The 72,089-nt window shown below is 39.3% G+C and overlaps 3 protein-coding genes across 9 annotated transcripts in view; all 3 read right to left on the reverse strand.

Moving 5' to 3' along the window:
• Positions 1–1,453: 1,453 nt before the first annotated feature.
• Positions 1,454–28,761, reverse strand: ntn2 (netrin 2). 3 transcript variants are annotated; one of them, XM_079602032.1, is made up of 10 exons: positions 28,584–28,743; positions 28,005–28,078; positions 27,094–27,122; positions 22,075–22,244; positions 19,740–20,971; positions 9,479–9,667; positions 4,899–5,048; positions 4,515–4,568; positions 3,194–3,268; positions 1,454–2,989 (listed from the first exon to the last, which is right to left on the reverse strand). In XM_079602032.1, exons 5-10 carry the CDS (start codon positions 20,755–20,757, stop codon positions 2,655–2,657), a joined length of 1,821 nt encoding a protein of 606 aa, XP_079458158.1. In that variant the 5' UTR covers positions 20,758–20,971; positions 22,075–22,244; positions 27,094–27,122; positions 28,005–28,078; positions 28,584–28,743; the 3' UTR covers positions 1,454–2,654. The 3 variants fall into 3 exon arrangements, with proteins under 3 accessions (XP_079458158.1, XP_079458157.1, XP_079458159.1); XM_079602031.1 differs by lacking the exon at positions 28,005–28,078 and having other exon boundaries at positions 28,584–28,761; XM_079602033.1 differs by lacking the exons at positions 27,094–27,122; positions 28,005–28,078.
• Positions 28,762–37,905: 9,144 nt separating this feature from the next.
• Positions 37,906–39,903, reverse strand: nog2 (noggin 2). Its single transcript, XM_079602047.1, has one exon. It carries the CDS (start codon positions 39,205–39,207, stop codon positions 38,572–38,574), a length of 636 nt encoding a protein of 211 aa, XP_079458173.1. The 5' UTR covers positions 39,208–39,903; the 3' UTR covers positions 37,906–38,571.
• Positions 39,904–53,770: 13,867 nt separating this feature from the next.
• Positions 53,771–72,089, reverse strand: part of ankfn1b (ankyrin repeat and fibronectin type III domain containing 1b) — a 73,037-nt gene continuing 54,718 nt past the window's right edge. For all 5 annotated transcript variants that reach the window (XM_079602019.1, XM_079602021.1, XM_079602018.1 and 2 more), the window contains 18 exons: positions 71,733–71,940; positions 71,216–71,423; positions 69,900–70,097; positions 69,715–69,828; positions 67,816–67,913; positions 66,519–66,609; positions 65,510–65,617; positions 64,676–64,775; positions 64,445–64,574; positions 63,898–64,017; positions 62,835–63,053; positions 61,500–61,666; positions 61,270–61,420; positions 60,305–60,473; positions 60,053–60,219; positions 58,853–59,057; positions 56,947–57,536; positions 53,771–55,673 (listed from right to left, as the gene is read on the reverse strand). In XM_079602019.1, the coding sequence (XP_079458145.1) occupies positions 55,335–55,673; positions 56,947–57,536; positions 58,853–59,057; positions 60,053–60,219; positions 60,305–60,473; positions 61,270–61,420; positions 61,500–61,666; positions 62,835–63,053; positions 63,898–64,017; positions 64,445–64,574; positions 64,676–64,775; positions 65,510–65,617; positions 66,519–66,609; positions 67,816–67,913; positions 69,715–69,828; positions 69,900–70,097; positions 71,216–71,423; positions 71,733–71,940 (3,382 nt within the window). In that variant the 3' untranslated portion in view covers positions 53,771–55,334. The remainder of the gene's footprint in view (positions 55,674–56,946; positions 57,537–58,852; positions 59,058–60,052; positions 60,220–60,304; positions 60,474–61,269; positions 61,421–61,499; positions 61,667–62,834; positions 63,054–63,897; positions 64,018–64,444; positions 64,575–64,675; positions 64,776–65,509; positions 65,618–66,518; positions 66,610–67,815; positions 67,914–69,714; positions 69,829–69,899; positions 70,098–71,215; positions 71,424–71,732; positions 71,941–72,089) is intronic.

Here is a 72,089-nt window from a genome sequence, read left to right on the forward strand (position 1 = left end):
TAAAGTGTTTTTCTTTCTTTCTTTTTTTAAAAAGATGAACTTATTATAGTGGACCTCAAAAACAACATTTAGGAACCTTTAAAATAGCATAATATGGACACTTTAATGTAAATTTTCAATGCAAATTGTTAATGCTGATAATGCATTGGTCTCAGACTTTAAGACCGCACTGCATATATGTGTGTGTGTGTGAGTGTCTGTTTGACACACTTTCTCACAGTAAGAGATGCAAACAAGAACAACACACGTCATTATTCTCGTCTTTGTCTTGTCTTTTAAACGGTCAGACGGCAGATAAAAACCGAGACATTCAGTAGTAGGAGAGAAAGAGTGACAGACATTAGGACAGAGCATTGGCCCTGAAACATGCTCTACAAATGTATGCAAACACTCTCAGCAAGCTCAATTTCACGTACCAGAATGCAATTCATGAAGCAGTGCAGGTACACACTGCATTCTCGTCACTGCCACGAGAGGCATTAGGATAAACCGTCTTCTACAATGAATTTTCTATTACAGAAGGACTACTGTACAAGGCTGGAAGACACTACACAATTTTTGCCCCGATTTACAGTCTGGAGGAGTCGACGCTAGTCGCCTAAAATCTGCAGATTCCGGGCAGTCGGAAATTTCACAGAAAATCATGTAGTGTATGACAGGCTTATGACAGATTTTTTAGCTTCAAATTATGAATCCATCCAGTTGGAGAAGATATTTGATATTTTGAGCTGGTTTAAGAACACATATTAGCTGCGTCTCAATTCAGAGGCTGATTGCGTCACAGTTTATGTTCAGAACGACTTGAAAGTCTTTTAAAAGTTGTGTAGTGTATTCCAACCTTAAAGGAACACTCTTTTATTTGGAAAAGAGTTAAACAGTTTTACCGTTTTCAAATCCATTCAGCCGGTCTGGCGTTAGCACTTTTAGCATAGCTTAGCATAGATCATTGAATCTGATTAGACCGTTAGCATCTCTCTCAAAAAAATGACCAAAGAGTCTCGATATTTTTCCTATTTAAAACATGACTCTTCTAATAATCAAGGAACAGCTGCCGTACCAGCAGCGCAATGATATTACAAACTTAGTGCCGGTCACGTTGGAAGTGACCGAGCTGGGGACTATTTCCAGGCGCTGTGTAATATCATTGCGCTGCTGGTACGGCAACAGTTCCCTGATTATTACGCAGGAATGAGAGTATAGTTCCTAGTCATATTGGCCTAGAAAATCACAACTTTTCATTTTCTGTCAGTCTTAGTACACGATGTAACTAGAGAAGAGTCAAGTTTTAAATAGGAAAAATATCGAAACTCTTTGGTCATTTTTTTGAGAGAGATGCTAACGGTCTAATCAGATTCAATTATCTATGCTAAGCTATGCTAAAAGTGCTACCGCCAGACCCGGAGATCGGCTGAATGTATTCAAAAACGGTAAAACTGTTTAACTCTAGGGGAGCTGGAAAATAAGCCTGTTTCCAAAAAAAGTGAATTGTTCCTTTAAGTTTAGTTAACCTGTTGACATGTTTATATCTCGCTACCTGAACATAACACAACTGGTTTAACGGACCAATTCACCCAAAATAAGAAAATTCGATCATTATTTACTTGCCTCATATCATTCAGAACTTAAATTCTAGTATTTTCCATGAAAACAAACGTATTTTTTAATAAATCAGTAGTGACCACGGCTAAACCACTACAAAAGCAGTCCAAACAACTCATGGACTATGAATATAAGTCTACTGACACCATTTAATGGCTGGAATTAGTCAATATTCACTGATACTCTCCTCTGAGTTGTTCTCTGATTTAATACGGATCATACGGATTACTTTTATAGTGATTTTTGTCATTTTCATGGAGCTTAACAGACAGTATTTATATGGAAAAGAAGGCAATTTTCCTCTTGCATTCCACAGAATAAAACACTTTTTTGAAATGACAGTAGTGTGAGTAAATGAAGAAAAAATATTCATTTTTGGGTGAATTTTGAGAGAACCACATTTGTTCCCACCACAGTAACTCAATATGTTAAATATGCCCAGTGAAACCATGTTTGCAACGCATTTGCATACTTGTACAGAGTGTTTCTTCCTAGAGGACTGTTAATGGACATCTCTGCACTATGAAAATCCTTCAGTATCAAAGTAGACATCCACACGTACGGCACACAACCCACAGCTACGAGAAGGCTTAATAATGTCTTCAAACGTGAAATGATCCAGGCTGACGATGATGACGATGAAGATGAAGATTTTGAGGTTTTCCGAGCTGAAGCGAGCAGCATGTGGTGAACACCAGTGTGACCAACGGATGAAGGCCACGAAGAAGAGAAGAACCGAACCAGATGCGGACAGAGTCGTTCTGCTGATGTGTAATTTGAGGACGTATTTCATATTTGATTGATTAAATTGTGGCTTCGAGAGGAAATGGAATCAGTCCGTGTGTGTGTGTGTGTGTGTGTGTGTGTGTGAGAGAGATTCAGTGGTGTGTGATTAGAAACAGTCTTTTTAACGGTCCCTTTAGAAGGCTGACCAACAGGACGACGTATCAAATAACGCACTGCAAACGCACAGACGACAACACGCAGAGTTCGGTCTCGCAGTCTCCCGCGTACGCAGGACAGTGGTCAATAATAAAGAGTTCCCTGCAATCCCATCACGCTTTGCTGCACTTGCCTTTCTTCTCTTTGCGCTGGAACTTGCGCAGTCGTCGAGTCCAAATGTCCCTCCACTGAATGACCAGGCTGTTTTTGTCGGCCAGCAGTCCCGGGCGTTCGGGGTTCGTGCCGCCCTCAGCCGTGCCCAGGATGAGGAAGCGTTTGCCCATGTGTATCCGTGGACATTTGCAGGCCAGATCCTTCATATGGACCCACAGCACGTGATCGCCTCTCTTCAGCGGCTCTCCACGACTCTTGTACACGGACACCAGATTAACGGTAAATTTAGCCCAGTCTCCGACGGTCTCCATGTCCAACACGCTGACCTGGACAGCTACACACACACACACACACACACATATATGAGAACGCTACACCACATACGGTTAACAATAAGGTCCATTTTGCATTGATTCAAATGCTTCTTATATAAAAAAGCATAGTGATCTGTACAGTACAAATGAAAGTGTGAGGTTTTCCCAGTGACTGAAAGGTAAGAACGGAATCTTTAAAAAATAACATGATAAAGGAATCATACCGTAGTCCTTTTTGCAGTATTTCTTCATGTTTATCTTGAGATTTCCCTTCAGTGGTTTACAGTATGAGTCACAATCTGACAACACAGAAATGTGTAATTAGAATTATAACACACTGTGAAAAACAACAATTTAACATCTAAAATGCCTATCCACCTATCTATCCATCCGTCCATCCATCTTTCCGTCCGTCCATCAATCCATCCGTCAATCCGTCAGTCCATCAATCCATCCATCCTTTCATCCATCCATCCATCCATCCATCCATCCTTTCATCCATCTATCCATCCATCCATCCATCCTTTCATCCATTTATCCATCCATCCATCCACCCACCCTTTTATCCATCCATCCACCCTTTTATCCATCCTTTCATCCATCTATCCATCCATCCATCCATCCACCCTTTTATCCATCCATCTATCCATCCATCCATCCATCCATCATTAAACAGTTTGCTGTTTGCTGGTTTAGCTGGTGGACCAGCATAGACACACAGTTTAATTGGTGAAGTTGGTTGACCAAGGACCTCTTGCTGGTTAAGCTAAGAAAGCCTGACCTGGTGTTTTCAACATGCTATTGTAACTCCCCCTGTGGTGAAAATACAGTTTTTAATGTTGTTTAGCTATATGTCTATGTGGTGTTTTTAATATGCTTTAAGACAAACCATGTGCAAATTCATAAGTCAACACCATTGCTGAGTATGTTCTCCTTAAAACTGCAGTGAAGCAAAAACTGGTGTTTCTGACGTCACAAACTACATTGTAACCAATCAGATCAACATGTGATCGTCAACGAGTCGATCTCTGAGCTAAATGAGTGAGTGGAGGCGGGACTCATTTGCATATTTATATAACCGCGTATACTAAATGAGGCAAGGGTGTCGAGTGACATTCAAGCTTTTTTTTCAAGGAAATAAACATTTAAATGTAATTTTGGTGAGCATAGATTAGTTTTAAAGGATAAAATTATTGACTACAGGGGGACTTTAAGAGTGTGTGCAAGAGTTGTCATGACAATGTGTGTGTGTGTGTGTGTGTGTGTGTGTGTGTGTGTCGGTTTCAGGCATCGCTCACACTGTGTGAAGTGTTCAATGACCCAGAAGAGCTGTTGAAAATGCACACAATTCCTTCACTTCTCTGCTTTCACACACACCTCTGTTTCACTTTCACTCGTGACAAGGACAGATTGCGAGTTCTCCGCCCCTTTCCACCAGTGTTACAAAGCGAAACAGCAGAGAAAACTAAGCGTTACTTCCTCTGTCCGTCTCTAAACTCTGTCCAGAACATGTGTGTGTGTGTGTGTGTGTGTGTGCGCACTAACTTGCAGGCTCCTCTGTAGTGCTGATCACAGCTGTCGGCTTTATAACAGGGATTTCTGAAAGACACAGTACAGAATGACGTCAGTGTTTATTCCAGTAGTCAAGGTCATGGGTTTGATTCTCAAAAAGAAAAATATAAATGCATATATAAAAACTAATAAAAATGACTATAAAATAAAAAATAAACACGAATTCAAAATATATAAACGCTCAATGAAATATAACACTGGTATGAATGTATATACTTACTTAGTTATACTTTGCGGATCCTGATTTATAAAAAAATTATATATACAGTAAATAAAGTGAATCGTTTTTTGTAAGAGTTAGGGTGTATGTCTCCATTTAGACAGATAAATAAACGTATGTGTGTGTGTGTCACTCACTAATGCACGGGGCGACGGGTGATCGGCTCTGCTGATACCCTTTCGCACAGCGGTTGCAGGTGATGCCGGTCACCCCGTCTTTACATGGGCACTGACCCGTCGTCTGGTTACAAGTTTTACCTGCAGCTCCCACCGGATGGCAGTCACATGCTGGAGAGAGAGAGAGAGAGAGAGAGAGAGAGAGAGAGAGAGAGAGAGAGAGAGAGAGAGAGAGAGAGAGAGAGAGAGATGATCAGCTCTGGCACACACGCAGAAGGGAAGTCCAAATAATGGCCTTAGTCCCCGTCTGGACCCGTAAACATTGCCATGACACTCAATCTGTTACACACACTTCCCGTAACCACACACACACACACGCTACTCTATCTCATTTAAAGTCACATGGCTCAATGATATTATATTAAAATATGGGCTGTATTTCAGGAATTACACATAGTAACCAGCGTCTCAGGCAACAACAAACAAAGAGTCACCGCATGGAAAACAGGTTTCATGAACTGCGTGACACACTCGAATACTCACACTTTACTGAAAATAAAGTGCAAAAAAAAAACCCGGCTTGTTCAGAAATCATGTAATGATTCCACAACAAAGATCTACTTATACTACCAGTCAAAAGTTTGTGCATATCTGCTTATTCTTTATTATGACTATTTTTCACATATTATAATAATAGTAAAGTTATTCAAACTATGACATGACAAAAACGTATGGGAATTATATAGCAGCAATACAAATAAAATAAAAATGTATATTAATTCACATTTGCTTCATTGCAAAGTTAGGGTCATGGATTTTAAATGTACAGGAAAAATGATAAATGTCCAGTAAAACATCTTAGTGGTTAGTGATATTGAGCTTTCACCAGTAACTGTGGCTGATGGGCAAACAATAAACTTTTATAATTATAATGATGGTTTTGTGTGTATTAGTGTTGTCTATAGTAGTGTTTGAGCATGTATGTGTGTTTCCTCTCTATGCTGAGACTCTCAAAGCACGCGCACACACACGCACATGCGCACACACACACACACACACACACACACACACACACACACACACACACACACACACACACGGAGATAAGGTTTGAACAGCTGTGGCATCTGCAGGTGAGAGCTGGAAGTCCACAGTTCCAGAAGAGATTGAGCCGTGACTTCATCTGTGTGTGTGTGTGTGTGTGTGTGTGTGTGTGTGTGTGTGTGTGTGTGTGTGTGTTGTGTGTGTGTGTGTGTGTGTGTGTGGAATTTAAGGAATTCTCAGGTGCTGTATCACAGTAACGCTGATAAGAGGTCTCAGCGCTCAACATGGGCGTTATCAAATTAAAACACTGACAGCACTACAAAAGAGCTCCTGATTGACACACACACACACACACACACACATCCATTCAGTACAAATGTCATCCAGAAGAGGTTCAGGAAGCCGCAAACATTTGCAAGAACAGTACTGGTTGTAGTTACCAACACACTAAACCAAATGCTATTTAGTTCATTTCAAACCAGCAGAGAGCAGCAGAAACAACTCGATTTTTACATTTGGTAACTCTTTATTTGGATGGTCCTCTTTAGACATTCTGTTGACGATAAGTAAAGTTGAACCTACATGTCAACTAACTCTCATTAGAGTATTAGTAGACTGTCTGCTTAATATCTGCTAACACTTCATTGTATCCCAACAGACATTCTACTGACTATAACTTTGCACGCATATGTTAACTTGTTCTACTAACCCTTACAGTCTACTAATACTAATAAATCATTTATGTCTGTAGCACAAACGCTGCAGGACCACTCACACACAAACACCACTAATAATAATAATATTTCATAGATATTTCTCCTGAATACTTAACGAATGCACCGGTTCTTATTTGCACCGTACACAATCTTTAGCACTGTGACTATCATCTACCATTTCCACCTCCTTCACAAGCAGAGCATCTCCTGAAGATGAAGAGATTTTAATGACATGTGAGGAGTTGAGGCTATTTTCATGGCAAGAGCTGAGTGTATATATTAAACACATTACATTTCGGTTTGTTTTCCACCAAACACTATCGTATACCCCCAGAACACTTGGAATATATTATTATGATCATTATGTTATACTTTTGCATATTTTTTCAAGCTTGATGCTGGTCGCTATTCACTGCCATTATATGAACGAGCGTGAGTGGGACATATAAAAAAATTATTGTGGTCCGAAAAAGAAAGAAGGGCGTACGGGATTAGAACAACAGCAGGGTGAGTAAATAATGAGTTAAAGGGATAGTTCACTTTGAAATTAAATGTTGGTATGTTTTAGCTTACCTGAAGTGCATCCAAGATGTCGGTGTCTTTGTCTCCGCAGTAGTTTCAATTTTGATATTTTTAGGTCAAACCGTTCTTGTCTGTCAGTCATATAATGCAGGTCTATAGGCACTGTCTCCAAAAGCATGCAGAGAAAAGTCCAAAATTCCCCATCGTAAGTGCACATTGATGGCCTAAGCTCGCGCGAACTCATCCGGGAGTGTTGAGTTTTCCCTTATTCCCAATTTGTAAGCCTTCTATCTTGACACACTACTCGCTTCATTGTTCAGGCCAATCAAAGGCATACGTTGAGCCGTACAGCCAATCACACGCGTTTCTGCTGAGTTTAAAAATGCAACGTCCAATCGAAGGCGGTTAGATTAGTTTCCGGGGAAGAAATCCGGTGTAAACAGATCAGACGGACGTGGTTGTGTAAAAGTTTAAAAAACAATATAAAAACTGTTCGTTTTATCACACAAACCGCTTGTTTCGTGTCTTAGGCCATCAATGTGCACTTACGATGGGGAATTTTTTAATTTGGACTTTTCTCTGCATGCTATTAGAGACAGTAGCTATAGACCTGCATTATATGACTGACAGACAAGAACGGTTTGACCTAAAAATATCAAAATTGAAACTACTGCGGAGACAAAGACACGTAGCCTACATCTTGGATGCACTTCAGGTAAGCTAAAACATACCAACATTTAATTTCAAAGTGAACTATCCCTTTAATTTTCGTTTTAGGGTGAACTATCCCTTTAAGTGAGCTTCGTAAATAAAAATGTTGTCTACTAGCATTAAAAGCAGAATACTATATCCTTCTTTACACTGACTGGTCTACCATCTGCATCTTTAACATAAATTATATAATACTTACACAAACACTTTATCACTGTTAAATATTGCACATATAAACCTTGTCACTTATCCAAATAAATCAATTTCAGCTCTTGGCTCAGAAAAAGCCACTTTTGACACCGCCACAGAAGCAGAATTATTGACTGTTTTGTAGGAAGCCGACATTTTATGCCGCTTGTAATTTAACGTATAGAAAACCCTCTACATATGGATTGCCTTTTCCTTCCAGAAACGCTCAACTTACAAGACATCTTTTATCCAAACAGTTGAATTTTCTCAAACTCTGATGTGTGTTTTCTTCCAGTGCTGTGTTTGCTTTGGCTGGAGTGACGGCAGCAGATATATGAGCTTCATGTACCGGCTGCTCCCAATGCACTCCAGTCTTGCTGTGGTTTTATTGAACTCTATACTATTTTTAGATTTTAATTTATATATATATATATATGTGTGTGCTACTGATTTTATGTGGAAGCTTTCAAACTGGAAAATACAGTGCATAAAACATTTTACACACATAAATACATTTTAACTCATAAATAAACAGTATATTTTTAACCCATTAAAAACTCACAGTTAGAAAATAAACACGAGTGTCTCTTATGTAACGGAGCAAGTTATAAAATCATATCTAAACACATCATTCCTGCAGTTTTCAAGGTCCAAAATTAAATTAGTCTGTAAATGGTGGTAAAAGACTAGACCAGGGATTCACAAACCAGAGATATTACCCTTAATATTTCAATAATTTAACAACACATTGCATGTTCACTGTTCTCTGATGTCAGTTAATGGTCAAATAACATGCAGACAAACAAGTAAAATATTTTTTATTTTTAGAAAGTGTTTTATTTTAATTTAATTTTGTATAATATATTATAATTAATTATTTTATTTAGTTAGCTTTTCATATACTCACGATCCCCCTGCTCGAACAATAATACATACATATAATTATTACCCAAAAATCGTCATGTGTTCCTCAATACCATCATTTATAAATACTTAAGTACTTGAAACAGCTGTAAGATATTTGTAGAAGACAACACATAACAGATGTCCTCAGAAATCACACTTGAATTTCAAAGTTTTTAAAATGATTTGTATACTTGTAAAACATTATCTGACAGAAACATTGCCCTGCTTATTTAAGCGTTTGCAAATGGATTGAGTCTGGACTTTCTGTTTGTATGAGCAATAGAGGACAGGGGGAAATCTGTTTGGAAACAATCATTATTTTTGTGATTCCGTGTGTTGCCACTAGGGGCAGAAATGACACACAGCTAATGTAAATGAGGTGATGCCAACACGTGCACTACTTTAACTCATTGGGGATTAGAGATGAAGGAATACAAATAAAAATCTGTCATTGAAGATAAAGAGATCAACATCTGATGTCAACCTGACAGTAAAGGAAATGTAGAGTGGTACCTTTGCAGGCTCGGCGGTGTGTGATGGGTTTGGCCATGTCCCGGTAGAATCCCTCTTTACAGTAATGGCAGTGTCGTCCAGCGGTGTTGTGTCTGCAGTTCATACACACTCCTCCGCTCTTACGGCCCGAGAGCTTATATAACTCCATGTTAAAGCGGCAGCGTCGCGCGTGCAGGTTACAGTTACACGCTATAAAGAAAGAGAGGGTGAACACGTCATTGACAAAAGCTTTTATGGATATGCATATGGTGTTTTTCTTAAAAATACAATATCACTAAACGGGTTTATAGGAGAAGCTTTAGAGCTCAACAAAGAACATTATATTCTCCTGTTCTTTAGTTATCTAGCTCTGCTAAAAAGCAAACCACTGATCTGCAGAACCTGCAATGAAACAAAACGTATTAGTGTCCAAAAAAACATATAGCAACCCTGTACACCTGAAAGTAATCTTTACTGAACCTTTATTTTTCAAGTCAACATGAAACAGGATTTGCAACCCATTTCACGAGATTTCAGATTGTAAGATTAGAAATACGATTTGAATATTTAACATGGCCAAGATGTCGTCAACCAAAAAGAAAAGTTGTTTCAGAATCAGAGCACAAGTTATTACAATTTAATGAAATATTGTGAAGAAAATAGTAAAAAAAAAAAAAAAAAAGAGATTCACTTGTCAACTAGCCATCAATGGGAACCAGACGGTTTGTTGCTCCAAACACAAGATAAAACGTTTTTGTTTTTTTTATATAATGGCAGATTTCTGTTCTGTATGTGCAGACAAATTGCATTGCATTGGAATAATTTCCCAAAAATGATTGACCAGAGATGTGACACGCTGAAGACGGACGCAACAAAAAAGAGAGCACAGACGTGCCAGCAGAGAAAATACAGCAAAGCTCACTGTTCCCGGTGTTTGAAATATTGGAAGAAAAATATAAATATTGAATTGGGGGTGAGGGTTCATATGAATGTAAGGGAACTGACTGTCTTCAGAAAAGTTTTGATGGCATTTTCTTTTCCTCTTACCTCCGTACCATCAGTTAAACGCCACAGCCTATCTGAGTATAGTAGTTGACCATGTCCATCTGTAAACCTCACTCCCCTGATCTCAAGAGGCGCACTAGCGACTGACGCCTGTTCAAATCCCACTCAGGATAGAGTAGGACCGGTTACAATTGGTGCCGTGACCCGGGTGGGAGTGAGGTTTAGGGGTGAGTGTAACGGAGGCCAGTAAGAGCTGTGCAGGTAAACCTCACTCCCCTGATCTCAACAGGTGCACTAGCGACTGATGCTAGAGGCTGTGGTCTTTAGTGTCCTTGTTAGTGCATCCGCCTCCCATGCCGGAGACGCTGGATCGAATCCCACTCTGAGCACTGTCGAATATGACCACAGTGTGCCATTTTCTGATGGTTACTTCCAGCAGGATAACACACCATGTCACAAAGCTCAAATCATCTCAAACTGGTTTCTTGAACATGATGAGTTCACTAAACTCAAACGGCCTCCACCGCCACCAGATCTCAATCCAATAGAGCAGCTTTGGGATGTGGAGGAACGGGAGATCATGGATGTGCAGCCGACAAATCTGCAGCCACTGTAGGATCTGCTTTAAAAAGTTATTTTATTTTTATTTTAAATGCATGCCTGTTTCATCGTGAAGCGTTTGATTTTGTCCGTGTGCATGTGTGTGTGTGTGTGTCTGTTATTACAGGGCCAATTTGTATGGAATTCTGTGGTTAATGAAACCTGCTCGGGCCATTCCCTAACACACACACCATCTGCTGCTCTGTGTGAGTGTGTGTGTGTGATGGGGGTCATGAAAAGGGGGTGTAATTTCGGGGGGATTCTGGGCTAAAGTCAACAGGGTGAGATTACAGCAAATTCAGCTCAATAAACGTCTGCAGGCGATGTGTGTGTGTGTGTGTCGGAGAGAGAGAGCGCTGTAAGGGTGTGTGCATTTCTCCAAATTAAATTCCAAACGTGTGACAAAAAGAACACAGATTCACACCCAAATAGAAAGCTACAGTCTCACAAACGCACAAGACGGAGATTGAATTATTAAAGCATACAGTCCAGTCTAAATGTGAACCGTTTCTAGGGCGTTTCCAGATGGGGACTGATTTGAGCAAGAACGATTTGGAAACGAGTGCAGGTTTTCTGATATCTCTCAGCGCTGCGTTTGTGCCTTGAGCGTGGTACTTAATCTAAAGTTGTTCCAAGGGTCTTTCTCAATGGCACCGTTCCTCTATTACAAGAGCTTTCCAAACACAGCTGAAAGCACTCAAACCTATTAACCTGAGGTTAGAGCAAACGCAGAGCTCCAAATTCATTTCTGTGGAGCAGGAACGTTAGTTTGATGGAGCGAGCTCTACAGGTATGCACTGAACTACACCCAAAAACACATTTCTGGAAATGCCATACATCTTGTACTTCGTGTATGATAGGCACGGTGCACTTTGAAAATGTAAGAACTCCACTTATGTTTTGGATTATGATGTCTAAATCTTAATATTACAATCAAGCAATGAAAACACTAACAGTGTTTGACCGACCGTGCACATCTCGCCACAATGATGTGATGGCCAGAGCGTTGCAATTAGGTTGATAGTCTCTTCTCGACAAGCTGCACAATTTAAGACATGATTCATGTCCATATAGAAGATGCTGAAGGATATAACTGTGCTGTTTAATACTTAAAGTTACTAGTTTGTTCAAATCACTAACAAAGTATGGGCAACAGTGATAGTGATGCTCGTCTTAGTGAACGCCACTAATAAAAAAGAGCAAAACCACAGAACATCACCTGTGCGCTTTAACACACATATGTTTTATCAACTAAGAATAACAGCTCATTAAAAATTCCATCCCTGGTTTTATGTGAGCATAAATATCAGAACATTTGGCTCACAGGTGTTTCTAATTGATTAGGCGCTTCCTGTTGCGTAGATTGTTCACACATGAAAGAGTCGCGAAGTTTCACAGCTCTGTTCAAATCTTTTGTGTTTTTTTTGCCTGCGAGAGAAAAGCGAGTGATTTGGGATTCTGAACGAATTAGGAAAATTGGCAAAAGTCATAACACAAGAGTTGGGTGTAGTCAAAACAGCAATTTGGCAGTGAAGCAACTTTGAAACTGAAGCTGGTAAAGCTACAAGCTACTCATAATTTAAATTACAAACAAGCTACTAGGAAAAAAAAGAAAGAAAAAATGGCTTACTCTGAAATGATTTTCAACAGACACATTTTTTTTTAATTGTATAACTTCAATAGACTTTCTTTTTTCAAACAGAACCGTCTATGAATCAGTGAATCTGATTAATTTGAGTGAATCGGTTCATTCACATGATTGTCTGAACAAAAAAAAGTGTTCATGTTAGTCGTTGATTCAAATGTGTGAATGAAGAGATTCACTAAAAGAGAAAGAGGACAGTTTAAGATACCAGGTTTCAATATTCAAATAAACATTTGTCAATAAAATGAGCAAAAATCTCCAGAACACTGTACGAAACCTGCCAGGTTTTCTTGGCTAGCCCTTCAAAAACAAACCAGGATGGTGATTCAAAACAACCAAAAAACAGGACAATGTTAGATTAGTCTGTTAGCGGACATGTTTTTAATCTTTTAACTTCTATTCAACTGAACAGGCATTTCTCTGGCTGAAGAGTGACTCACTCCGAACTCCCAGAAACAGGCAACAGCTGGAAGTTTCTTCTCTGAAGGTTTGGCACAAGACGAGAGCGCAAGACCAGCGACGTTGATGAGTTACAGACACTCATGCTGGAGATCTCGGACTAAATGCTACATTTTACAAGCTTTATATTTGTTTTGAAATGTCACGATACTTACGCTCACATAAAATGGAGTAATAGGGTGCTGAGAATGCTTTTATTTATTAATTTACTTAATTGGTTACATGTGTTTGGACGAGCCAAACATAAAAGGTGGCATTTAGTATTTTTGGTTTACAGGCATCTTTCAGACTGTTTAGATACCGCTGGAGTTGAATAGGAAATATAGAAATCCAGTCCAAATTTCTAGATGTCTTTGGTTTTTACAAGAGCACAAACCCAAGTGCTTCGACAAATGTGTCCTTTGAATCGTAGCACGCAAAGAAACAAAACGACAAGCTAGTTCAATTGTTGGCAGACTAACAAACAAACAGGAAGATAAACACATCTCTACAAGGTTTCTCTGCAGCATCACAGCTTTATATCATTAACGCTCTGTGTGGCGTTTTTTCCCTCGGAAGCAGCATGTTTTGGTTTGTGACGTATAGGAAATCTAAGGCAGTAAAAGTGCGCTTGTGTGTGTGTGTTTAATGAGGATATGGTTAGTACTCATACTTCCAGTGTCCTGTGCAGGTGGCCGTGAGTGACTAGCAATAATACACACATACGGCTGTGTCCGAAATCACATACTCGCTTGAGAAGGTACTTATTTTGAATAAAAAGTATGAATGTGTGTAGAATTAATGTAATCTGGATGTACTACATTTGCTATGTTGTCATTAGGCTTGTGTTGCTTCACTGTCATTCACAAATCCTCTCCTGTGGCCTCATGGGAAAGTAAAGTGTCCACTAAATGCACACTTCAGAATCCCGCCAGAAGTATTAGGTCATCTGGGGACTTTTTGCATACCGTACAGTGAATTCGGACATACTTATTTTGTTACATACTGTTTTTCCGAATACTATAGTAGGGATAGGGCTGGGTGGTAAACTATATCATATTGAGATCTGTCGATGACAGTGATAAGCTCTGGGCATTTTTACTCTTGGCTTATATGGATTAATCTAGCACCCTATCATCACACAGCAGAAATAGACACAACAACAGCCAGTCAGTGCATGTCTCTAATAATGATTTGTGTGTTTCTGTGTGAATTAGTGATGGGTCGATCATGAACAATTAGTTCATTTTGAATGGATCTTTAATTAAAATGACTCTCAGAGAGTGATTCATTCATTTTGTGTTGATCGTGTATGCGCAACATCCTATTGGTTCTGTACCGGAAACAGAAATGATTAGGCTAGTTCTCCTCCCGAGTCTTCGGGTCTAAGGCCCTGTCCCAACACGTGTATGCGGCGGCCATTTTAAGTCCACAACATCTCAAGTGTAGGCCTATATGAAGTGTGTTATTTGGGACAGGGCCTGAGTCGTTCATATATATGTTACTTGACTTGACAGCCGAATTGGATACAGTAATTCCCAACTTCCTTAAGCGCGTAGTTATTAATTTAGTATTTTTTTACTCTTACAGTTATGTAATGCGTTTCTGGTCTCAAATTGTAGCTTAATCCTTACCATTTTTTGTACATTTCTTTCATAATGGTTATTTTCCATAATATTAAATGTCGTAATAAAGAGATGTTCAATGCTTTCAACTTTATTTGTATAATAAATATAATACAACAACATACAGTCAATAATACTATCGTAATTGTTGTAAGATACTGAGAACGGAAGCGGTCACGTGACAAAAGAACGAACGACACAGACCTGAAGACTCGAGAGGTACAGAGACTTACATAGCTTCAGAATATGAGGATGTGACGGGACGAAACAAAAGAACGAACGACTCCGATCTGGAGGTGAGTTATATTAACAGACTACATAGTCTGAGGGCACAGATAAGAATTATTAAATAATTTCTGTTTGTCATAATTTGCACTTGGCTGCATTATAGTTGTCCTTTTCGAAATGTGATTAACTGAACTGTTTAACTTAACATTAAATGTAAGTAGAAGAACATTTTAATTATTCTGCTGAAATGACTTGAAAAAAAGATTAATTAATTTTGATTAATGGAGATTTTCGTCTGATACATAACGTTACACAAACTCACACACATGTGAAGCTCACTGTGTTTTCAGCATCTGTCGTCTCAATATGAGGCCATGACACACATAAACTTCTTCTATTCTGCAGAGCTGCTTCTGAACTTCACGAACGTCAACGTTTTATTTAAGGAAAAACTACCGTCAAATACCTCTTATATACTGTCTATGTCAAATACACACATAAAAAGTAGCCTACTTCACGACTAACCGTCAAAATAAAAGTTCGGTTTAGCTTCAAGAAATTATAAAATAAATATATCACTAAGTGTAACTATATACTAAAATGTACTCCTCAAAGTAATAATATTATGATCCTGATTCCTAAGGAATATCATACAATGACAAAAAATGTTATGTAAATTGTGATATGTTTTCATTTGATTACATTTTTAAAGCTTTATTAAATCTGTTTAACGTATATAAATGTGTTTTAAATCACAAAACAGAATTACAACACCAACACCCCCTCCAAAAAAAAAAAGAAGAAGGAAAAAACTGAATTTATGGGAAAATTTGATGGATTTCATGGGGCCCTAAATTAAAAGGCGTTTAATTGTGAACAAACAAGTTTACATGTTTACATTCATTCTCAAAGTCAAAGCATTTCCTTCCCCATTTAATGGCAAATTAATATCGTGATAAATATTGATATCATGTGATATGGAAAGAATATGTGTTAATTAATATTTTTGGCCATATCGCCCAGCCCTGTAGGGAACTGCTATATAGTTGAACTTAATTTAACTGTCAGACCCTCCATTTGTGGTCCGCCACTCATTAGTCTGTTATACCTCTGCTAATCTCTTTGTCCTTGTTCTCTCAGCTGAATGGGGGATGATTTTAACGAGATCACACTGAACGACTGCCAGGTCGGGCACAAAATCTGCGGGAGTCCTTGGCGTGTGTTGAGGCGAGAAAACAAGGGAGTCGAGCGTGTACTGGGGGTCATTTGGAGACGGGGCCACCAAACCAGAGCAGATGGCATGAGAAGAGGCAGAGCGAGAGGTGAGAGGAAAACACAGAGAGCTCTGAATTAAATTCTGGGTTTCATTACACGAAAAAAACCCGAAACTATCGGCAAACTCTCATCTGACAGAGTAGACAGGAAGAATTAGACGAGGCAGAGAGATTTATGGGAGACATTAGCGATACTAATGGAGTGTCAGGACTGCCCGACTGGAGCATTTGGACACGATATATCTTTCCTGACACAAAGATTAATGCATTTACACTATTCAGCTAATTTTTCGTTCAGCAATAATACTGCTGTCTGATAAGATAAGATAAATATCAGCAGCTGCTACTGATCTTCAACATATGGATTATGTACATCTATAGATAGTAGCTAGTATCCCTAATAATTACAGTTATGGTACAATAATGGTATATTACCATGGTACTTTCATTTGTACCATGGTACAGAAAGAGTATCATATTAATATACCATAGGATTTACTTTAACGTACTTCAAAGAGACCATGTGCAAAAAATCATGGTAAACACAAGGTAAAGCTTTGGGGGAAAAGGGTACAAAATTCATAGATTTTTTTATTATAATTAATTATTTTTCAGTGAAAAGACAAGGTTAACATTTGTAAAATGCCTCGGGAAATAAAAGTAATATAAGCTGTTAAAAATAGGCTAAACTTTAAATAATAAATAATAAAAACAAAAATATAAAATTATGACAAGTTTTATAATCTAGGCTATATACATTTAGACTAATTACTACGTAATTAATTACGGCAATTGAATTACTTTTCACTTGAAAAGTAGAGTAAGGAATGACTCTTAATTTTCTGTCATTTAATTGCAGTTCCTTCTGATGTAATTACATTAAATACTGTATATAGACTATAGAACTATTCTATATAAAACAATAGTATAAATATTTTACGTCTAATGCTAAACATTTTTACTGTAACCTTCTCCCTTTATAAGCTTTGGTCAGTTCAATCAAGAATAATTTATGCAATTTTGTATTATTTATTTGAAAGAATTAAAGAACAATTTCATGCCTTTCATAGTAGATTTCGTGGTTGATATGGTATTTAGAAAGCAATTAATAATCCAATACTTTTAAGAGAGAGTAATTACTGCAGTAATTTAATTACACTGATGAAGATGTACCGGTAATTACTTTTTTAGAGTAACTTACCCAACACTGAACTATATTTAACATAAATGAATGACATTTTTACATAAGCTGTAGCTATAAACGGCTTTAATCATCTGGATTTGGTCAGATTCACTGAACAGAAAGTGTTTGTGTTGCTTTATAAAACCCTATATTGCAAAAGTCTGTTGATAAATCGATGCATTTTCTGCCGGGTCTAGCATATGTCCATCAAAAATGCGTTTGCACCTATGCTTCTGCTACACGGCGCTGCTCAGGCCGCCGGTGTGAATTCAGTGTTAATATGGCCGCCAAAAGAAATAAACGTTGTTTTCGTGTGCGGTGTAAAACGCCTAGTACTCTCATTCTGCTGTCAGCAGCGTTCTGCTCTGAGCGTCGACTGTTCAGACATGTCCTGAGAGAAGAGGTTTATGTAAAGATTAACATACTGCAAGACAGACATACGCAAACACACATCTCTGTCCTGCACTCGTGTGTCAGTCTCTATGTATTCTATGGAATGCATCCAGAATTAATAAAGATACACCCGAAGTAATCCAAACCCAATAAATCAAGTTCAGACGTGAGATGCGATGAGAATTAACCTTCACGGTTTTGCCAAGTGATCGTTTCATAACGCCACACTGTAGCTCTGTTTCATATGTAGGGAGCTGCTTTAGATACTGTGCCTTATTTTGGCCAAATTTAATGCAAATCTAAAGTGCAGCAGCACAGAGAAAAGCCAGTGACAAACTCCAGCGGGAAAAGTCCATGTCCAGACATTGAAGAAATGCTGATTCACAGCTCCAGTCCAGTCTAATTTAGCTGGCCACGTGATACTTGCTGATATTTAACATAACATTCATTCAATACTAAAATGTAGCAAAAAATATAGACAGTTTAACCGATTTTAAGCTAGATTTGTGTACTTAAGAGAATCACATCATTACTTAAGCAAAATACTATATTCAAAACTATTGTGGGTAACGATTTCAATTAGGGCTGCATAACGATTAATCACAACTAATCGTTTGCAGAATAAAAGTTTTTGTTTACATCAAATATGTGTGTGTACTGTGAAAAAATAATTATGTATATATATAAATACACAAACATGCATGTATAATTTTAAGAAAAAAATCTATAAGTATATTTATAATATTATATTTAAATATAAAAATGTATATAAACATGTAAAAAAAAATATATATATACATACATGTGTGTGTATTAATAAATACATAATTATTTTACACAGTTCACACACATATATGATGTAAACAAAAACTTTTATTCTGCAAACGCTCTAGCTCTAGCTCTAGCTCTAGCTCTTCAAAGCCAAATGGATTCTGATTGGCTGTCAATGTTTTTATCATTCATCAGCTGGAAACAATCGTTATTGTCGTTATTGTTATAGCTGTGGTGGGGACATATGAGAATATGTTTACCGTTATCGCTTTTAGTTGTAGTTTAAAAGACACTTAATATTCAGAACTACCGTATATACCCAAATATAAGACGACCCCCCCATTTTCCAGACTTAGTTTTGGGACAAAAAGAGATTTTTGTGGAAAAAATCTGTTTTTCAACAGAAAATTATTTTATTTGAAAATTGCACTGATAATTCATTCTCTCTCTTCCAGCACGCGCGCGCACCTTTCTCTCTCTCTCTCTCTCTCTCTCTCTCTCTCTCTCTCTCTCTCTCTCTCTCTCTCTCTCTCTCTCTCTCTCTCTCTCTCTCTCTCTCTCTCGCTCTCTCTCGCTCGCTCGCTCTGCGTCTCGCGCGCACCTCTCTCGCGCACCTCTCTCTCTCTCGCTCGCTCTGCGTCTCGCGCGGCAGAGAGGAGCAGCGTTTTAATTCAGTTAAACACAGATATTATGTTGCTTCTCTAATTTTACATGCAAGTATAGCCGAAATCACAGCACAGATATTGTCTTTATCTTATGTGTATTTGATTTTATCAGACGACGGCTCGATTATCAGGATTTTTGTGCAGATTAACATCTTGGAAGTGAAAGCTGGTTTTGTGTTAATGGGACGCGTTTCAGTCACTATTTCATATTCATTCCGTTGTTCTTTCTCCCTTTCCCCCGTGAGTTTGTCTATATCGCGAATATAAGACGACCCCCCATTTTTCAGCCTATTTTAGGACAAAAACCTCGTCTTATATTCGGGTATATACGGTATTATTGACTAAATTGACACAATCCGTATCATATAAAACTCTATATCAATGACTTGACTAATCTTACCAGGTGTGAACATGCGTTTAGGATGCCTAAACATTTGAACAACATTTGAACTTACGTAAACACTCGTTGGCTTCTTTCGCAGTGGCGCGCTGCCAGGGCCGGTCGTAGTGAAACGGTTTGCAGCGGTCACACTCCGGACCCTCTGTGTTGTGTTTGCATTCGCACACCAGCTTTCCGTCCTTCTCTCGCACACACCTGGAGGCGTGGCCGTTACATTTACACCTCCCGCCCACTTGGAAGTCGCCAACCGCGTAATAATACGTAGCGGGCGGCCCGAGTGGGTCTTCGCTCTCGCGTCCCGACATGGGCAGCGCTCTGGGGTGCTGCGGGCGACTGAAGACCACTCGAATATCAGTGACCGTAACCCAGTCCTGTAGAACAGGACTCGAGTCGAAGTCCTTGCCTGATGGGCGTCCGTCTAGCGTGCTGAAAGCGATAAGGCCGCCGGAAAGCGGGTAGAGGTCAGTGTGTCCGTCCGTGCACAAAGCCTCCTGCTCGTTCTGCTTGGTGATCGCCGCTTTGTTGGGCCGGTTGTACATGCGACGGCATTGCGACGAGTAGAATTGGTAGGGCGTCCATGTGCGGCCGTAGTCCATGCTCTTATAGATGGCCAGGGATTCGGGACGAGGGGAACAGAACTGTAGGCTGACATACGTGATTTCAAACTTCTTCCCGAGCGACAGTGTGAGCGTCACGTTGAGCGGCGAGCCCTGCAGGTTCTCCGACTGCCAGCACGTGAGGTTGTGCGCAGAGTTGAGGTCGGTGAGGTAGTTGGGAGGGTGTGCGTTGCGAGGGTCCGATGCGTCGCAGACTTGGCACGAGCGCACGGCGGGACGGTCGTCGCGTTCAACTAAACTGCATGAGCGAGACGCCGGCCGCCCGCAGACACTCGACACGCCGACCTCCTGACCGAACGCCGCATTGATGAACTCTGGGATGCACCGGCGGGTGGCACCCGTCTCGTCGTAGCAGGGGTCCGTCGGTGTCGCTTGAGGCCCGGCGAATGGGTTGGGACTGTGGCTTGAGGCTTGAAACACAGTTAGCAGAGAAAGCAAGTTCCGAAAACTCCACATGATGTCTCGGGAGAGAATGATGAATGTGGGATGGGGAGAAACGTATCCAGATGGATGGGTAGAGAGGGGGAAGTCAAATAAACAAATATGCTTGTAGCGTCTCCTCAGACTGGCGGGGTCTGGCGTACGTGTGATATCTCAGAACGACAACTCCAGCCAGAAAACGTCCAGTAGATAGACGACTTTCCTGGAATCAACCCTCGGCAGTGTGCGTCTGGAAATGCAACGGCAACACAATGTTAATAAATCAAGCTAAACTCAGTAAATCAACTATATTCACTCACCGTAAGATTTATATAGGACTCTGAAAGACCATGTCCAAAAATGAATGGTATTACAATGATACAACAGCATAATTGATGTGCATGATTTTATCAAATAAAACAGCAAAAAAGGTATATTAATACCAAACAGAGCCTAAAAAGATTTTTTTTTCTAATAAATGGTCAGCAAAAAAAGGAGCTTAACCTTTATATAATGCAACTGATATATAATAATAATATATATATGAGCAGTTAGAAGACTAAATTTAAAAATACATAAATAAACAAGCAAAATATCCCAGAATGGGTAAGTACAGTATTCAGCTAAATCAAGCTGTCACTTAATAATAGGGGCTAGATGGTTTGGACCAAATGTTGGTTTGTAACTCACAGCAGTTAATCAAATACAGTAAGTTGTTAAATATAATGCTAAAAACTTGTTTAGTAGTTTTAAATCCTAGTTTTTCAGCTGAAAATATTTGCAATCATTTGTAAAAATGTGCTGCCATGATGATGCTCGTGGGTCGGCAGAGCGTCGCGATGCAGTTGCAAAGGTGTTTAATGAGATTTTAGTGTTCTGCTATGCGGTTCCTCGGGTGGTTGCTAACAGACCCAAGTCAAAGGTGTCTAGATGTGCTCGGGTTCCTCCTTCAATGCGCACACGTTTTATGGTTCAGCCGGTGAAAGCGGTCTCACAGCACACTTTCCTCAACAACACATGAGATTTGAGGAATCACAAACGCTGCAGGACGATGCACACCCTGAACTAGAAGAGTTAAAGGCATGAGCATCAATAATACTTGTGCAAGTGTGTTTAGAAATACTCATTATTAGACATTTCAACCAAAAGAGCCATTTTAGGAACGCCACGCATGCAGAAATACACCGCAGATGGGTTAATTTGGTCTTGGTAAACACATGCTGAGATTCCTAATGTTTTCGTGGGGCCGTTGGGGATTTGAATGAGAGCGTTTAATATAATGTTGCTTTGCTCAGATGCTTTTCTGTGAAATGATGATATTTATCATGTTTTAAAACAAAGAAAGCGTACTACCTCAACTGCTGGAGGAATCTGCGGTCACAGTCCGCTCCACATCCGACGAGCCATGATCCAGACAGACACCGAACGTATAAAACTGGATACTCTCAAACTCTCCTGATGCTTGGATCCGCAGGTCGACGCACATATGATCTGCCGGGGGGGAATCTGATGAGATCCGCACGCTGGTTGGAGTTAATGAGAAACAGTTTGACATGAGCGTGTATCTGAGCCCAATCACACTTCTACAGCACTACAAAGAGCAATGAACCATGAAACCAGAGTAAAACTCCTCTCTTAGGACCTGTCACTGTGTGTGTGTGATGTGAATATCAATGCGGCTCTTTCTGCTCGGGCCCCTTTGCAACGGTACAGCCGGACCCTCAAATAATGACTGTAAAGGCACGTTATACACATCTGCCGAATTCTATAAAAACCATACTTCGTTTCAAAGCAAGCCAGATAAATTCATCATTATTATTGCGCTGAAAACTCGATGAAGCGCTCAGATTCACGTCACAGCTGTTACTACATCATGCTCTTCCCATGCAACTACAATGAAGCTGTCAGGCATCAAAAAGCGCACAAAAGCACTCCTGAAACCACACCGTAGATATGTGCAAGCCTTTAGAGAATCAGACATGTCCGATTCGTGAATCATCTTTTTGAATCGAATCTTTCCAATGATTCAGTTGATTCAGTTCACAAATTCATCCATTCATTGAACTAACTGAATCAATTACCCACAAAGCTACAGTGAACTACTTTAATTACATTTTTATGGTGCTTTTGTGTCCTTTTTCAAGTTTTTTGGGCAAGCAAATGATAGCATTAGTATTATGAAGCTCCAAAGCCTGACAATAGTGTGTTTGTGAAGAGAATTGTAGAGCATTTGTTAGATATTTGAAGACACTAGCCCTAAAATGGTCCCTTTTTTTTCTCTCTGTTTCTGCCACATTCTACCAAACTCACACCTCTCTCTCTCTCTCTCTCTCTCTCTCTTTCTCTCTCACACACACACACACACACATCTCTTCAGTCACACATCATCAAACACCAAACAGAGAATTAAGCTCATTATTTGACCCTCACGCTGTCAGTCGAACTCTCTCACCCCACCTCTCTCTTTCTCTACCTCGCTCGATCACTCTAGCATAAACACAGACGCGCATGTATAAGGGTCTACGACCAATACTGAAAATGCTTCTAATTTGCAGTCTTTTCTAATATAGGTCAAAAATGTAAGTTATCGACATAACAATAAGACAAAAAACAATGAGACTGTGATAAAAAAAACTGATGATCAAGCTGTCCAGCATTCTGTGTTTAAAGGAGCAAAAATTTAACTTTTCCCACAAATTAGCAGATGATCGATGCCAATATCAAGGATATTCCCAATATAGGGCATACATATAATACAAATAAGGAGTATAATTATTTTTTCAGTTTGATAAATTTATATGAACAGCTATATTACACAATATTGACTTGAACAAAAATCACTTTTATATGTATGTGCGCGCGTGTGTGTGTGTGTGTGTGTGTGTGTACTGTTCGAGCTACAGAAAAGCTACAATTTAACAATTTCAAGTCCTAAAACTTTACTTATTTTCCAGAATGAAAAGAAAAAATAATGTCAGTGCGGTCTCAGACGTTTTCCCCATTGTATGTATACACACATATTCTGATTGTGTGGTCTTTTTGTGTTTACACAGTGTGTGTGTCCACACCACAACATAATTTACTGACGGATCTGTCTGATTCGGAGGAAAAAATACACATGCCTCTGATTCACACACACACATCGAGAGCATGGGACAGAAATAGGTGAAAGGTTTGAGACAAAAAAAGGGACAAATATGGACAGAACCGAGGAAAGGGACAATATGTGGGAGGATAGAAAAGATAGATAGTGGCTGAAGATAACGGACGTCAAAGTAGAGATTAAATATATATGAGAGAGAGAGAGAGAGAGAGAGAGAGAGAGAGAGAGAGAGAGAGAGAGAGAGAGAGAGAGAGAGATCATAATGAAGAATGGACGTCTCTTACAGAATGACTAAATATGGAGAGTTGAGTTTCTCCACCGTGTGTGTGTGTGTGTGTGTGTGCGTGTTTATCAGAACTGAGACATGCACACATAACACAAGCTCGGATGACAACTAAATGCACTTCAGATTTAAAGGTGAATTGTAAAAAAAGTCATGCTAAAATACTTTCTTGTATCCCAGTGTTAAGATATGTCTTTATAATTTTTCGACAAATTATAATAACTAATGTTAACTAATAACCGAGTAAATATTTAAACATTTCTTTAGCAAACTCACAATCAGGTCCAGGAATATTGTTGTTAACTGAATTTAAAAACTTATTTTTATTATTGTTAACTGAAACAAAGGTGAAATAAAATATAAATATGAGATGAAAAACGGTTTTTTTTCTACAAAAAATAGATGAATATTTTCTATTTTTAGTTGAAGTAGAAGTACTAAAACTGGAAATAAAACTAAAACTCAACTAAATCTAGTACAAATTAATTAAACGTACTATCAATAGTAATATATTTTTTTTTTTTACAAACGTGTAAAAAAATATTTAATTAAAATGAAAAGTGATAAAAAAAACTATAATATTAAATAAATAATACTAAAATAACTGTTCAGGTTTGACTCCAGTCTGAACGAAACGCCACTTCTCCGTCAATTCCCGATGGATACAATTTTCTTCCTGAATATCCTCTTTCATTTGGAAACATCACATTATGAGAGTAAAATGAGTTGCGAATGCAGTTTGATGTTGATTGTAATGAGGGAGAGAGAGAGGAATCGGTCTGGACAAACTAATCCAGAGCGTCTCAACAGAGAATAATCACTCTTCATCGGACTCCCTTCTTCAATACCAATTTTCCTTTAAGAACTTAAAGATTGCAATAACAAGATATGACAGAGAGGCATGTTTGCTGTCGACATGAATTACTCCACAGAAAACGGAGGATCGGTGTTGATGTTACGGGCATTAGTGTTGATAACTATGGACCTGCTCTGTTGTGTTGTATCGAGTCTGGGTCCGTCCTTCAATGTGAGTGCAGCATTAGTTTTTCACCTGTCGTGTGGTTCAGCCGGTGAAAATGAAGCATCTGATCACTTAATAAAGTAACAACAGAACATTACTGAGGAATCTGGGAAGCAAAACTGATGCAAGTCATAATCCAGCAAAATGACAAGTTAAATGTAGTAATGTGCGAGTGGAAAGAAATCCGCCTGGTAAAAGAATGCAGCCACTGCGACCAGACCCTTCACACACACACACACACGGACCAAACCCAGCCCTTACTAAAACAGCAGAACCTGATCCTTAACCACACACACACTCACAGAAACACACACTCACACCGGCGCATGCATTGATTGCTGATTTGAAAATAATTAGAAGATTTTTGGAGAATCTGTGCAGTAATACATCATGTGTTGCTTCACAGTTCTGCAATTTTACTTTGGGGACAGAAATTCTGCCAGAGGTTCACTAAAACTAATCTAGCAAAACCTTTCTTTAGAGACGTCCAAATACAATAGAGGTGTGTGTATATATATAAGAAAATATATAAAAACAATAGAAGTCTATGGCATGTCCTCATTTAGATATATATGCAAACATGTGTGTGGTTTAGGGTGGTGTTGGGGGTTTAATGCATGGGTGTTGTGTAAAATAACATGCAAACTCACACATAAGTACACACACACACACACACACACATCTTTTTCCAGCTGACAACAAAAATTTCACCGCTAGGCATCACCAGCTTTGAACTCAGGAGGGAAACCACAAATAATTTTATGAACTGTTCAAATACTGACAAACACATTTTGTGCACCACTCTAGCTCTCTCTCACACACACACAGACACACACAGACACACACACACACACACACACACACACACACACACACACACACTAAAGTCTTAAGGTGCCAAGGCTACAACAGATTGAATCATTTAACGCCCGCTCTCCGACTGGACACACTGTGTGTGTGTGTGTGTGTGTGTGTGTGTGTGTGTGTGTGTGTGTGTGTGTGTGTGTGTGTGTGTGTGTGTGTGTGTTTAGGCACTCCCCAAAAGTTACAGCGCAGGAGTTGCACGGCATAGAATAACCACAAGCGCACACACTCCCACAATTACACTTTTACGGCTGTCACCTGCTATTTTATGACCCCTGACCTCTTGACATGCTTAAAATCACATGCATAAACAGACAGACAAAAGCACGAGCAATGCACAACTCTTAAAGAGGTCATAGCACACATTGTTCATACATGCACAAATATTGAATACATACATTTTTATCCTAAGATCCACTCTAGTGTAAGTTAACCAAAAACAGAGTTAAATGTCTCTGTTAAATGTCTCTGCAATATGGATGGTCATGTGCTCAAATTTATTTATCTGTCTGACATTAGAAAGTTTTGGAAGTTTGCAACACTTTAATAAATGTTCCTAAAAGTTCTCAAAGTTGTTTTCAAAGTACGTCAAACTCTTTTATCTTGAAAGATCAAGATTTGATTCATGATACGACCCCTTTAAGATGTAAGTTCAGTAAAGCAGTTAAAGTTAGTGGAGGGGCTTTTTTTGTTGGCGACAAAAGAGAAAAGGGTGTCATGCACGCACACACACACACACACACACACACACACACACACACACACACACACACACACACACACACACACACACAGATGAAGCTTCCTGTGCTGGAAGAGGAGGAGAGTGAAATATAGGCCATGTTGACTTTAGCTGCTAAGGTGGACCGAGCCAAGGCTGTGTCAGATCCAAACCTTTCACTGAAGTTGAGAAACTCTAATGTTGCCCAGCGCTGAAAATACGGCCCAATTATGTCTTAAAATGCAGGAGAACAGGAACATAACGCTAAACCGGGACCCAAAATCACACATGGCACACATCATATGCATTCAGTGCATCATCACAGAAGAGTATTAAAGAAATATAGTTCACCCAAAAATAGAAATTTTGACTTTACTCACCCTCATATCGTGGGAATTTCGTCCTCTTTCTGTGGGATACAAAAGGAGATGTTTAGGAGAATGTCCAAGCTGCTCTTTTCATACAATGAACGCATGCATATGGTGACCAGGGGTGCAGAAACTCCAAAACTGACAAAAAAACAATATAATAAAGTAGTCTACTCGGCCAAGTCTTATGAAATAAAATTACTTTTTTTTTGTGAGAAAGCAGTCACTTAAGGATATATCTTTTTCAATAAACCAAAACATTTTAATATCCATCAACAGAACTGATGGTATTCAGCATCACTTTCATAAACATTTAAATATGCGCAAATGCAAATAAGATTTAAGAGCTGTGACAGTAGGGAAGCTTTTCAATGAAAAATGACTTAAATTTGAGTCTGGTCCTCTCGTAAAGCTTCAGAAGGCTTGCATGGAGCTTTTTTTTAAGGTGCTTTTTGTAGATTTGATTCATTGTATGGAAAAGAGGAGCATAAACATTGTGCTAAATATCTCCTTTTGTGTTCCACAGGAGAAGAAACTTTGAAACAACATGAGGATGAGTAAACGCTGACAGAGTTTTGATGGTTTTTGATGGTAAGTAGGTCAAGAATCAAGCATCAAACCAACACACGGTTTGCTACACCTTTGACTTTTCTGGTAAACACAGAGCTTTTCGCTTTGACAGCTCTTGAAACGTCTGATTTTTTTCTCTTTTCTTGAGGGCCAGCAGTGGGCAGGATCAGTAAACTGAGCTGGCGTAAATGTTTTTTCCCAAAGTTTAACTCTACAGTTCATCTGTGACCTCAGGGAAACCAGAGAGGGGCTTCACTGCAATAAAATCACAGGAATCCACACAAACACACACACAAACGTGTGTGTGCCACGTCCATCAGGGGAAGCAGAAATCTTGACGGTGTCACGCATACCTAAGAAGACTCGTGAAGAGTTGCTTTGCTTGGCATCGCTCGTGGACCGGGAAGGAAACCCAGTTTGGAGCGCTCTGTTAAATCACCATAAAAAAAAGAGAAATTCTCGCTCACCTGTCAGAGAATATGAGCAGTGCATAGTGCTGCCCTCATTATTGTTTAATCAATATTATTCATAACTATATAAATACAACAAAACACACTTAATGAACACTGGTTGGTTATTTGAAATTAATTTTAGTAGTCACTTATTTACAACAGTAAAATCTTAATAATTCATACAAAACATTGTTAAAAGCTTTCAGAATTATTTTTTTGTATTAATATCACGCCAACAAAGATTTACAGTAGTAACAATCACTAGTAGATATAGTATATATGGGGAACAATGGAAACCAAGCTGAATTTTCATAATGTAATACATTCAATGTGATTTGTAATTAGATGAGCTGGTTATGATCTGTGATCTGCACTCACCTGACTTAACAAAGCATGCTTAACTATACTATATAATGCTACACATATCTCCAATTATGATTGCAAAATGCATGATGCACGTGAAGTGTTTGGATAACTCACCTGAATCTGTGAATCCCGTCTGAACCTCGAAACCTCATTCAAGAGCGGGTGTGTGGGGAAATAAATCCAGATCGATTGGTTTAGTCCCGTTGTCTGTTGGTGAATGAATGTAACTCACAGATCCAGCAGCGGTTAGTTCCGTTCATGAGACAGACACACACTGACACACGCTCGCGCACTGAGAGAGAGAGAGAGAGAGAGAGGAGGGGTGACGGAGAGAGCCAAGGTGAGAAACTCGACTGAGCCCCCCTCAAACACACTCAATTCCAGACACAAACTGCACTAGAGAGGGAGGCTCTGTTTCAAACCCTAGTAAGCCGCCTACCTAGACGGCATTTGTGGGCATCATATGCGGCGGCGCGTGGTGTTTTGGGTAATAGTGCAACATCTTTGCCCGTCAAATGAGCACACGGGATTTTGTGGATTCACGCGCGCCAATTATGCCACAAAAATGCTGTTTTAGCGGCAACTCACTTTGTTTTCTGACGCGTCCAGTGGGTGGTCGTGGGTCCTGCATCTGGCAGAGTCGCGTAGCCTACTGCATTTTTTTTAGCACCACGGTGGCAGACAGCATTTTTGTTTCACATGTATTTTTTAGCAAACGCTTGATAAGCGACTTACAAATGATAAACAGGCAATAAACGAGCTGCAATATTAGCATCTCCAGATGCGCCTGTCGACTCCGTTACGCGCCACATGAATGACACAGGCACATGATGCTGTCTAGGTAACTTGGTTTGGAGACGCCGTGTGTGGTCGGGGGTCTAGCACTATGCGAATTATAGTTACACTTTTAGGGGGTGGAATCTCGGCTTTATAGAGAATATGTGAAATATTACAAATGTAGCCCATTTTTCAAAGCGTAGTCTGTGAGGTTCGTCTCCCGCTTTATTATAAACTACTTTGGCTGTACATTAACAGTCAGCTAACCGTTCATTATCTTTTAAACAAAACGTTTATTATTAATTTTATATTGATATGAAAACCTATAGATCACCTCCTCAGACGTATGATAGCGTATGATAGCGACGTATGATAATTGTAGTTAACATGGGATAGTTCACCCAAAATGTTTTATTCTGTCATCATTTACTGATCCACAAAGTTTCAAACCTGTAAGAATTTCTTTGTTCTGCTGAGCACAACATAAGATATTTTGAAGAATGTCGGTGACAAAAAAGTTGATCGACCCCATTGACTTTTTCCACAGTATTGTTTTTAATAGGCTACTATGGAAGTCAATGGTTCCCATCAACCGTTTGGTTACCCAAAATATCTTATTTTGTGTTCAGCTGAAACTCATACAGGTTTGGAACAACTTAAATCAGTAAATGTTGACAGAATTTTTATTTCAGGGTGAACGGTCCCTTTAATACTGAGACGTTTTAAATAATTGCGAAACAACTAAGCCCTATAACTATAACTTTTACTAAGACCACTCGACCTTTTGCTTAGCGTTGTGAAGGGGTGGAGCGGGTGAGGAGGTCAGACTCGAATCCTTCGCACCCTCCGGCAGCATCAGACGCGCATGCGCATGCGTGTTATTGCTCTGCTGAATGCTGATGTTCCGGGGCTCAATTGCCACACTAATGTTTATTTATTCCACGATACTATCTCATGGAGTCATTCAAGAGTCTTTGATTCCGCTAAATCGTCGGAAACAATCGGCGTGTGTGTGAGATATGAAGAAGAATCCAGATGGAGCGCGTAATGAGGACACGGAACAAACTCAAGGCAGATGCAGCGTGTGTGTTTGTCCCAAACATATCAATTATTATAATCATCCCGCACCGTCCGAGTAGGAAACCGTGATGCATCACAGAATTCCAGAACTGAACCTAAAACACATGAGGATGAATCGCACTCATCCTATAATAGTGTTGGAAACCCGAATAGGTGATCATTAATATCTATAAATAAATAAAGAAACGTTTATTGTGTTTCATCATGCATCTCATGATCAACACAAAGATCTTGTTTTCATACTCTTGATTGAATTACCTATAAAGCAACATACTCTTCTCGTCAGGTTACAAAACGACTTGCACATTTAAGACATTTAACATTATACTGCGCATCTCAGAGAAAACATTCATCACCAGAACATTTTAAACTGATCAAGACAGTGTTCTGAAAAATACTAGCCCGGGAATTTTCCAAAACAGTGATCCCACCGCCTCAAAGCACAGAGAAGAACATCATTAAACAGACGTGGAACAGCTTCTGCCCAACTGGCTCCAGATCCGAGTGTCTGGAAGTTACAACTCCTTCATTACACCAGGCAACTGTTCAAATACTAGCACATATTGTTGATGAAAATGTACTCACCCTCGTGACGTTCCAAACCTGTATGATGTTATGATGATATCTTGCAGAGTTTCATCTTACATTCATTTATTCAAAGTAGAGCGTTGCCGCTTGCAACGCTAAGGTCATGGGTTCGATTCCCAGGGAAAGCAAGAACTGATAAGAATGTAAATGTGGACCTTGAAATGCAATGTAAGTCGCTTTGGATAAAAGCGTCTGCCAAATGCATAAATGTATTCAAATTAGAGGCATCAAGATGATCAATGATGCCAAAAGTCGTTGGTTTTGTGGGTCTACTAATAATAATAATTGTGAGGCACAAGTCAGACTAGAAAGCTGTGGAGGGGAATATTCTCAGATGATAATGACATGCTTTAACTTGATGGAAAATAGCAGTTTAGATATTCTGTCTAACATCGTTTGTGTTTGACGGAAGAATGAAAATCAGATGTATGGAATGACATTTTTATTAATTATTCCTTTAATAAATCTGGCTTGCAAAAAAAGGGTTGCAGAGACTTCTCCACTGGATGCAAGTCGATATTCTGATCATCCTAAAGCTGAAGTATTGTTCATCTTCTGCAACACAAACCTCAGACAACAGCATTCCTCCGGTGGAGCATCACGCTGCTGATGATTCTCTGCGGCACAGACTGGAAAACTAGAAGAAAAAATGATTGGAAGTGGGGAAGAAGAAAAAAGCAGTCTCCTGGAGGAAAACGTGCCGAGCTCTGGGAGCTGGAGGATGATTCTCCTTTCAACACAACTAAACTAAAACACACAGCCAAAACCACACTGAAGTGGAGACCAGTCCAGCCGGACATCTGGGGAATTGACTTATTCAAATACTTTTATATTTCATGTCATAGTTCTTTGTGTTGATGAGTGGGAAACTCACACATGCTTCTGCTGACACAATACATAAGTGACTGGTTTTTAACGTCACTGCATGGCAAACTGGTTTCTGCGGTTGGTTTTAGTGGGACCGGTACCACCGGTGCGGATCACAGGATCACGCATGTGGCAACAGCAAAAATACAAATATTTTTCATAATGTGCCGAAAAATAAAGTAATTTCTCAATGAGTAGTGTGTGTGTGTGTGTGTGTGTTGACGTGTGTGGGAGTTTCTCAGGCCTGTGTAAGCTTCTCAACATTCCTGTGGTATTTATGGCACAGTTCAGTGGCGTTTTACTCTGATGAGTGTGTCACATGTGTGAGAGGTCAAGAAATAAAAGAGCCGTCTCCTCCTGCCCCCACACAAGCACTTCACACACTCATACAAACCTTTCAGGACGACCTGTCTGTGCCATCTGCAGAAACCCCACTCACAGGAGTGTGTGTGTGTGTGTGAGGACAGTGTGGAACCTGTGTGTAGAAGAAATGTGTGAGTCAATGGCGCCCCCTGCTGTCTGTTTAGCATTCCTACACTTCAAGATTGAGTCATTCATGAGTGTGTTAACCTTTCATTATCACGTGGGAGGGGCAACAGTAACTCTGCAGTAGTAAAGCCGTTAACACCAGAGCAGAAAGAAGATATTTATCTACATTACAGAGGGGTTTATTGTCACAAGAGGGGGATTTAAGGTTCTGGGTCTGTCCAGTTGCTCAAATGTTTGTTTTCTCTCTAGCAGCGGCTCATAACACCGACTGTCATAAATAATTCTGTTCCTCAAACTAAATGTACATATTTATAACTTTATAAAATGTGTTGCATAACAAGCTAAACCCACTCTGACATGCATGAGGACAAAAGTCACTAATGACGGCAGATTTGAACTAAAACCTTGAAATATGTTCACAGAAAGTGTCACGTGTTAGGTTTATAATGATAGACAATTAATTAATTACAATGCAATTAGAATTTAGAACTGTTTGTTTATCAACTGCTCTCTCTCTCTATCTCTCTCTCTCTCTCTCTCTCTCTCTCTCTCTCTCTCTCTCACACACACACACACACACACACACAGTTTATTTAGGTGTCTGTGTTGCAGTGTAATTATACATTATGTACTGAGTCAAAATAATGAACTACATGTACTTGGAACAGAGGTTAATTTAGGGTTAGTTTCAATTTTGTAATTATGCATAATTTAGTTATTACTACAGTAACCACATAGGCCTACAACATGTGTAACAAGGACAATGTAAAATAAAGTGTTATATATATATATAACACTTTATGTGTTTTACACTTTATGGTTTAATAACGTGATTCTGTCACATCTCGCGAATCGTATCATTTAACATTAATGCAGTGATAACTATAGTGTTTATGATGTATCGTGGCAGTACAGGAGTTCGCCAGTAGGGGGCAGTGCAGCATGTTAAATGTTCTCTTCATCAAGCAGAATATGATCTGTGCATGCATCCTAACTATTGATAATTACCAATAACGGAAATAGACGCCCACTATGACAACCAATAAACTTGATGAATCAAGAGCAAGCAGCAGAATTATGAATTATGCACTGCTTCTGCTGGTCACGAGAGCACATGAAACCGCCAAAGACAGAGAAATAAAGAACCATTAAAGTGATCTGAGAAGATAGCACTACATAGGGAACACTTTACTTATAGCATTAGATGCACAAATCCCATTTTCAAAATGATTAGGCCACATTCTGGACCCTACTTATGGAAAGTGAGAAAGCATCCATACAAACAACAGCTTTAGAATATACCAAGAAAAATATCAATTTTTCACTGATTTACATTTGCAGATATTTCATAGGCTACAACGGTTTTAAGATTTAGGGTTGGTAAATTTTTTTTGAATGTTTTTGAAATAAGTCTCTTCTGCTGTGCTTATTTGAACAACAATATAGTAAAGCAGTAATATTGTGAAGTATTATTACCATTTAAAATAACTGTTTTCTGTGTGATTATCTGATTACATTTTTGTTGAATAAAGTCCAAAGGAACAGCAAGATCTTTAACATTATAAAAGTCTTTAATGTCACTTTTGATGCATCTTTGCTGTATAATAGTAGTAAATAAAGTTCTCACTGACCCCAAACTTTGTTTAATGTTCGGAGTTTCTCACAGAAAGGTCAGTTTTACTCCTGACTACCATGCTCCCTGGATCGTCTGAATTGTCTCCTTGGACATCAGAAAGGCTTATGTACAGCATGAAGACATGCCGTCTGTTCCTCAGTAAAACACTGCAGGAGTGTGTCATGTTTCTCAAATCCTCTCCTGCAGAAATCACTCACGAGAGAGTCGACACACTCATTGACGCTCAGTCCTCATTACAGCCAGAATACACACACACACACACACACTCTCTCTCGAGTGACATCCGCTTACTCTGACCTGTGATTTCCAACACATGGGCTGATTATGTTCTTAAATGCTTCATCAATATTGTAATCGTGTACTTGTGAATAAAGATTGCACCTGTATCAGAAACACCGGATGTCCTGCAACACAGAAACCTTAAAGTATTCATTTAGACATTTAATAAGATCAAATCATCGGCTTGTCTGAATTGCTGATGTCTCTTTTCTTCATCATTCATCATAAGAAAATACAGTTCATTTCAACGGTCCACTTCAGACATTCAGTGACTCTGCAACATGTCGACTAGCAGAGTAATAAACTGTTTAATATCTGCTTTAATATCTGCTAGCATGCTCCCCAACAGACACTGACTCTACTGTAAGTAACTTTACTGTAAAAAAATATTTTCATGATTTGTTATCACAACTTTTTATCTTTTGTCAAATCAACTTCGATAACTAATGTGTGAATATAACACTATTTTGAGTTTATTAAACCATTCTTCTTCATTGTATTAACTCAAATATTTAATTACACTAAACTTAAAACTTTAAGGCTACAAGGTAACTTGCTTTTTTAAGTTAAACCAACTTTTTTTTTTTTACAGCGACATGTCAACTTATTGCACTGAATTACCCTAACATTACACACTCTGATGAGAGTTAGTGACATTTAGTTGCAAAGTTAGTCGAACGTCTAAAGTGACTAATACTAGTCAAGTCACCTTTATTTCTATAGCGCTTTATACAATACAGATTGTTTTAAAGCAGCTTTACAGCGATAAACCGGAAAATATCGTAAAGCAGCTCTTAAAAAGGCAGTCAAGTCATTATAGTCACCAGTGTTGATTCAGTTCAGTTCAATAACTGTGGAAACTTATTGAAATACATCCGTCTTTATATTTAATTCAATGTTACTTGCGTTTCTTCATAATTATTCGTTGGAATTTACTGAGTAAAAAGTATTTCAGTGTGTTTCAGATATTTGTCCAGTGTTGGTGAGGTCATCCGCCGGTGTGTTAGTGGCTGAAAGAAGTCATTTCTACACTCTAAAAAATGCTGGGTTGTTTCAACCCAATTTTGGGTCAAATATGGACAAACCCCAAACGTTGGGTTAAAAATGTAATTTAAAAATTTAACCCAATGGCTGGGTTTGTCCATATTTGACCCAAAATTGGGTTGAAACAACCCAGCATTTTTAGAGTGTACCACAAGTGTAGAGAATCACACGACACATTAACACTCAAATCACATCTCGAGTAGATACTCATTTCAAATAATAATGACTTCACGACTGCTAAAAGAGTGCACTCTATGTATGATTGAGTATAAATGTCAGTTTGTCTCTTCACTGTCATGCACAGATGCTCTCCTGTGGCCTCATGGGATAAAGTGTCCATACACACTTCAGAATCCCTTCGGAAGAAGAAGATCATCTGAGGACTTTCCTCTACTCTTTTATGAGCGCTGTGAATCCAGACACTGCTCTCGTCACATATACTGGTTTTCCCCTACTATAGGGAAGTGTGGATGCACTATTTGGGATGCAGCTCACTCTAAAAAATGCTGGGTTGTTTAAACCCAATTTTGGGTCAAATATGGACAAACCCAGCCATTGGGTTAAATTTTTACATTGAATTTTTGATCCAACATTTGGGTTTGTCCAAACGTTGGATCAAAAATGCAATTTAAAATTTTAACCCAATGGCTGGGTTTGTCCACATTTGACCCAAAATTGGGTTAAAACAACCCAGTATTTGTTAGAGTGTACATCTGTCATTTAGCCTTCTTTTTCTGAACCATTTGCTTGCAAATTGATTGTGCATTTTTATCTAGTTTGTATAATTTTGTATGACTAGAGGTAAAACATCTCGACACAGTGACAACTTTATAATTAACTCATAAAAGGTGCATATTAGTACGACGTGTACCCCTGTGGTATACTATAAACATAATAAAGTACACATCTTTTTCTGAGAGTGTATTTAAGTGTTATTTTAATTACTTTTGAGGCCACTGCATAAAATGAGTAAACACTCACTGTGATGCTGTGACGTCATGGAAAACACAATCTTGTAAATAATCATACGCATGTTTGCATTTGTTTGCTCCGAACAGCAAAATATGCATTCACTTTGATCCACTTCAGATTATTCAGATTCAGATCTTATTTACCCTGATCCAAATCAAGCTGATATCTGAAGTTCCCAAGTCTTGGATGTGGAAATAAAGATGCAGACGTGTGCAACATTCTCAGCTCTGCATCAGAAAGCGGTTTTATTAGAGCAGATTATGAAGAAGAATATCAGATTTTGGGATTCGGAACTCAAAAACATGCATATACTTTGACTCACACAGACTGTAGTAACCACACACACACACACACACACACACACACACACACACACACACACACACACACACACACACACACACACACACACACACACACACACACACCATTAGTTAAGGCAACTGTTGGTGGTCCCCAAAGCACAGTATGAATGTCACCCACAAGACTAATGGAAGCGTCCCCCCCACCCACCCACCCACACACACACACACACACACACTACACCAAAACATCTAACAAATCAAATCACAAGCTTTCTCCACTGCAGCACTATTTAGAGACACGCAGATGATCGATTATTAAATTTCTACATCGGTTCTCAGCTGTAATTCATCCAGATTAGTGAGTTGTTTTGCTTTTGTCTCCATGCACACACACTGCACACACACTGCACATTAGAGCATTTACTTCATTTGGTATCTCGTTGGCCTCTGCCAAGGACAGAAAACATTGTGTTTAACTTTGGTCTCAAAGAACTCCCTGATTCACTCCAGCTTGGGTCATATTTTTAATGATGAATACACCCCCCCTCACAGAAGGCTGAAGTGCTCCGCCAGTCTGACGGCTGTGTGTTTTGAGGGCTAGTTTGTCGGGGATTGGCTTTCACACACACAGGCTGAAAGGGTTACTGTTCAATCTATTCTGCGCTCGCCAGAGTGCGCGGCCGAGTGGCGCCGGCGCGTCACACACACACACACGCACGCACACACACACACTCTCAGCCTCCTCCAAAAAGCTCTAGACATCATCAAGAAACAGAGCTGACAACTGCCCCCACCCTGCGCCAAAACACAGCAGCGGCAGTGTATCTGTCACAATAACCCCAGCAAAAACACGCACTTTCCCTCGCAGTGACAGGCGCGCGTCACGGGAACACGGAGAGCCGCCGTGCGCGTGATGTGAAGTCGCGTTTTTACGAGTCTCGCATCTCTTGAACTCGCAGACAGTGTGTTTGCTGACTAATTAACAGTCTGGTACCGTCAGCATCAGTTCACAGTCATTGTAGAGGGGTTGCAGTGTTTCTCACGCCGAGACTTTTGGACAAGAATCGGGCTCAGATTTCTGTCTCTCAGACCCCCCTCCTCCTCCTCCCCCCCTCTCTTCCCCTTTCCAGAAGCTGTGCGCCAGGAGCTGCTGGCTCTCCCTGCTCTATTTCACCAATGACAGTGTTTGAAAATGGCTGCATCATATTTTAGCGCTGTGTTAACATCAGCGCGCTTTTACGCACGGCCCGTGTCGAGTATTTCCACAGCGTTAGACGAGCAGAATCTCACATCTGCATTCATTCTGCAACATATGCATCATTCAATACTTTTAATTTCTCAGATCCTTCACACTCAGTCCAAGTTTAACAGATTTTATTGCTAAAACCATGGCATTTACATTGACATGTTTATTATTCTTATTATTAATATTCTCTTAAATTCATTTTTTAGAAGTTTTCAAGTAGAATTTCTGGTATATTCTATTATCTTCTCTTTATCTATACATACTCACAACAGTTAAAACAATAAATAAAACGTACACATTTGTTTTTGTTTTTTTTACTAAAATACTATATGATTTTCAAAAGAAAGAAAAGGCTGAGGTCACGTGTATAATTTTCAGCCCAGCCTTTTCTTTTTAAAATCTTCATTATTGATATTAATATTTGTACAAAACTTCTAGGCATCAACATAGTGTTCTTCTTCAGTCTCTATAAATAGAGTTCAGTGAGGAAAGTGAAGTTCTCTCTTGCGTCTTCGCAATAATTTCATAAAAATAACCACGAGCTGAAGTGCTCCTCGTGAGAATATATGGTCCTGATCCTTTAATAAAAATAGCTGCATTCTTCTTCGTCTTCTTCCCTTGACTTAAATATGTACATATATGTCATATACTTTGAATTAAAAAGCTATATATATATATATATATATATATATATATATATATATATATATATATATATATATATATATATTTAAAAAAATAGATTCGCTATGTGGCGCCACACATCCCTGTCCGTGGGTAAACAGTGCAATCATTGAGAATCGATCCAGCCTCTCGCTCTCAGCACGAGCACTTGCACTCGGAGATGATCGGGTACTGCACCGGTATCCACGTGCAGAACTTCTGCCTCAGGAACCCCTGGCAGTACCAGCGCAGGAAGGTCTTGGTCACCGACTTGACCGGCTTGCAGGACATGCCCTCGGGGAAGGAGCACGAGCGCTCGCTGAAGCAGTTCCCCTCCTTGATGTAGCGCGGCCAGAAGCGCGCGCCCAGGTCTTTCCAAGTGTACAAAACCGGGCAGTGTGTGTACATCCACAGCCACTGCAGGAACTTCCTCCGCGCCTTCTTGCCCACCTTGACGCGCCTGCCGTACGGCGTCTCCGCGAGGTCCAGCTTCTTGAGCTCGGGCGGTATGGGCATGCGCGGGAGGTCCGGGGGCGCGCTGGTGTTCAGCTGCGCGGGCAGGTGGATGGACATGAAGTTGGGGTCGAAGTGGCTCCCCAGCTTCTTGCGCAGCGTCTTCTCCGAGAGGTCCTGCTCACGCGGGTCGTACTCCGGGTCGGGCTCCTCGATGAGGCCCGGGACGGGCAGGTGTTCGCTGGGCGAGGGCCTCAGGCGCAGGAAGTGCTGGGCCGCGGTGCCGTGCGCGCACAGGAGCAGCAGTAGTAGCGGGAGCGCGCGGGTGATGCTGCCCATGACTCGTCTTCTGTGTGTCTACGGAGTGGAGTTGGCCCTCACTGCGCCCTCGTGCATAAATAGTCCGAGCGACAGCACGAGCGAGATCTTTTAATAGACGGCCGCGTGGCCCGGAATGACATGGGCTGTTTTTTTTTCTTTCTTTCTTTCACAGGGAGACTCGCTCAGGTGAGGCGTGCCAAGTGCGAAAGGTTCAAAAGCGTATCCTCATCGGACTTTCCTCTAGCGAAGCTGTTGGCGTGTCACCATGGCAACGGGATAGGATGGGATGGCACCGTTTCTGCAGCCTGCTCGGGTTGTGTTGCCGGGTGCCACCCAAACTGGCGTTTGAAATGTCAGCGCGCCCGCGGAATGGAGCGCGTCTTAGCCAATGTTATTTTTACGCTCTCTCTCTCTCTCTCTCTCTGAGCGCACAGGCTCCAGTCCGTCCCGCCGAACCGGCGCTGCTGACCCGGGACGAGAGCCGCTCAGTCTCTCCTCAGAGCGGGCAGATCCTGCAGAACTCCGCGCGCAATCAGAACCTCAACCCGCGTCTAGAACATGTTCGGCATTAGTCCCGTATAAAATCAGACTCTTGACAGTTCCGAGCAGTCCTTTACACGTGACACGTTCCCACGAATATCTGCTGCATGTTCTTCATATCCCCGCGGTGTCAGAAATCCGTCCGAAAACTCGCCTGGTCCTGATCTGGGACAGAGGAGAATGAGCGCGTCTGGAGGAGAACTCCTCTCTTTCCCAAGTTAAATATCCCCTCCCACTCCCTCCCCCCTCAACTCCAAGAGCGCGCGCGCGTGTGTGTGTGTGTGTGTGTGTGCGCGCGGGGCCAGCTCACCAAGAACCCTCACTCTGACTGACAGCAGAACACACACACACACACACACACACACACACACACCACAACAGCTTTAGATTTATCACAGGCTGCTACAGAACAGCAACCAGAAAACACACATTTGGGATTTTCCATATCTTGCACATTCCGTGACACTTAACCCACCTATTATGATGGTCTTGCACAAATAATGTTCAAGTGGAAACCTTATAATTAATTCATACCACATTCAAATTACACTCTGTGCTGGATGCATCGGTCATCTGGGGCTTTGGCACATATTAGCATGATGCATATTGTGTATTTTAAAGAATAATTATTTTAATGCTTTTCTTTCCCCTAATAAAGCCATTTTTTTAGTAGTCTCAGTCTGTCATGGCTAGTTGTGCCACACACACACACAGGCAACATCACTTTTCCCAAGGAAAAAGAAAAACAAAGTGAAGTGCTTAGGAATCCAATAATTGGTCCATTAAAGCGCCTCTGGTTTGTGTGGAGGTTTGTGGATTCGGCTTCGACCTTTGCTCTTGCCACCGGCAGAAACCAACGCGCATGAACTCTCGGGGTCACCAAATAAACGGCCACAATTAAGTGTTTCAACAGGCCACATAGAGAGACGCGTCACCCCTCACGGTGCCTGATGTCCAAAACGACAGAGAAATTCAGCAGCACCATCACTATCCTCCAGAAGCCGAGCAGCTCACAGGTGAACAGGAGGCAGGTAATCGGTCAAATCCCCACAAATCAATTGTGCATGAAAAATGCATGTGTAAAACTTTACAATAACTAGTCATTAACCATATAAAAAATGTCAAAATATTTGAATGCACATTAATTCATCATTAAACTTGAGCATTATTCAATAACTATTTAATAATGCTCAAAATATGTGATATTATTGGTTAATATTCTTCAGTGTGTTGTTTGAAATGTCTGTGGTGATTGCAGAGGCTGGAGGGATCTCCCTCTGTGAGCTGTGGGCTTCATGACATGAAGGCATGTAAAGCAGGGCCCCAGCAGTCTGTGGATGTGTGGATGTGTGTGTCGGTGGCAGACTGTCTGGCTGCGGTTCTGTTCTGTGGTTCAGCTGCCGGGGTCACGGCGCATATTGACCGCTAGAGGGCGCTGACGAGAGCGCGCGCACTGACGCCGCACGGGAACTCTCATTCCAACAGCTAAACATGTGCTGGAATTTTGGTTAAAGCGACACTAAGTATCTTTTTAGGTATTTTATTATCTAAAATCAATATTTTTATTCATTAATATGTCCTCAATGGTGTACAAATACCTCGGCCAATTATCTGACTTATCCTTATAAATGAAGAATTTATTATCTTTATATACATGGGACGGGTAGGTCCACGGAGGCTTCCATGTAGTTCCGCCATCTTGCAAAACTATAATAGCAGACAGGGACAAAAAGTACTAAGCCAAAAGTACATTCTACTCCAGTTTGCGCGAATAAGGCGAATTGCTATCACAGATAATGTATTTTCTATCATTTCACTGTAGCTCAGCATCGCGATGTAAAGTTAACGTTATTGCATGCCATGATCACAGTTCATATGTGTGGGGAAAGATAAGCTATTAGAGTAAAAATATTGCGTTAGGCTACTTCAGTTAAGAAGAAAAAAGATTTTACAATTCCTGCAAATGCAGTGATGAAGTTCATGTTCTCATGATTTATTTTTATGAATAACAATGTTTCAAAACATCCCCCCCCCCCCTCCCCTCTGTTTTTTTCACAAATCGCACCCTGGGCATAACTACAATATTTCAAGTTTTTCACAGTCAGTAATTCATACTGTAACATTCGTTTGTTTGTTGTCATGTTGCAGTTTGTTTGAAATAACACACCTGTTCACCTGAAGGAAAACTCGACGAAGTGCTATTAGCTTTTGGTACATATCGCCTACCGTAGATGCAACGCGCATTTGAAAAAGCGAGGCGCTGGAGAGCAAAATTAGTTTGAATGCAAAATACTAATTCACCACTAGATGGGAGTAATTCCTACTTAGTGTCCCTTTAAAGTATTTTCATATTCAAATTTGAACGAATGAGATACAGATGTTATGCAATACATAATGATCTGATAATGAATGTTATTGTATAAGTGTTACAAAAAAAATTATGAAGCTAAACCCAATCAGGTCCATCAGTTTCATTCTTGCAAACTAATTCCTATAGTTTGATTTAAAAATATATTATAAAGAATATCTCTCAACTGCATCAAACCACTTTTAATCTGGCAGTATCTCAACAGACGTATGGTAGAATTCACTTAAATTATTCAAGATTTAAAATAATAAACCCATATAGACCCTCAAATACTGCAAATATATGAGTATCTAGAGACAGAACTAGAAACTAGAATGAATGATGGATGGATGGACAGATAAACACAGACGGACAGATATAGATAGCTAGATGGATGGACAGACACATAGACAGACAGATGAGATAGATAGATAGATCTGAAAATATTTTGAATAAACAAATATAAAAATAGGCTATATTATATATATAAACTAGCTAATATCGCTAGCCTCTAATATTGTTGACTCGTGATAAATTGCTTAATGTCCAATAAACGTATATCTAATGTGAATATTACTTATTTTAATTCAGTTTGGCTCATCTGATGCTCAAAGTAAAGTTGTTCAGTCAGAGTAAACACGCGAATGAAAGCTCCGAGTTGTCACTCATCTCTCGGTCTCGGTTCTCGTTTCTCTGGCTCAGTGTCTCTAACTGGAAGCAGATGCCGAGGATCTGGGCTCGTTTAGCGCTGCCTGTTTGAAGATTTACTCTTTATTCTTTCTGAAGCTTTCACTGTAAGCCTTGTAAACAGCATTAAATTGACGAATCTCTGTGGCGACAGCGATGGAGGCTGGTGCCGCGTGTCTATCGCGATGTAGAGATGAAGTGCTCGATATAAACGTGAGTTTGGACCGGTCCGATAAGAAATATTTTCGTGAGTTGGTACCGCGGGATGATGATGATGATGATGATGTCATACCTTACGTTCAGCATATGGGGGCAACGGCGTTTGATTGACAGCTCAGACTGTGAGGGTTTTCAGTGACACAGCATGGGGACGCTTCCCTCTAAATGTGTGTGTGTGAGAGACTGCGCGCACAACTCCAACACAACACAACTCTACTCTTCTATTCAGGCCTAACGTGTTGCACAGAAAGGGGAGGAGAAGACACAGGAAGAAAAGAAAAGTGGAAGAGGGGGTGGGCAGGAGGTCAATAATGATCTCTCGGCCTCATTTAATTGGGATGCGGTCAGTGTGTGTGTGACTTCACTGCATTCCAGCTTGATTACCCTCATTCATGTTGCCTAAAATTAAAATGAATGCGAGAAAATATCCTGCTGAGACGGAAAGCTGGGAAAAGGAAGAGACCCAGGGAGAGGGCATTCCCAATGCGAGGGGGGCGGGATGACATCACATTCCTGGAGCCAGATTCATAATAACCAGAAGATATTGCTGTAATTCAGCCCGTCTCAGAGGCCAAATGTGGACGGTTGATGTGCGAGTAGCTGCGTGCGCCCAAATAATCAGTTTGATGGCTCAATCGGATCGGAAAGACTTCATGTAAACACTTCAATCGATCGGGCTGGACCTGAATTCATCCAATTAACATGAAAACAAGCTTGAATACGACTATTTTAACTTTCCAGCAGCACTTCATAACCCAAAATGCACTCGCAAAACAAAACATCTAATCTAATCTCACTTTCTAATATATTTGGCAAGCATACTGTTGGCTCATTTTGCACACAATACAATACTGAAGTTTGTCACCCAGCACACATTTAAATACTACACAACACATCGCAGATTAGCTTTACTTGAAACACTATCAAATCATTGGATCAATATTTCAAATGACCAACCGCCATGACGTTTAAGAGCTGATAAAAATAATTTCTGTAAGAAGAAACTTACAGTACATTATAGATTCTTACCAACCCCACAAACTTTGGATTTTGGATTGGATTTAAATATACAAATGTTTAAGAGTTTATGATTGGATGGTTATTGCAGTGATTATTATGTTTCTAACATGTTATATGTTTGGCAGCAGTTCTTCTAACTCTAACTGATGGAGTGTGTAGCTTTTCATTTCTGAAACAATCATGTATGAAGAACATCATGTTCATATTCCAGGATGACAGTGTCCAGATTCATCAGGCTCAGATTGTGAAAGAATGGTTGTGAAGAATCATTTCCACACATGAATCCAGAGCTTACATTCATTGACAGTGTTTGGGATGTGCTGGAGGAGACTTTACAGAGCGCTGGACTCTTGCATTGACAACACAAGATCTTGAGGAAAATAACATCACAGCATTTATTTCCATCAATGAAACTTCCTGATGAATCCTGACAAGTCATCCTGGAATATGAACATGATGTTCTTCATACATGATTGTTTCAGAAATGAAAAGCTCAATTACACTCTAAAAAAATGCTGGGTTGTTTCAATCCAATTTTGGGTCAAATATGGACAAACCCAGCTGTTGGGTTAAATTTTTTAATTACATTTTTAACCCAACGTTTGGGGTTTGTCCATATTTGACCCAAAATTGGGTTGAAACAACCCAGCATTTTTTAGAGTGTAGGGTTAGAACAACTGCTGCCAAACATATAACATGTTAGAAACATAATAATCACTGCAATAATCATCCAATCATAGACTCTTAAACATTTAAATCCAAACAGCGACTTTTTTTTGTGTCCGGCAGTGTATATAGTTTTTATACTTACAATCAACGACTATCAGTAGTTGTACATGCTTCATGGGATCAGTTCAAGTGCCTTCCCAACTGCTTAGTTTCATTCGGCTTCATACTCTATGAAAGACTTTTCATGAAGCCTATTTCTATGGCGCAATTGAACAGAAAAACACTTCCAGAACCAACACCGCTGAAAAACTATTCTCACTTTCACCATGGACACACAAAATGACTAGTAACTAAAAACTTTGTGGTGTTGTGTCTGGTTAGGACACACTGTCAGGAGAACCGAAACACACTTAGGAACGTAATCCTACCGAGTCCTTTAGATTTATCTGCTATCTGTCCCGCTGTCACACTCACGGCTGTAGATGTTAAACACTGTGTGTGTGTGAGAGAGAAAGGCTCTGTGAGGTGAAAGTATAACTCTGAGGAGTGTGTGTGAGTGTAGTGAAGATGCCGATGGCTCTGAACACACACTGTGAAATGCCTCAGTGCAGCGACAGCATGCAGAACAGCACAGGACAGAGACGCTGTAGACACAGAAGATGTCCTGAATATTGACTCGCACTGGTGATCTAATCAAAAGACACATAAACGAGCAGCTGCGGACAAACACGGAGAAAACAAACATCCCTCATTCAGCAGAGAGAGAGAGAGAGAGAGAGAGAGAGGGAGAGAGACAGCTGGACCGTCTCTGATGGACCCGCACATATAAACGCTTGCTAAGTCATTCTGTCACTGCATGATATAGTCAATCTATTGAAAATCTACTGCATCTTTAGGAAACTTGGTTACATACTCTTTAAAATGACAATATTCATGATGTTTATATCATAAAAAGACTGCAAAAAAGTCACGGGCATCAAAAATATATCGTAAAAGCGTTGCAAAAAAGGCAAAAACTTGGGTAGAGTATCAAAATCAAAGCTACCGAAAAAGTAAAGAAACTGCACACTTTGAAAGCCTCCATGGATTTAATAAGTGTTTATGCTTTAAGTCATTTTACTTTTCCTCAGATAAGTCTAAAGAAGTCTGTCTAATCCAATCTGAGGGAAAAGGGCTCAAAACGTCACTGTTTAATAAAATCTGGAATGGGAGCTTTCGACGCAAGCAGAAAACTTTATTTGTGTTTTTCGATTCATGATCTTTTTTAATGGACATTGCAATATTTCTATGAGATATAAATTAGAAACATCATGATTATTGGAATTTTAAGCTTTTTATTTGATAACTACAGCATCTTCCTGACATTTGAAGGAAACTCTATCGCCCCCTAGAGCACCGAGGTTTGTCAGCGCCACAGAACGATCCATCAGAGGAATACTACCGAAATTACTTCCAACTCATCCCGCAGTTTTACTAATAAAATAAAAAATCCCAGTTACATTAAGACATTTAATGTAAATCAAGACCTGTGTAGAGTTCTGTCCAATATGAACTTCAATATCATGACTGCATAACACCGCTAACTTTCACCTCAGAGCTCCAGCCCCTGTACAGACAGATAGACGGGGAGACAGACAGACAGACAGACGGGGAGACAGACAGAGAGACAAACAGACGGGGAGACAGACAAACAGACAGGGAGACAGACGGGGAGACAGACAGACAGACGGGGAGACAGATAGACAGATAGACAGACAGACAGACGAGGAGACAGACAGAACGATAGATAGATAGACTGACAGACGGGGAGACAGACAGACAGACAGGGAGACAGACAGACAAACAGACGGGGAGACAGACAAACAGACGGGGAGACAGACAGACAGATTGATAGATAGACAGACAGACAGATAGATAGATAGATAGATAGATAGATAGATAGACAGACAGACAGACAGACAGACAGACAGACAGACAGACGGGGAGACAGACAGACAGACGAGGAGACAGACATACAGACGGGGAGACAGACAGACAGACGGGGAGACAGACAGACGGGGAGAGAGACAGACAGACGAGGAGACAGACATACAGACGAGGAGACAGACAGACAGACAGACGGGGAGACAGACAGACAGACGAGGAGACAGATAGACAGATTGATAGATAGACAGACAGATTGATAGATAGATAGACATACAGACGGGTAGACAGACAGACGGGGAGACAGACAAACAGACGGGGAGACAGACAGACGGGGAGACAGATAGACAGATTGATAGATAGACAGACAGATTGATAGATAGATAGACATACAGACGGGTAGACAGACAGACGGGGAGACAGACAAACAGACGGGGAGACAGACAGACGGGGAGACAGATAGACAGACAGATTGATAGATAGAGAGACAGACAGACGGGGAGACAGATTGATAGATAGACAGACAGATTGATAGATAGATAGATAGACATACAGACGGGTAGACAGACAGACGGGGAGACAGATAGACGGGGAGATTGATAGATAGACAGACAGACAGACGGGGAGACAGACAGACGGGGAGACAGATAGACAGACAGATAGATAGACAGATTGATAGATAGATAGATAGTACTTTAAGTATTATTACTGTTTTACTGTATCTTATATTAAATAAATGTAGCCTTGGTAAATTCAACATAAGAGACTTCTTTAAAAAAAAACATTTAAAAAAAATCTAACAGACATTCTGAGCTAGAGAGATAGGTAAGTGTGTGTGTGTGTGTGTCTGTGTGTGTGTGTAAATGAAAGCCTTTCTAGATATATGTGTTACTATAGATATGTACACAAGCACAGTCTCCTTTTATCTCACTCTCGTTCATCACTCCATCCATCAATCCAATCATATTTCTAAACAATGGCACAGAGTGTGTGTGTGTGTGTGTTTCTTTGAAGTCGGGGTTGAAGCGTGATTAATTTAACAGTATGTGGTGGTCGTTCTCGCTGCAGATTCACTGCTACTGCTCAACGTAATGCCACACACACACACACACGCATCAAACGGTCAGACGGCCCCTCTGACATCACTCTGTACGCACGTCCACTCCAGCTGTTGTGTTTCATCCAGGACACACCCACCGGCTTATGAATGATTATTAGTGTTATATTAACAGAAATAATGAACACACACACACACACACACACACACACTCAGTCTGGCTCCAGTGGATTAGATGCTGCTGGCATTTGTTTTTAGCTTCTGCAGCGCGAGTGTGAATGCAAACACTCAACAGCGACCAGACCAGACTATACACACACACACACAGTTGAGGTCGTGAAATCTATTACTTGGCAGAACAATTATTTATTCTTCTTTTTATTATTAATAAATGAACTATTTTACCAAATTAACCAAATTTTCACAGCAGCTGTACTGATATTTCCCAAACAATCAGGTCCCCAACTTTAAACTTCTGCAAGCCTTATGGACAGAAACACTTTTTTCAAACTTTTTTTGTTTGGTAAAAAAGAGCAGTGTTAGGTGGGTGTCTACTTTCTTGTAAACTTTATACTTACAGTACTTAAAAACCATCTAGCAACCATGAAGAACACCCTAGCAACTTATGAATGAGCAACAGTGTCACACACACACACACACACACACACACACACACACACACACACACACACACACACACACACACACACACACACACACACACACACACACACACACACACACACACACACACAGCCAATGACAAGAGACAATCTAAAACTGATGTTACAAACCCTGCATACACACTGCAGCTGTTTGTGGCCATATCTGATTTATCCACTCACATGTGAATCTGAGAACATTTAAAAATACATACATGTTCATTCATTCATATAAATATGAATTTTTATGAATTCATATAAATATTTATACATGTATATAGATAAATATATGAATGAATGAACGGCACACCTGATTTACTCTTGACATGAAGAGATGGCAAGTTGTGAGACCTCCACATATTACACTAAGTAAATAAAGAGTATAATGTAAGATTATATATTTTATATACCAGCTTTAAGCTAATCTTAAAATAGTATGGGATGATAATATATTTTAAAAAATGACAACGCATCAGAAAATGTTCCACTTCACCTGTATTGACTTGATAATCTGAGATAACAGTGATCATATGGCATGAGTATAAACCATAGACTGTAAAGGTAAAAAACACTGCTCTGTTTGTTTGAGCATCCAGACACTGACTCAACCAATGGGGACAGTTTGGGGGCGGGACTATATGTTTGCCAACCAATGGCAGATGGGAAGAATGTTCAGGAAACCTGTTAGAAAACAGTCAATTCCAGTTGACACTTCGGTTTTCAACATCAAACCCGTTCTGACTGTGATTCCGCCACATCACATGACGTTTTCACCTTCACACACACACACACACACACACACACACACACACACACACACACACACACACACACACACACACACACACACACACACACACACACACACACACACACACACACACACACACACACACACACACACACACACACACACACACACACACACACACACACTAGAATCTTGTCCCGGGACGCATGGTTAGGATATGCTGATCCGGGCCACATTTAAAGGTCATGTGAACAACCTTACCAACACAGGTTTATTATTCTTCACCAAAAACACTAACATTTCTCTTACTTGAAATAAAATAAACGTTAATTGAAATAATATATATAATACATTCAATATAATATAATACAATATAATATGATAAAGTAGGACATTTAATGAAGTAGGAGCTTAATCATCTGTAATTATATATAATGTAATATATTATAATATAAAATAATATAATATGTTAAACTATGACACTTAAAGTAGTAACTTAATAATCTATAATATATAATATAATATGGTGAAGTAGGACACTTAATTGAGTAGGAGCTTAATTATCTACAATTATATATGTTTTTATCTATTATTATAATCTATTATTATCTGAAATAAAATGAAATATAAAAAACATGATAATCGCCAAGGCAACATTTCTCATTTTCATTTGATTAAAAACTGTATTGATGTATTTAAAAATCCGCAAAACACAACTAAATGACTAAAACTTTAACCGAAATTAAAATGAATAAGTTAAATATACAAATAAAAACAATCAAAATATAATTAAAACCATAATATAATCTTAATGATAGTAAAATAACACAGATTTGAGACGATCAACATCAGGCAGTGAGTGTGTGAACACAGGCGAACTCTCCCCAACTTTACTACGCAGAACTCACACTAAGACTGTGGCAACAAATAAACACACACACACACACTTTCATTCCATCTATGACACACAGAGTAAGAAAGAACAAACAGAACTATGCACACACACACACACACACGCACACACACACTCTCTGGCAGTGTACGAGGGCAGTAAGGCGCCAGTGGAGTGCGCCGTCTCTCTGGGGAACAATACTGCAGCGCTTCATAAAAACTTCAAACGCTCCTGCCAAATGTTTTATAGGTGCTTTAAAGGGTTACGGCCCCCGGGGGTCCGGGTGGAGGAGGCGGGGTCTGTCTCACTCACACAAACGCACACAATATGCATATAACAGGTGAACCAGACGCATTTCTGCACATCATTTCACTGCTATAAATGCACAGAGGACGGTGTGTTCGTATCACGTATAGTCTTACAGAACATCAGATCTTCAGAAGTACGTCCGCTATCTTTCAGACCCTGCGATGCGAATCACACTTTAAAGATATAGAGATTAGCTCCTCAATTAGGACAGATAGAATTAAATTCACACCAAAAAGTATTGTCTGATTGCCATAGCCTGGTGGAAAAGTGCACTGAATTGAATTGAATGCACTTGTAGTGTACTTCAAATCTTTACAAATATAATGAATGGCTATAAGTGCACTTAAAGACTGTTTCCTAACACACTTAAGTACACTTGAAATAATGTCATATTGAAAGTATTGCTTTAAAAGGACATTTTAAATCATCATGTATTCATAATCTTCCTGTGTAATACGCTTTAAAGAAGTACACTTATTTTGATGTGTTGTCTAACATACTAAAGCACATGTAAAGTACTTGATAAGCTATGTAGTATTATTCAAAATTACATTTAAAGTTAATATATGTGTACTAAATTGTAACTTTACTACAAATGTGTGATTGCAAATATATTTAAATACATACAGACAAGTTTCAATAGAAACACTTTCATAATTAGTTCCTGAAAAAATTACATTGTTCACTTATATATATATATTAAAGTATATTATTTTCAAATGAAGTATACTCTTTTTAATAGAAAGCGTGCTTCTATATACCACGGTATTTAAATGGGACGGTAAGGTACTTTAAAGAAGCGGTGTCCAAAAAGCATAGTATTTTCAGTGGCATATTGTAATAATACCATATACTTGTTTGTAAGAGGTGAGTGTGCGTATTGCAAATGTTTATTTGAATATTGCATTTAAAATATAACAAAATAAGAGTGAAAAAAACTCTAGCTGCTTTGCTCACTATATATTATATAAAAAGTATGTAAAAAATCTAAAATATCTAAATGTTATACATTTATATTTTTATATATTTAAAAAAATATTTAAAAAATATATATATCTTTTTTTTAAAGAATATATATATATATATATTATATAAATCTATAATTATCAATAATTAAATGACATTAATCAATGTAAATATATGTATATATATATATATATTCAGTATATATAATATATATATAAATATATATACATATATAATAAATATACATTTATACATCTAATACATAATAGATAAATAATATATAGAAAATATATGTGTGTGTGTGTGTGTGTATATATATATATATATATATATATATATATATATATGAGATGACAAGTTGTTAGATAAGTGGAGTAGCAACTCTATTCATAAATATAGAATAAGATGAATTAATCAATATAATAATAAAAAAGTACTAAATTTACAATTAACATTTTGTATATATTTTGTTCACTGAGCTGCTCACAGTTGTTTCTGTCTAAAGACGACATGTAAAACTGCCTTCGACTTCGGCTGGATTATGCCAGCTAACCTTTTAGGAACAGCCTATCATCGCTAGCGTGCCGTAAAACACCTTAAAACACCGTGTGCGCAGCCGCTCGAAGCTTTCCCCAGTGGGACGCAGGCGAGCTGTGAATCAGATCCATTCAGGGTCTTTTGGGAATGTTTTGCTAACAGTATTTGCAGATCCGCCGAGGGCTAAATTTAGCGCAGGTCTTCCCGGAGTCCACACGGTATAATTAGGAGGTGTGAGAACCCTGCTACAATTCTAAGGTTACTGTCGATAACCGTCACAGCGACGGCCTTAAAGGTGCAGCGTGTGTGTGGTCTTCCACACGCTCCGCTGCACTTTAATGTGTGTGTGAGGGAGCGCTTGTATAGCAGTGTGTGTGTGGTCTGCCAGTTTGTGTTGTCCGTGTTTGTTTGTGTGAGGGGAGCTGTTCTTGTGAGTGTGTGTGCGTATGTTTGTTGAGTGTTTCCCACACTTTACTTAGTAGAAGTGAGACACTCAGTCAATCAGAGAGCGTCTATTATTTCACTGAAGAAGACGGCGGAAGAGAAGACAGTGGCCTTGAAACATTTATACACTTAAGTCACGTAAACGTCTGAATTGCATTAGACACCGAATATCAAATAAAAAGTCAATTCTTGTAATAAATGACAAGAACTGCACTAAAAGCTACACCATAGTGTTGAACATGAAGACTGTCAGTGGTGTGTTTGTTTGTGGTTAGTGGATCAAGATGATGGTTATGTGAATCTATACACTGGTGTGAACTTGAGGAGAACTGACTTCACTGCTCAAAAGCTGAATTTTCAGCATCAAGTTTTTTTAAATTATTAAAAACTTTAAAAAAGTGAAATTGTTAAACATCTATTTCTTTACAAAGAATGTTGATGTGATTTTTCCATTACCGACTGTTGAACTCTATTACGAGGCGCGTGGAGGATTTCAGTGCAGAGAAGAGACTCGGAATCAGACAATAGCTGCTGGAGCTGTAAATTAAATGCTCATATTAATACACGTAGTAAACTACAAACACACACACACACACACACACGCTGCAGCTGCTCAAAACTATGCTTTCATCAAATGGACAGCCATAAGACTATGAGCTCATGCTAGGAGCACGCACACACACACACCCACACCCACACACACACACACACACACACACACACACACACACACTCTCTCTCACACACACACACACACACACACACACTCTCTCTCTCACACACACACACACACACACACACACACACGCACAAACTCTCTCTCTCACACACACACACGTGCACACACACAGACGTGCACACACACACACACACACACACACACGCACGCACGCACGCACAAACAAACAAACAAACACTCGCACTCGCACTCTCTCTCTCTCTCTCTCTCTCTCTCTCACACACACACACACACACAAACACTCACTCACTCACTCACTCACTCACTCACTCACTCACTCACTCACTCACTCACTCACTCACTCACTCACTCACTCACTCACTCACTCACTCACTCACTCACTCACTCACTCACTCACTCACTCACTCTCTCACACACACACACACACACACACACACACACACACACACACACACACACACACACACACACACACACACACTCACTCACTCACTCACTCACTCACTCACTCACTCACTCTCACGCGTGCACACACAAACACTCTCTCACACACACACACACACACACACACACACTCACTCACTCACTCACTCACTCACTCACTCACTCACTCACTCACTCTCACGCGTGCACACACAAACACTCTCTCTCTCACACACACACAAACACACACGTGGACGCACGCACACAAGCACACTCTCACAATCACAGAAACTCTCACACTCTCACACACACACACAAACAAACAAACACACTCACTCTCTCTCTCTCTCTCTCTCTCTCTCTCACACACACACACACACACACTCTCTTAAGTCTCATGCCAAAACACACATCATCTGAAACAGCGCTTGTGTATCAGCTTGAGTTTGTATTTGTACATGATCCCATAAATCAACGTTCATCTGGAAGAGAAATCCGCTTCCGAGCTACAGTGTAAAATATTATTGCACCAAAACATTTACATCGCACTTGTGTGTGTCCGTCAGTCGTGAAACAGAGACAGTAAACACAATATCGATAATAAACTCACCGCACAACACCACGGCCGATCAATAGAAGTAAACGCTCCTTTTGCTACTCAAAGCAACACAAATGAACATTAGAAACAGGAAGTCTGTAAAACTACGGCTACGGTCCATCTCGCTTTAAAACGTTGTGTTGTTCATTCAGTCCGATGTGTGTGTGTTCACACACGATCAAAACGAGCTTTAACATCACTCTTCATTTGGGTAAAGCTTCTGTTCTGGCGGTCGACTCAGTGTAGACTCATTCTCAAGTGCATTTGTTCTAGAAATGTTCAGTAATTCAGTGTATTTTGCTCATTGGAGAATCCCAATGGAGTATTCACAGTTTGGATAAGTCCTGTATGTGTACAATTTGGTGGAAGGGTATAACGGTATCCTGAGGAAGAATGCATTGACGGAAAAAATCATGACGTAATGTTTGTTTGGTGGTTTCAAACCACCATGAGCAAGCTGTAAACATTTCACTTCTGAATACTTATGGAAGAGCTTCTGTCAAGGCTGAACTTCTGAAACACATTCTGGAACAAGAAATCGGTTAAAGTGGCACAATACTGAGAACACGAGCAAATAATGCAACTGTATGTTACATGTGATAATGCCGATGTCACCCATGTTACCAGTTAAAGTCAATATGAATTATGAAATTATATTTTACCTCAGTAATCTGATGGATTTCCTAGTGATTTTAAATATATATATGTTGTTCAAAAGTTTGGAATAATTAAGATTCTTAAATGTTTTTGAAATGAGTCCCTTCTGCTCATAAAGGCTGCATTTATTTGATCAGAAATACATAAAAAATGTGAAATATTATTACAGTTTAAAACAGCCGTTTTCTATGTGAATGTATTGTAAAATGTAATTTATTCCAGTGATCAAAGCCATCATTACTTCAGTCTTCAGTGTCACATGATCCTTCAGAAATTATTTGCTGAAAACAGCATTTATTTAAAATAAATTATAATCATAAATGTATTTAGACCAATTTAATGAGCCCTTGCTGAATAAATGTATTAACTTAGTGAATAAATAAATCAATATACTTGTGAATAGTATATATATATATATATATGTATGGATTATGAAAACCTTTAGAAAATAACGTGCACTGATGAATTATTCAAAATCAGGAACATACATTAAGAAAGTAATTTTTGACTTCATATTGACTTTAACTCGTGGTGATTGATAAGCACTTGACGTAGATTTCCGCACAAGGTTAGCATGCTCTTATTGTAGTGCAGGTGATATGGAGCTCCTTATGTCACCCGATGAGATCAGTCCTGGTGAACCCTCTCAGGTAAACATGAACCCTAAGACCTCATGAAGTACGAAGCAGTAGTCTATGCACTTAAGTCAGTGTGTGAGTGTGTGTATTTACATGTTTGGGGGGATCAGACAGTCGTGGCTCTGCTGTACTGCAGCGCGAGCGGCGAATACTCTTTGAAACGGACGCAGAGTTTCCCGCGTGTCCATGGGTTCTGTAGCGTGAGTGGGCAAAAGTCGTCCTGAAGCCATTTCTCTCTCCCCTCCACCAGCAGAACCAGCCCAAAGTGCTCCAGCTGCTCGCTCCCGTACACACACACCTCAGACTCGCAGGACGGGTAGCTGCACTGATCCACCGCACACGTGCACTGCTGCGCTGCTTTCTGCAGGTGATGGCACACAGCGTTGATCTCCTGGACTACCAGACCAATCATCTCTTTCGCCGACGTCTCTGGAGTCACGCGTAACTACAGAAGCAGACAAACACATGCATGTGAAGACAGCAGACCAAGTCTATTTAGTGAGCCGTAGCAACCTATGGTTAGGTGTCTAGCTCTATGCACTATGATCATAACTCAACTCCTGAATTCTAAAAGAGGTACAAACAGGATGCAGAACTATATTAAATAGAACTATATATAATATTAATATTAAAAATTATATATATATATATATATATATAAATCCCAAATATAATATAAAATATTAATTTAATAATTAAAATGGAATAACAGTCCCAAAACATGACTTCTAGGATAAATAAAATCCAAAAATATTTGAAAAATTTGAAATGACATCTATATACATTTTAATTAATAAAATATATATTTAATTATTTTGTAGTTTTGTTTAATTATTAAGTAAATTGTATATATTTACAATCATATTTATATACAATAATTAGAGATAATTACTATAATTTGCCAGCTTGCTCAAATTTAGTCAATATAACTAGTAAAATTTAATTAAATTATTTACATTTAAATAAATTAGCTTTTAAATATATGTAATAAATGTAATTTAAATTACAATATTAAAAAAATATGACAGACATTCAGTGGAGATGAATAGCACATTCCAAATTTGTTTTGATGTTTTGCATTAACTATTTTGACAGTACTCAAATTAGTTTAGAGAAATACGTCTAAACAGTAAGCTAGGAAATAAATTGTCACATCCTGCGAAAATTGGCACAAAAATATCTGTAATAAACAAGGAAGTCGCTGCAATCAGTGAAAGCCACTGTGGCTCTTTATTCCTCCATCATAAATGACTTGAGTGTCAAAATGCAATAAACGCTGTCATGATCTCTTGCGTTCGGATGCTGGTGTTTGGGAACACAATCATGCGAGACGCTTCTGAGAGGGAATTAAACCAAAATCATTCTGATGACAGACTTTAGCTCAGACGTTTCAGAACGACCAAACCAACATTTGAGATGCTGTGATGTGATTGGTCCACTGGTTAGTCCTGTTATCCAACAACATCAACTGTTGAGGCAATTTGTATTATGCATAGAGGGATTTATTCGGTAAATGCATTTCCATTGTAGTTTCTTCTTATCGCATAAAAAATCTACCTCAATAGAGTGCATAAGTTTTGTATGCTAATTTTTTTTAATTTATGCGCATCTTGGCATTTCCATCGTTTTTTTTTATGCAATATCCCAAAATGAGCATAAAAATGGGTGAAAGGAAACATAGCTAATAATGATTTGTGTGTCAACTCACAAACACTCACTTTGACACTGGTTTCCTTGGGTAATCCGGTCCGGTATTGTGGGTAAACTCTCAATGTGGTGTGACACAGCCTGTGAGGGGAACCGCTGGAGGGGGCGGAGAGTCGCTGGACGCCACTGTCCTCTGATAGGGTGCGCACAGGCGCAGGGCGGGGTTCAGGGGCGGAGAAGCAGAGATCGAAGGAGGAAGGCCGTGTCCAGCCCTTGTGATTGGAGGAGCTGGTGGGTGTGGTTGGCATTGAGACAGGAGGCGGGTATTCCAGACTGCTGGTGCGGACACACAGCGCCGTTCTCTTCTCCGTGACCCGTAGCAGCTCGATCTGGCGGCTCGGGAGGATGAAGTCGCTATCGAACACATTCACGAGCTCCCGTCGGCTCATTCCTCCTCCGGTCTGCAGCACGTCCGGCTGAGAGGAGCGAGGCGATGACTGCGAGGAGGAAGAAGGGTGAGACGCTACAGATCTGAAGCTGGTCGGAGACGGTGGAAGCAGGTCCAGTTCTCTGGTGCTCTGGGTCACACTGGAGCTGTACTCGCTATCAGTAGTGAGGAACACCTCGGAGGAGTTGTCCTCATCAGACAGACCATGGGAATCTTGGAAAAAACAAACAGAGAGAGGGTTTAGTAAAGGGTGGGACTATTCCCAAACATGCAAGGTGTCGCCTGACCAATCATAACACACTGTTCCAGCCGACCAATCAGAGCACATTGTGCTTTTCAGAAGGAGGGGCTTCATAGAGACAGGAACTAAACAGAGCGTTACTGACAGACTGGGAAGAGAGATGCTGCAACAGTGTAAAATATGAGGAAAAACAATGTTTTTTTTTACACTTTAGATTAGGCTCCAATTCTCACTATTAAGAAGTGTGCCTCAATAAACAGCTAATTATGGATTATTAATAGTTAGTAATGTAGTTAAGTTTAAGTATTGGGTAGGATTAAAAGATGTAGAATATGGTCATGCAGAATAAAGGCATTAAAGTACTTATAAACAGCCAATATTCTAGTAATATGCATGCTAATAAGCAACTAGCTAATAGTGAGAATTGGACCCTAAACTAGTGTCACCTAATGTTTTTTTGAACATGAAAGCTTATTCTAGTAGACCCCAAAAACAAAATCAAGACATTGCTAAAGGGCATATGGCCTCTTTAAGTTCACTACTATTTACTCACCTTTAGGTTGTTCCAAACCTGTATGCAGGTTTATTTTCTATTTTTACATAGTTTAACCATAATAACAGATCATAGTGATCATGGGATGTCAAACTCCAAAAAGTATTTCAAAGGAACAGACCTTAATTTAAATCATTGACAAATTTTTTTTTGCAATCTTTCCAACTTGAAATATATAGTGAATTGGTCGTTTTTGTATGCCCTTTTTCTGTGTTTTTATCTATTCATTCTTATTTGAGCTTGATATACCATGGTCACTATAAACTATTATTATGGATAAAAAATTATGTGATCGGAAAAATAATAGCATGCAGATTTGGAACAGCATTAGGGTGAGTAAATAAGTATTTTTAAGTACACTACTACTTTAAGATTTTATTTCAGGCAAATTATGTAATTATATGTAAAATTTTGCTTTGAAAAAAGTCTAAAATTAAACTGCTAAAAAAAAAAAAAAAAAATTACATCATAGAGGTTTGGCTGACAAACTAAGTTTGGGATGTATGTAATCCCAGATTGATCCATAAACAGTGAAAACATTTCAAACTTTTTACACAAGTGCAAAACTCAACAAGTCCTTCATTTAAATCAAATTGATATGGCAGCTACACCAAAGCGCGTCTCTTCTGTATTTAATGGCCTGATGACATGAAGCCTGCAACAGTCCAGTTATTCTGTGATATGTACTCTATTTGATTATATAATGAAGAGGCCGATACAGGTGAACGCTCTCACCGCTGTGTTTGCGTGTGGTCTCTGGAGAAGGTGTCGGTGAGGGCAGGTAGTCCACCTGAGAGGAAGTGGAAGCTGGTTTCTCCGGGATACTCTCTTTGGAGAAGTCAATAATCCAGCTCAGACTCACTCCGGAGCTCTGATGCTTATATCGTGCGGACTGGAGGATCACCATCCACCGGGCATCACGCCACAGGTCCTCCATATGCTGAAAGTGAACACAGAAACATGGATGAATCATCACAACATGCGTGATATTCAGATCTGAACACAGTGTATAAGGAATAACAGAAGAAGCAGAAGATTGCGGTTAAAGTTTTAGGTGGATTTAGGTTTTAATATTTTGGTTTGTGTAAATAAAATGCCACATGAGAGCTGTTTTTGGCGTTGTCACAATCCTCATCATGTGTCTTGATTTCTGTCGACTACACACAGGAAACAATATACTGTAACTGCTGCATTTGAAATCACTTTCTGGGTAACTTATTTGTGTGTTGATAAACCAAAACATTTTAATTTGTAAATTAACCCATGAGGGTTATCGACTGTACATTATATTACATTGTATATTATTTTATATATTATTATGTTTATGAAGTGTGTTTTTACACTGCATTCCATTTTTGAAAATCCTTTTCTAATCATATTCTTGATTATTTATAGTATATTTGTCTTTTTCCAATAAATCCTCATCGCAAGATAAAGGCTTGTTTTTTGGATCCCCCCCCCCCCCCACTTGTTTAAAAAAAAGTAAAAAACAAGTGGATAAAATATTAAAAGTAAAAAAAAGTTTGAAAAAAAACAAGTGGATAAAATATTAAATAAACTATATAATAGTATTATACAACGTAAATATCTCATGAAGTGTTTCTAAGTAACTTGGTCTTGTTTCATATATTTACATATTTTAACTGAACCATTTTCTGCGGTAAATCACTGTAATTAAGTCTTAAGACTGTTAAACTTATCTTAAATGTCAAAAGAATAAAGTAGACAGCTCAGGCTGTAGACTCAGATTACACCGGCTGATTTTTATCTCTGCTCTTGGGCCTCTTGCATCTATAAAAGATGATACTGTAAATTCCCGCAGTTGAACAGTTTGTTCTGATTTTTACTGCGGGTTTACTGTCATCAGTTACACCTATGAAAGCTGAACTGAAGCGGCAGGCTGCCAGTGTTGAATTGCACAGAGGACAGAAATACCTGCAAATACTCCTCAACCTGCTGATGTTTCTGCTTGGCAGCGAACAGCTCGGACTCAGAGAACGCCTCCCGCAAAGTCTGCTGGGACATCAGGGACTCCAGACCCAGCAGAGCCGACACGCGGCAATACAAGCCGATGAAACTAGGGCAGTAGGCCTCGAAATGAACTACACAGAGAGAGAATGAGTGCACATGAGGTGACAGGGATAGAAGATACATGTGGGTGAATGAGTTTACACTGTGTCCTCTCACCTAACTCAAAGATCTGCAGCGGGAGGGTGAAGAACCCAGAGCGCAGCGAGCAGAGATGGTTCTGTCCGGGCGGTGAACACACCTCCTCACACGGTGGGAGGAGCAACAGGAAGGACACGCCCTCCCCCAACTCGACCACCTCCTTCACATACACACGGAAATCCTGTGCCTGATGTAAGAAGAGGAAGAAAAATAGTAAAATGTTTCTATTCTATTCTATTCAACCTTTTTTTGGCTGTGTAGGTTTGCTACATGGTTTTCATAGTTTAGATTTTTTTTTTATTCAGCATTAAATTGATCATAAGTGACGGTGAAACAATATTTGTGGAACATTATGACACACCATTATGTACATTATGTACTTTATCCTGCTTACTGCTTATTATGGCTACCTATCAAATCAAAATGTGCATGCACAAATATTTTATTATTTGAGAATTCAGAGACTGAGCTGGGATTCTAAAAGAACACAAATTCACACACAAAAAACTACAATTCAGATTGATTCCCTAAACTAAAATGAACTGGTTCAAATGATTCACTAAAGCAAACCGACAAAAAAAATTTGCTCCCAAATCAGACATCATTAGATTTTTCCATGACTAAATTGTAAATAAAACAAAGTCTTTCTACTTAGAAATTTCACGTTTAAATCAATGTTACTTGTCATTTCTTTGTAACTATTTGTGAAATTTACTAGCAATTTCTGTATGAAGATTGTTTCAAAGGAAATCCTACACCATTTTTTTCAGTGTAGAAATTTCCATAGCTTTTCTATTTATACACACAATACATGCAAAACAGGCTTGAGGCATGTGTTTTATCAGTTTCATGTATGTAAATGTGTGTATTTGATACTGCATGGCCCTGATTTACTAAGGTCCCAAATAAGGGGGGACAAATTTACTTGTGCAATCAAACAAATTACATGTGTCAATGTGTGGGTATGTTGTGAATGCACAAACCTGGTGATTGGGAATGTTGATGTAGCCCAGCAAATCTTTAGCAGCGGTTCGTAAGTCCAGTAGGAGGCGATGCGGCGCGCTCTGAGCGTCGGCACACACCTGCGCACTGTCCTCGAGCGAACTCAGTGATTGAAGCCATTGCCATTCTTGCCTACAAAACAAACACAAACAATTATTACACACAAATATATATATATATATACAAACTCATGCATGACAGGAGTTCATACCTGGAGACGTGGTCGTTGTCCCGCACTTTGACGTGGCACAGCACGTTTGGGTGTTTGTGTGAAACGAGCACCCTGATCTGGTCCACTGAGGTGTACAGCTTCAGGTAACCCAGATACAGGCCCGGAGACAGACACTTCTTGCTGCGCCGGTGATAGGCCAGTTTCTCCTGCACACAAAGGGCTCATTTTAAAAAGTTAAACTTTTTAAAAACATGTCAAGGTCAAAATTCATCCCAAAATCATATGAAATAAACATGACATGTTTATGAGAGCATGATTTATAAGCTATTGGGGATTTAAAAAAATGTCCCCACAAGGTCAAGAATTACTGGTATTACCACCTCTGTGAGGACAACAAAGTCCCCACAACGTAGTGTTTACCAGGATACACACACACACACACACACACAGAGGTATGAAGAACTTCCTGCAATAGCCTAAAATTGACCCACGTTTATCATTTCTAAACTATTTGACTGAGAGACTGACTCTGGAGCCATGTGGTTGTTGAGCTGTGGAACCACTTTCACCACACACACACACACACACACACACACACACACACACACACACACACACACACACACACACACACACACACACACACACACACACACACACACACACACACACACACACACACACACACACACACACACACACACACACACACACACACACACACACACACACACACACAGCTTTACCACAGGGAAAATCTGAGCCGCTCAGACAAAACATCACGGCCAGAGCCGTTTCAAACACACGATCAGCGGTGGGTGACGTGTTTACAGCGTTCAGACTAAATCATCAAATGAACAATGCTACTGTTATACTCCCACAATTCACAGCACTCAAGTAATAAGAGAGATATATAAAAAAAAGAGGAATACAGTAGCTAGCGGCCCACTGCGTGTTTTTCCCCCACTGATTTTCATACTTCTGTCTCATTTATATCAGAGATTGAAACCTGTTGAGTTAAAGCATTCGTTCACCCAAAGATAAAAAAATGGTGTAATTTTCTCTCCAATGTTGTTCCAAAATCATAGTGCTTTCTGAAATTGAATACGGCGCATCAAAATGAGCCGCGCCAGGCTTGACGTCAATGTCGAGACAAGAGAAAGCCAGTGACGTTTGACATCAAACCTGGCATGATGTGTCTAGCCCCGCAGTCAAATGTTTAGACTGAATTTATGTTTCTCATTATTCTAAAAATATAACAGAGCTTTGATCGCTACATTTTTTCCATACTTCCATTCGTCATGGTGCTAGAAGTATGTGACAGCACAACACATTAGCGATGGACACCAGTGTTTCGGTGTGTAAAGCACTCACGTGCAGCGTTGTGAGGAGTGTTTCCAGTGCGCTGGGCTCGTCTGATGAAGAAGAGGACGACCTGCGCTGCAGCTGGAATTTACTGACGGGAATCCAGCGCAAGCCTTCCAGCGACGCACATGCGCTCACGTCCTTCATCAGCACCAAAACCACGTTACCGTGCTTGTCCTTGATGGGCTCAAAATACACCTGTCCCAGATCCACTGTGCCAAGGAGAGCCTGCACAACAAACAAACCAAAAAAGGAAACCGTCACCTCGAGATATGTTACGAGTGTAAATATTTCTCAACCCTAACAAAGATTTGATTGCAATTCTTTCTTGAATGATGCAAAACAATATTAAATCTGGTCACAATTTGGTTCAACTTGATTTTTTGGATGCATTTTCGCAACCAAAAATATTTGGCAGAAAATGCAATAAAGAAAATTGGTTTTGGAGAGCCAGATTCACTGACTAAGCTTTTTGCAAGAAAAAACTTCACTAAACATTCAATCCCATCCAATAAGCTTTGTGCTTTTGATATCAGCTTTCAAATTCTGTCAATTTAATCACAAATTGAATCAATAAATGTCGTTTTGATGCTCATTAATGATCGCTGCACCCACATCAGTTCCAGAGGCACCCCAGAGAGCATGTGAACTGATCATCTCTTCTTCTTTACTTCTAGTTATAGCACAAAATAAACATGAACGATCATCCGAGGATATGTTGAAAGAACAAGTACAACTTACTGAAATGTAACATGTCTCATGTAATCACTTAATCAGTGTTTCAACTGCGCAAAGACGTCACTAAAAACAGCTTGTAAACAATATGTCAAGTAAGGTTACATTTACCTCAGGGCAAGTCAATCAATGTTAATAGTTAGCTAGAAAAGTAAGTGCTTTAACTATTAGATCAATTTGATTAATTAAATCAATATTAAACAAGTTTACTTTCGGTTTCATTTTCAGTTATTGAAAACTTAAATTTCAGTTTCGGTGTTTCTGTATCATTTCAGTGCATCACTACTGGTGACTATAAACTTGAAAACGTTGTTCAAGGTGCGTTAAGTTTGTTCACCTGTAGTTGTGCAGCAGCCTGAATCATTTTGAGGCGCGTCTGGAGCGTACAGGAACTGGAGGCGTGAGCAGGACTGATGCACTGCTGCATCCAGGTGAGCTCCTCCCAGAGATGTGACACCTGTCAACATGCATCACCATGGAAACAATGTTTAATACTCAAATGTTGATACAGTATATTGCTGTGCATGTGTATATTAGTGTTTCAGGTTGAATTTATTTTAGTGAATCAGGTTTGGTTAAATAAACTGATTTAAATTAAATTGGATTTAATGTTAACCTCCTTATCTTTAACAATGTAATAAGCTTATTGTTTGTTTTTTTTAAGTGAATTTCAGATTGTCATATATCATTTTGTGTAGCTTTTTGTTTTTTTATACATGATACACTTTGAATTGTACTGTATACAATTAAAAAAAACAAAAGCTAAACTAAACTACAAGCAAGCCACCTCACCAAACCAGTACTTTTACAAATACTTTGATTATTTAAACAAAGTTTAACTAAATAATCTGGTTTTGTGCATCACCACCGATACACTTTGTTACCTTTGTGAACCAAAGTAAATCCTGTGCGTGACAGCTGTATGAGTCGTCCACCTCAACGACAGGCAGCTGATCCTCTGAAGTCACCAGAACATTTTCATCTTTATACAATATACAGGCCAGATAAAGACCTCTACAGAGAGGAGAAGAGAGGCGTCATGGATGATGCAAGACATGGTGTGGTGAGAGAGTTTGATTACGCAACATCCATTTCCTGATGTTGTTTTCTCTCACCTTTTCAGATTTTTGACAAATTTGCTGGTGGGCTGGAAGAGATGCCTCAGACTTTTAGACACAGAGTGTTTCCTGGTGTTCAACTGGGGTTTGCATTGTTCTAAACACACAGGGAGCGAGTTATTGCTTTTCAACTTTAACTTAAAGATTCAGAAGGTTGCAGATTAAATGAATATGAAGTCTATATAAAACACTGAGGTGAAAAACAATTAGTGATTGAAACAGAAAAACAAATATATATAGGTTATGTATATTTTTTGTTAGTGTTGCATCTAAAAGGAGTTTATGTAGATAATAATCTTCCAGTCTTTTTAACTGACCCCAATTCAAGAGATTTAAAATTGGTGCACATCTTTATGCTGTGTGTGAATGGAAGTAAAGTATCTGCTTTGCTCAGACCAACCAAACAGCCAAACATACTGTATATTACTGATGGGGAGGACTGTGTCTCTAAAGGGCCTTTATAGCTTAATTAGAGTTTAATGATCAGTGTTCAGACAGGAGCGAGCAGGCAGTGATTTCCTTATGGAGCATGTGATCACACGCGTGAGTGTGTTTTAGCCCTACAGTCAAGTCAAATTTATCCCTCTTAACTCACAGTAAAATAAACCCTCAGCCCTGATGCACTAAAAACAACAAACAAGACCCCCGGAGTCGCACCCGGGAGACATGAGCACGCGAGCTCAGCCCACTCGACCCCTCTGAAATATTAACTTAGCATTTGTTTTAAAGCGCTTAAATGTTTGTGGTCGCGGTCACTGTGGCTCGGTGTGAATGAGGAGGTTTTTCATTCAGGTCCGGAGTGAGTGAGTGAGTGAGTAAGTGAGTATTTACCGTGGCATGTGCAGTGACGGTGTGCCCCTTTAATTTGCCCCAGGAGCTGCTCTAACGCCTCTTTCAGACCCTGCTGGCGGGGGGGAAACCCGTCCACCTCCCTCCAACCTGCAAAATAAAACATAAAAAACAGTGCATTGTGGGTGAAAACAACAAATGCATATGAAAAAGTGTTTAAAATCACAATTTATAAGTCTCTGATCTTTTCAGGTATTATACCAAACAAAAACAATGAGATTATGTAATGTGTGCGTGCTTATCTCACAGTAAATAATTCAGCATTCGCCTTATATCCCTGCATCGAGCACACACAAACACACACGGCACGGTAAACAGGATGATGTTCTGATGGTGTGTTGGTTGCAAGCCGGGTCTCGGGAAAGCAGGGAAAACATGGACACTCTATTCCCGGAATGCCTAACACAGACCCTCTCTTCAGCCCGGCTAACCTCGCAGAGAGCGTGTGTGCATGTGTGTGTGTTATGAAAGAGATAGAGAGAGGGGGATAAAGGACGCAAACAAGATGTAAATAAGGTAAATTGTGTAAAAATTATTTCTGAGTGTGTCCGAAAAGCGGCGTGTGTATGTGAGCGTGAATTGTAGAGAGAGACAACAAGTGTGTATGTGTGTGTGTGTGTTTGAGTTGGTGTATAAGAGCCGTTCTGTCTGCAACTTTACAGCCTCTCACAGACATGCAAATATTTCCAGAGGGAGTCGAAATGGAAAACACAAACACACACATTAAATTAGCATGCTCAAAACACACACACTCAATGTAAAAGAACCCTAAAATATGTGAGAGAAAAGGACGGCTTGTCCTCACAAACATAAAAATGAGGACACAGATATTACACAAATGAAGCCAGACGTAAACACACACACACACACAAACATAGATACAAAATCACACACACACACGCACGATACGTCATGCAACTTCTTAGAAAGCAAAACATGACTAACATCTGTCCCATTTGTTGTTGTTGAATATGTGTGTTTGTATACTCACTTGAGGGTGTAGCACAAGCAGGTTCAGATATCTGAGGTGAACTCCATCCCTTCATGTTATATGCTGATACCTGGACATAACAGCATGTGCCCTGTAAAAAGAGGTAGATCTGTGTTACTGTATATTTAAATATAAAATGTTTCTTTATCCTTTGACAGTTAAGAGGTCATTGTACTACAACTGTAATTCAAAACATCCTTGTTAGTCCAAAAACAGCTTTTATTGAAATCAAGCTCTGAAGATGACTCGTTTCAGATTTTGTCACATTATGACAATAGTATGCAATTAAAGACCGCCTCTGAAGAATTAAATCAACGCCTACTTCTAAATCATCGCGTCTTTGGTGCGTTAGTGAGACGAGAAGGAGATAAGAGAGATACAGGATCACTGGACTAAAAACAACATTACCATCCTATTGCTAGGAAAGTGGTTATTTATGTTTAATTATATGTATGCCTCAGCAGAGCATGATTTGTTTGTTTGGTACATTTCACTGTGGATTTATTGGAAAATCCGTTGCAATTTCTCTCTCGCCAAAACTCCCGTTATAATCAATGATGCTGTCTTCACTGCACAATGAATCTCTTGTTTACATCGTGTTTGCACTGTTACTTAGTTATGATGAAAGTATTCGTGGGCATGCAGAAATCGAGTTGCAATGACGAGATCACTGCATTCATGCGCTCAACAGATATATCTGTCACCTATATCAATAAAAATAAATTAAAGCTTAAAAAAACATTAATAAAAATGACAAAGCACATAGCAAAATTTCCAGAACTTAAACTTTAAAATCATATAAATAATACTTAAATAACACTGTTGTGCTCAATATATTCTATAAAATATTTATTTTTTCATTTCTTCACAATGCTCTTCACCTCTGAAACAACTTTGCTTTACACAACCAAAGGTAAATTAATATTAACCAATAATATAGCACAAGTTTAAAAGGATCACCCAAAATGAAAATTCAGACATAATTTACTGTACTTCATGTCACTGACTTTATTTCATCTGCAGAACATTAAAGACAATTTTTTTTCATTGTTCCTCAAACCATGAATAAAGTTTGAATATGCAGATATGTAAATAAGATTTGAGAGCTGTGATCTGCTCCATCATCACTGATTAATGCACGAAAGTAAACATTTGAAATTATTATATCTTAGCAACAGTTAAGTAATATCAAAATAGTAATATAATAAAAAAAAATGACTTTAGTTCAGTGGTTCCCAACCGTTTTTGACTCCAATGCATTGTAGTATTGTTAGTATGTTTTACTCCATATACTAACCGCTGTAAGTCCAGTGATGTCATACTGAAGTTGAGTAACGTCTTCAATGACCGTCTCACCGAGCAATGGAGTAAATGAAGGAACGCTGCTCCAGCTCACTGAGAAACACACACAGTAAGCAGTCATTTAGAAGATGTCCTGTACTAGTACTACCACCATGCCATGCTGTGGGCATGCGCCTACTAGTCACGGATCATGTGACTTCAACAGTGCTTGTTCTATATGGCGAAACAAACTGTGACCTGGTGTATTTGTGTATCGTTTGTTTTGTATGGTAACCCTGTGAGGGATAAATATTTTTGTATACTGAAGTGTATTTGTTCACAAAGTCTGACCAGCAGATTTCTAAGATGTCTGAACCACTCAGAGACCATCTCATCTAACACTGTGTCCTAACCAGACGCGATGCGATAAGATCCAGCGACAAATCATTTGTCTGTCCACACTAGACGCGACTGCGAGATGCGTAAAAATCAATCAAAACCCACAGCCAATCAGAACAGTGTGTGGGCGGAGTCTCGCGGCGAGTGGACAGCACCAGAGAATAATCTTGACGGCACTCGCAAGAAAATGGATAAGTAGCTACATAATCAAATCCACAAATATTACACCATTTAAACATTATTCAAATACATAGGCTACTGAGTTCCTAAAACAAATTTGTCAAATAATACACTTGTTTGTTCACAGTTTGAACGTTCGGTTCTTGTTTCCATTTGTTTCATTTCAAGATCTGAGGTGACTTATTCATTGTTGCTTTTACAGTTACAAAGCTGGAGCACCAAATGATATTCAAAGTCACATTACACGCTTTTAACAATAAATAAAGCACATAAACAGTACCTGAGATTATCATTGGCACACTTTGTGTTTGTTATTCCAGCGCGAAGTCGCAGAAAAATATAAAGTTCTGATTAACATGGAAAAGATACCTTTTATCTCGCGGCGCGTGTAGTTAGGACACGGTGCAATGTCTGACAGAAACTACAAGCGAGTGTGATATGTCTGTTCTTTTGACACCGTTTATGACAGCACAGAGGTTATTATCGTTAACTAACTAGTGCTAAAAATATTAAAAACACTTCTGTTAATTAAAATAAAAAAATTCAACTGAATTGGAATATTTATAGCAGATGAAATTGAGCTTTGTAGCTAATTCTGGGGCAGTTTTTTTTTAATGTCCATTGTCCCTGTCAAATAAAGAATTCATAAAAAAATAAAAAATAAAATTGCTTTTGCTCCTCTTGTAATTTGCTTTGAATAAAAGTGTCTGCTAAATGCATGAATATAAGCGTAAAAATTCAACAAATAAAAATGAAAATATACTAAATAAAAGACTTTTTAAAAAGAAATTTAGTTTTTACTGTTTCCTGTGCTAGTGTTGCCTTAGTGCCAAGTCATCGTTAGTTTCCTCGGTTGTTCATTGATTTCAACCTGTTCTGTTTTCCGTTGATTACTCTATGTCTGTATTTAAGCCCTCAGTTGATTGTTCTGTGTCGTCTATGTTGATTTAGCTACGATTATTATTACTCCTGTTATCTCCTGCATGTTCCTAGTCTGTTTGTTAATAAAGTGTGTTTTGTTTAGGATACTCCTTCATCGTGTGCTCACTACAGTCAAGCGTGACAGAAATATTCTAAATATTTATAAAAACTAGTAGTATATAATTTTACACTGAAAAACACTGGATCGCACTAGAAGTGTGAATCTGGCAATATGATTTGTGAGATATTTTCATTTCTCACCCGCATCTCACTCGGCTGTGTGGAACATATTCTCTAGCTGGCCGTCAAACGCTGATGCTCACCAGCGAGTCGATGAGTCAGTCGTGTGTGTTCATGTGTTTTGGTGGTATAATCTAAATCATCCCTATAACAGGATGAGTCAGGGGTCACTCACCGCGGTATTTGGTAATAACAGCAGAGTTGTGACAAAGAGGCTCTTGGAAGTAAACTCTGAGACTGTTGATACTGCTGACAGACAGATGAACGTCGCTGGGAGGTTCAGGAGGACCTGAAAACAACACAAAGTCACTCAGAATCATGACCAGCAACTATAACCGCAGTTGTGTGTGTGTTACTCACTGGCGTGTGTGTATCCCGTCTGCATGCGCTTGTAGAGGCGGAGCTTCCATTCCCATGTCTTCAGCTGTCTCTCTCTGTTTGACTCCTCCCTCTCCCCAGGCTCCTCCTCCGTTACCTGGGCAACCAGCTCTGCTATGCGATGCTCCGCCTCTTGCACCAGGGAGGCCAGGTGAGCAGCTCTGCCTTCAAGACTTAGAACTAGAGAATACATAAAAGAGATTTCACAAATATTTGGGGGAAAAAAATATTAAATATTGAAAAATTAACTTTTTTGTTAAGTTTCTAATTGTGGAATTCTACATCTACCGTGTATGTTTTAACCATTTCATTTCCAATTTGGAAAAGAATAATGAGAAAGAAAAAGACGGCTTGTTTAAAAAAAAAAAAATTTGTTTTGTTTAACAAACCAAAAACCTTTTTTTTTTTATTGTGTACAAATTGGTTTATGGCTTCAATATATTAGTCACACATGTGGGCGGCACCAAAACTCTGCTTTTATCTGATTAGTCAGAACAATTCCACTGAAAATTCAATGCATTTCCTCCTAAGGCTTTAAAGCTACATCTATTCATATTACTGATCTACAATACACTTGTGTAAAAAACTTAGTAAAAATAAATGAGTGAATATTAAAAGTATACTATAAAGTTATGAATGGGCCATGTTCGTAACCACCGTAAAAAAAAATCTATAAAAATAAATAAAAAAGTTGATATAAGCAAATTAATTCCAATTATCTTTGATAGTTATATTATTTTATATTGTTAAATTGCAAGAAATGTCCCAATCATATTTCACCCCAAAAATTTGCTTGAAAATTTTCACCAAAAATTACATTGGTGTAATAAAGAAATAATAAGCATAAATTAAGTTCAAGTAGCAAAAACTACCATGATACAAAAATGTATTATTTTTTTTTATTGTTTTTTCAAATGACAGTAATAAGAATGGGAGGCTGCTTAATTAATGCAACAATGCTCTTAAAATTACACTTCATATTCATTATGCAGAATATAACATAAAATAATATAAAATATAGGAATTAAATATGACCTGGGCATATTTTGGGAAAAACATTCATTAGAGATAATGATAACTACAGTATAAAAAGTGTGGGGGGAAACTGACATTATGTTTTGATCTTTGGTGTCGCATACCATATCACATTGCTGTTGCCGCCGTTTGATTGAAGCAATAAGCCACTACTGCTTTATTGTAATGTATAGCATGTGGCAAACATCTGTAGATGTATGGTTTATGATTCATAAAGTGGGGCTCGTGCTGCATGCGTTTGATCGCAGTAAGTGTGTACTCACAGTGGGGACTCTCTTTGGCCCCGGCTCTCAGCAGAAGTTTGGCCATGGGGACGTTGTTGGTCATGATGGCGATATCGAGTGGCAGCAGTCCTTCACTGTTGGGTGTGTTTAAGTCCAGCTCCTCCGGACTGAAGGTGCTCAACAGAGACTCCACAACATCCAGCTCCTGATGCTCCACAGCTTCAAACAGAGCCTCGTTGCCCTGGAACTACACATGCATGCACAGATATATCTCACACACATAGACACTTCCATGCATGCTGTAAAACTGCAGCCACGTATGCACAAAATATCAAAGCCATTTTTGACTATAAGGTTTTTGAGTTGCAATATGGTTCTTTTAAGGTTAAAAAAAGTTTTATTATAGGTTCTTCAGTATTGGGATCTTCATCAAGTGCTATTGGTTGCTTTATATGTTAGTCAAACAATCTGAAATGTCTAAATTCAATAGTTATGTGAGACTAATTTGATTTCTTTCCACTATTGTATAGGTCTTGTTTAAGTGTTTGCATCTCACCATGGTGGTTTTATGCGAGTGGTCCTTGTCCGACTGGCCTGGGAGTGCCGTATCTTCCAGAAGCAGGTTCGTCGTGCGAAACTTTCCAGACAGGTTTCTGTAGAGACGTCGCGCAGCACTCGGAGGAGACGAACATGATGTGCTGGAGTATTTGCGTGGAATCAGAGGATGGGGGTCTGGAATCTGTTGAGTCATTTTGGATTCGGCCCTGAAAAAGAAATTGCACAAGAAAAACTGAAATTAAGAGGAATAAAGAAAGATGCTATCAGCACTGTCGTCAAGACACAAATAATAATACAAAAATCGTTAGAGGATATTAATTGTTTTGTATGTTTTGAGTCTTCTGTGCAGCACTTT

Source organism: Phoxinus phoxinus (assembly GCF_949152265.1).
Source record: "Phoxinus phoxinus genome assembly, chromosome: 24".
NCBI lineage: Eukaryota > Metazoa > Chordata > Actinopteri > Cypriniformes > Leuciscidae > Phoxinus > Phoxinus phoxinus.

What these genes read in the sequence shown, in the direction of transcription:
- ntn2 (XM_079602031.1), bottom strand. Translation starts at nt 20,757, where the DNA reads ATGTGGAGTTTTCGGAACTTGCTTTCTCTGCTAACTGTGTTTCAAGCC. An exon ending in ACCCGTCGCCCCGTGCATTA is followed by an intron (nt 4,569 to 4,898) that starts GTGAGTGACACA and finishes TGTGTCTTTCAG; the next exon opens with AAATCCCTGTTATAAAGCCG. An exon ending in CACTACAGAGGAGCCTGCAA is followed by an intron (nt 3,269 to 4,514) that starts GTTAGTGCGCAC and finishes CTGTGTTGTCAG; the next exon opens with ATTGTGACTCATACTGTAAA.
- nog2 (XM_079602047.1), bottom strand. Translation starts at nt 39,207, where the DNA reads ATGGGCAGCATCACCCGCGCGCTCCCGCTACTACTGCTGCTCCTGTGC.